This window comes from Balaenoptera acutorostrata, chromosome 2, assembly GCF_949987535.1.
Source record: "Balaenoptera acutorostrata chromosome 2, mBalAcu1.1, whole genome shotgun sequence".
Classification (NCBI taxonomy): domain Eukaryota; kingdom Metazoa; phylum Chordata; class Mammalia; order Artiodactyla; family Balaenopteridae; genus Balaenoptera; species Balaenoptera acutorostrata.
The window spans coordinates 118,072,723-118,142,796 of record NC_080065.1 but is presented as its reverse complement, the minus strand read 5'-3'; the positions used below and the strand labels follow the sequence as shown (position 1 = coordinate 118,142,796).

Below are 70,074 nucleotides of genomic sequence, written 5' to 3'. Positions count from 1 at the left end.
CCAGGTTTTCACCCTGACTGAGCAGACCCTGTATGTCATCCTCACTCAATCCCAGATCCCCCATTTTGAAGTTGAGGAAGCTAAGGGCTCTGATATTAAATCACTAGGACAACACAGTTCTCCAGTGCAGAGCTGGGACTGGAACCCAGATCTGTGATAGGAGAGAGTGTGCTCTCACCTGCTCCATGGCCAGGCAGCATCTGGGGGCTAAAACACCCAGTGTGGAACAGGTCAGTGGACCCCTGGCTCCATCCATGCCTGGCTTGGAACAAATGGCCAGGGAAGGAAGGAAGGAAGGAAGGGGGACCTCCACCCTGCCCCCACCCTGCTACCCTTCCCTGACATCATTCCCTCTGTGGACCTCCTGAATCAGGCCCCCTGTGAGCCTTCCCTGCCCCTTGTCCCACTACTACCAGGGCTTCCCTTATTCAGCCATGCAGAGTCAAGGCCAGAGGTGAATCAGGGCCCAGGAACCCAGCCAAGTTGGGTGGCATCAGAGGCCCCTCGTGGGCAGAGCAGTGCTGATGCTTCCCCCAGCCAGCCTGTACCTCGGTCTCAGAGAGGGTGATGAATGTGATCCTGCTTTATGGAGAAGGAAACCCAGGCTCACAGAGGTCATCTGGTGAGCCTAAGAGCCCAAAGAGTCTGGAAGAGGGCCAGCTCTGCTGAACTCCCAGGACAGGGCATCCTCACTGCGGGCCAGGTGGAGTGTACAAGGCCCTGGACTTGCAGCTGGACCCACTCAGCGCTGAGAACAGAGTCAGGGGTCCTGACTTCAACACGGACCCGGGCCAGACATAAATGGGGCTACTTCAGAAGGCTTCCCACCATGTTTAATGGCTCTGAGCCGATGAATTACCCCATGCCCTGCTGGCTCTAAGGCCTGGTTAGCCGTGTTGTGGTTTGGGGAGGATTCGCCTACACACATCCACATGGGGTCGTGGAAAGTCGCTGTTAACAGTAAACGTGGCAGAGCTGAGCAGTTATGTCTGACTTCCCTGGATCTAGGCAAGACATGGGGAGGGAGATCCCGCCCAGCCCGGACCCAGCTGACTGCCATCAGCCTGAGCAAGGCTGGAGATGCCCCAGGTAGACCTTCCATCCTGGAGCACGTCCAGGGCACAGATGGGGCTTGGTGACCCCCCCAATCCTCCCCTTCCTGATGGGCAGTATAGCACTACACAGTCCACGGCATCCGGATTTAAGCAGGGCAGAGGTTTGGGCCATAGTGGGGACAGCTGAGGCAGGGCAGCTGTGGGGCTGGCAGAAGTGGTCAGCAGTCAAGCAGAAGGAATGGAGTCTTTGGGAGTGAGAGAGACCTGAGGTCAAATCTTGCTTCCCCATTGCTCTACTGTGTGACTTGAAGCACCCTCCAAACTTTCTGAGTCTCAGTTGTCTCACGTGTAAAGTGGAGACTATATTAGGTTTTACCTTATCGAGTTGGTTTGACAGTTAAACAAGGTGTTGAACGATAAAATTCTTTGAACTGGTCATCAAGCTGGTCACTCATGGGTGGGAAAAGGACTGAAATCACACACACCTCACCCCCGGTTTGAGGCTACTCAAGGTCTTAGTTCAGTCCTGATTTTGGGCTGCCTACCCCCCTGCCATAAGTCCCCCAACATAGTTCCAGCCATAGGTTAAATGGGGGCTTCTTCCTCTTTTAAGCCACCTGCATCTCCAAACAGTGCCTGTCAAACCCCTGTGAAAGTGCTGCTCCATAGGAATGGGGTGCCAGGGAGCTGAAGCAGAGAGGCTGTGTGAGGCCCAGCTCACCCAGGATGCTGGCCCCCCAGAACTGAGCCTCCCCTGATTCACCCGCATCATCCTGGCCCAGCCTGCCCTGTGCGTACCTGCTCACGGAGAGTGTGAGGTGGTCATGGCAGCCCTTGATGCGGTTCTGCGCCTCCAGGTGTGTCATGAGCTCTGTGCTCTCACCATTGATGGCCTGGATCAGGTCTCCAGGGCACAGGGCAGCCAGGGCAGCCTTGCTGCCAGCATGGACCTGTGGATGGACAAGCCAGATGGCTGGACACTGGTCATTATGTGGCCTTGCTGCAGGCTCTGTTCTAGACCCCTTCCAACCTCAGAACCAGGCCAGTGTAGCCCTGCTACCAATGTGACCTGTGGGTGGGCAAGTTGAGTTCCCACATGGCTTTGCTGGAGCCTCTGCTCTAAACAAGCCCAACTCTAGCACCTGGAGGTCTGGCGAGGTATGAGGGCATATGAGAGGGGCTTCCTCTGGGCTGGGACAAATGGGATGTCACTCTTGCAGCCTGCATACATGCAAGGGACACAGAAGGATATGTGTTCTCCAGAAGATACAAAGCATGGACATGTCACATGTACCCTGTATTGCCCCACCCAGACAGACCACATAGTAGCCCCTTGACCTGACGTTCAAACCCTTAGTGACCTTTTTTCCTCTCATTCCACCCCTCCGCATTTACCTCCACACACCCACACTCTATCCAGACCATCTGAACGTCAAGGGGGTACTCACGGGTACCAGATAGCTCTCACCTCCGCACTTCTACAGATGCTGTTCTCTCTACCTGGAACACACTTTCCTTTGACCCCAAACCCTAATTACCAGCTAACGCCTCCTCATCCTTCAGGTCTCAGGCTCTCAGCAGAGGCCATTTCTCCTGGAAGCCTCTCCTCTGGGGTCCCACAGTACCCTGTGGACCCCCTTTACCACTCTGCTCCCCTAACATTGTTAGTGCCTCATTCTGTGCTGTCACCTACCCAGGCAAGTCGAGGGCCATCTACTTTTAGCTGCCAGCCTGCACTCCTGGGTCACAATTTCACCTCCCCTTCCTCTGGAGGACAGGCACTCAGGCCACCCCAGTGCCACTGTTGACCCCAGAGGGTCAAGCAGTGTCCACATCTGGAGCATCCTATAATGCTGGTCCCTTGACATGTGCCACATGAGGTTGGGAATAGGCTCACAGGAGGCCTAAGTAAGCAGCCTTGGGGGGGAATTCAGGCAAAAGGACATCCTTTACCCTGTCCCTGGTCCCAGCACAGCCTTTGGAAAGAGACTTTAGGGACCCTCATTCCTCCCAGCCTCTCAAGCTGTGGCTCAAGAGCTGTCAGTGGCACTGTCCCTGTGGGGGTGGGAGCTCCTGGAGGCCTGGCCAGGCTCAGCTTAGCCAGTTCTCTGTAGTGAGTGGACAAAGCTGAGGTGCCGGCAGCTCCTTGGCTGGAGTCCTGGTGTGGGTACTGCCAAGCAACCTGCCCTGAAATAGGCTGCCCCAAGGAATGTTCTTCTGGAGCAGGCTACCCTCAGCCAACCAGCCCACCATTAATGTTCCCTTGTAGGGCATGGGCACCTACACAGGCCTGTCTTCCCAGGGAAGGCACCCACTTGGCACCATCCCACCCTCCCCCCAAGGCCCTGCTCTAGGCCCCCTCTCCTACACGATACCTGCTCTGTGACATGGCCTGGGCTCAGTGCTTTAGCCATAACTAGCTCATGGCAACCTCTCAACCACCTGATGAGACAGAGGCTGTTCTCATCCCTATTTTCAGATGAAGAAAGAGAGGTTTTGGGGATGGGGCGCTTTGCCCCAGTCCCCATGCTGGAGAGGAGTCTTCTTCCTCAGGGGGGTGGCTAGCTGCAGGATGACTCAGCCAGCACAAGGGGTGCATTCAGGCCCCTGTGGGTGGAGGAAGTTCTCGAAAGCAGGGGTGGCTGGGACTCTGCCAGCTCCGCTAGCTTGGGAGTTCTGGTCAGAGAGGGCGTGAGGCCAGGAAACCATGACTCTTCCAACTGCCTTTACATGCATTGTTTCATTAGTCCTCAAGGCAAGCCTATTTCCTAGATGAGGAAACCAAGGTCCAGAGAAGTACAGGACACTCAACTGATAAACGGCAGAGTTAGGATTTCAGTCCAGACCGATTCCAAATCCTATGCTCTTAACCAGTGTGCTTTTCTGCAAAAGGGAGTGAGGGGAGAGAGAGTGTCCCAAGTAGAAGAATCAGCATGTGTAATGGCTCATCTGGGAGTGAAAGTAAAAGCAGGTTCCTGTGGCAACAATATCACCAAAATATCAGTGAGGAGAGAGTGGAAGAGATGAAATCAGAGGAAAAAGCAGGGACCAGACCTACAGGCCTTGTAGGCCCAGGCGAGAAAATTCTAAACAGGGAAATCGCAGGACAGAGTTGAATTCAGGCTGATCCTTCTGGCTGCTGAGTGCGGGATAAACAGACAGAAGGAAGAGAGAGGGGAGTGGTGAAGTCAGCTGGGAGGCTGGGGCGTGAACCAGCCCCTTCACCTATAGCAGCTACATTTAAAGCCCCCGTGTCACTCCACCTGGCCTAGATGCAAAAAGCCCCTACAGGGAGCTGGGCATACAGTTGGTGGTGTTCATTCCAGGCACTAGTTTCTAGGGACCTGGTAGCAACAACCCATTAGGATTACAAGGCCAGCGGTCACTATAGTTTGTGAGGAAGGAGCCCTGGGCAATGTTTGGGGGGGCTCCCAGAAGCTTTGTGGGCTGAGGTTGCATAGTCCCAGCTCTGCCAGGCAGCCAGCCTCCTCTCTGTGTGAGTGTGGCTGTCTCCACTGGGTGGGGGAAGTCCCTTAAGCATGGGAGGGGTCGGGTCTTGAACCCCCTCGGTGAGGACACTCCCACATATCATCAGTGTCTGTAGACCTGCCCTTGAGGCACCTGCTGGGCAAGCTGTGGCCTGTGCCTCCTCAGCCCCGTAAATCTCCCCAGATCCCACCCAAACCCAGGCTCAGCCATCCTGGCTCCTCAGGCCTTAGCTGCTGCTCTGTGACTTTGGGGGAACAAGGCAGGGGTGTTCTTCCTGGTAAACCCTTTCCAGCCTGTCTGCCTGCCAGTGGCCTGCATCCCGATTAGCTCCAAACAAGGCCGCCGCTGTTGCTGCCGCTGTGACGTGTGGAGGCCTTTCCTCGGCGGGCAGGCAGCCGCGTGGGCAACAGATGTCTCTGCTCCCTGCTGCCTGCGGCCGTCAGCCGCTGCCACTGAGCCTGTCAGCGGCCTCACGCCCAGGGTGCCTGGCCCGCCGGCTGGCCTAGCACCCCCAACAGCCTGCCTCGGTGGACACACAGCATGACACTCACTGGCAGACACAGATGTGTGCTCTCTCTCTCTCTCTCTCTCTCTCTCTCACACACACACACAGGCCCCCAGCAGGGCTCTCTCAGGGAAGTGGGAGATAAAAGGCTCCCGGATGTGTTGAAGGCCCACCTCACTCAGCCCCAGGGACCTGGTGGCCATGGGGTGAGGGCAGATGTGGGAATCCTCCCAGGACAGCTGGGCCTGCCTGTCACCCTGGCCCCCAGAAACGGGATTCCATGATTCCATGCTCCACCAGGTGCCCACCCCTTCCCCTAAACTGGAAAGAAGACTCTGAAAGCCCAGCCAGCTTGGTCCAGCCCCCATGGCGAGAGGTGGCCGAAGGGTGGGGGGAAGGTGCTCTCAGTTCCCCCGATACAGGGCCCCGAAGACCAGAGCAGCCTGTATGGGGTCAAGGGATGGCCCCAGGTCCCCTTCTCTCTTCCCTTCAGACTGGGAGCCCCCAAGGGCAGGACCTGGGTTCTCGCCTCTTCTGTCCCCTAGGCTGGGACCCCCAGGGGCAGCATCTGAGTCCCCTCTTCTGGCCCTTCAAATATGGGACCCCAAGGCTGGGCCAGGATCCTGTCTTTCCCAGTTTGGGCACCCCCTCTGACAGGGCCCGAGTCATGTCCTCTGTTCCTCTGTCCTCCTCAAATTAGCCACCGCCCGGGGTGGTGCCCCCTCCTCCTCCTCCTCTGCCTAAACCTGGGGCAGTGCGTGGCCATAGAAACTTGAGGAACTGGGCGGAGGTTATCCTGGCCCCTGGCCTTGTGTGTCTTGTGGTGAGGGGGTCTCACAACTGCATAGTCAAGTCTCCCTTTCCCCTGGAAGCCAAAAATTCCTCCTGGTCACTTCCCCTTAGGACAAGTGAGGTCATGGATGAGAGACTGACCAAAACCAGAGTGGGGAACTGGATGGATCTTTCTTTCTTCAGTTTCAGAGAGGACCCCAGACCTCCTTGGGATCACCCAGCTCTACTGGCAGGGACCCTTGATAAGCGAAGGAGTCTCTCAAGTCATTTCGCTCGTAATTTTCAGGCGGGGTTCAGTCGAAGCAGCATCTCTGGGCCTCTGGAGATCAGTCCAGATCTCTGGCCCATGACTTTGGCCTGCAGTGAGTCCCCCAAAATGAGGCCAGCAGGGAGGCTGGTTTGTGAACTCTTGGGGGGAATCCTTCAAGGGATAAGGGCAGGTAGGCCCAGCGGGAGGGGGAGGAGGCTGTGGCGACGCTGCCCAGCCTGGAAGCCTCCTCTACAGCCTGTGGGTCACCGAGGCCAACCCTTGGCCTTCGAGCCTCCAGGACGTCGGGGATCCGGGTCCCGGGTGGACTGTAAGGACCGGGTCTCAGATTCAGGACCTCCCCGCCGCCCTGTGGCCGCTGGACTCACCCGCGAGATGGTGAGGGGTACGCTGAAGTCCCGGCCGCCCACCAGGCGGAAGCCCCAGGGCGAAGGGCCGCGCAGGGTCACCGAGTGGGGCATCGCGAGCCAGAGCTGCAGCCGGAGCTTGAGCCGGACACTGAGGAGCCGCCGCCGTCGCCGCCGCCGCCGCCTGGACGCCGCGCCCCGCCCCTGGCCTGCCCGCCCCCGTACCCCCCTTCGCCCGGCCCCCGCCCCTGCTCCCCGCGCGCCGGGATTGGCCCCGCGGCCGACCCGACCCTCCCACTTCGGGGGGCTCAGAGGACCCGCCCCTCAGCCCCGGCCGCCTGAAGCCCGGCACCCCCGCCAGGTTCTCAGAGACCCGGGACTGGAACGGCCCCGACGTCCGAGATCCTGCCCGGGCCTCCGCTCTGCGGGCCGCGGACCGGAGCCCGGCTGTGGAAGCTCAAGCCTGGCCCTTTGAAGTCGCTTCTGCGGGGCGGCGCCCCAGCCCGGGGAAGGATGGGGGGCAGGGGCAGCCCAGATGGGGGATGGGGCCGTGCCTTGCTCCGAAACCTCCTCAAGGTCCTGGCAGGCAAACTGCGATCCCACCCCTCAGTGCGAGGAGTCCTCTGAACAGCGAGCGAGCACTGATGGGGAGCCCTGGGCCTGAGCAGGCCTGGGCCAGTGTCACAGACCCAGGATGATAGCGGGCAGTGCCAAGTATGGGAGCAGGAACAAAAAAGTACCCAGCCTCATTCGGAGAGGTCAGGAAGGCTCTCTGAAAGAGGTGACCGCTGACTTGAGTTTAGAAGCAAGGTGCCCTGTCTTGTCCTTCCAGGTGTCATTGCTTCCCCAGGACACTCAGGCCTTTTCCAGCTGCCCTGTCCTTCCACGTCTTATTCCTGCGTGCATGACCCCCTTCCCTCCTCCCTTGCAAGGAGCTTTGTTTCCCCAGGCTACCTAGAAAAGGAGCAGCTAGGGTAGCTGGGGTCTTGGCTGTGCCACGTTGGAGGGGTGTGAAGTACTGAGGGGGGTGGAATTTGGGGCAGCCCTTCTCTTGGGACCCTCCCTAGTCTTCTCTCCACTCTCAACCATTGTCCTCCAGGGACAGCCTTTGCAGGTGCCATGGCCTAGCCGGGGCCCCACTTACCACTCTCAGACCCTCCTGGACACTTTGGTCTGGCTACATCAGGGCGGCACTATCCGTCGTTACAGACCCTGAGGGGCCCCTAATTTAGCCATTCTTGATAACCCTGTGTGCCCTCTTGTCCAAGTTCTGTTAAGGATGCTGCCCTTGGTATGCTAACAGGTTATGGGGTAAGGTGTCTGTGGGATCTGTAACACCTCAAGAAGGAGGACACTTGAGAGGCACAAACTTAGGGTAGTCCAAGGAAGTGCGGGTGCCCTTCAGGGTGGAATATGGATGCCTCTCTGGGAGACGGGGTGCTGCTGTCTGTTCAGCTGGCAGAGAAACATGAGTGGTGTGTGTGGCAGTGGTGTGTGTGTGGGAAGATGTATATGGGGGTGTGTGTGTGTGTATGTATACATATCCAGGGAGTGCCAGCCATTGGGCTCTCAATACTGTGAGGGAGAAGGTTTCTGCTCAGCTCTGTACAGACTTAGGCTCAACAGGGACCGAGTGGAAGGGCCAGTAAGAGAGTTAGCTGATGGATGGTCTCTTGGGGACCCTTAGGCCAGAGGCGCCCCAGGACTTGGACCCCACTGAATGATGTGAAGATTGGGGGCAACTATCACTATCACTCACTGTCCGAGGATTAAGTGCACAGCATGGCTGGGTGGTCAGAAACCTCATCGGGACTCCAAGAGCCATGGTGAATGAAAATGGTGCAGAGCTTTGCTGTGGGGAGGGGGACCTCAGGAGTCTGTGGAAGTTCCTGCCCAAGGCATCCCATAGTGGATTCCTGAAACTCTTCCTTAGACGTTGCTTCCTTCTCCCAACTAACACACCCCCAGGGACTGCCAACCCCGCCACCCACCATCATGAAATCCCTTCATTACCTTCCTGTTTACTTCCATTTGGGGGGGAGAGTATCACCCCCTTGCAGAAGTGATCCTCCCGAGTATGACTTTCCTAGCCCTCAGCACCTGGGCTGTGTAATCCATCTCTGAAGGCTTCTCGCACAGGGTTGAAAACAGGGGTGTGGTGGGGAGTGGCTCTTCTAGAATCAGGTGTATAAACTTTCCCCATTTCATTGAGCAGTTTCTGGGGTAGTTCCAGGGTCCATGCCAGTCATCCCCCACAGTGGGTCCTTGATGGCATCCCTGTCTTGAGAGGACATCAGAGGCCCACTTCTGACAGCACCCTCCCACAGGACACAGGCCTGGACAAGGCTGTGCTCCTGGAGACTGGAAGCAGCCCTTCTTAGGGGCCACACTGTAGGCTCACTCCTGAGATACCCTGCATCCTGGACAGCAGGTTAGACAAGCTGCTACCAATGCATCCCCAATACTCCCTCCAGGAAACTCTCAGAATTTCCTTTTCACGCTTAATGTCCTCGTTCCTGGGGGACTGCTGTATTGCTGAATCTCTATCATGCTGGAGCACCAGGTCATGGGACAATTTACAGGGTCTGGGAGCCTTCTCCATGGTGGGGATGGTGGTGGCTGAGTCATGCCTCACCTCTGCCCTAGTGGCCTTCACTTGTTCACTGCACACCCCACCAGGCATCTGTGCTGCTGAGTATAACCAGACTGCTCATTTCATGCATTCTTTATTCATTCAACAAAAACGTATTGAGTGCTTTCCATATGCCATGGCCTATGCCTGCTCAGGGCTGTGGTAGAGGCATCCATGGGGACAAGGACTGCGTCTATCTTATTTATTTATGTTTCCCCAGCACCCACAGAGACGTGGCACACAGAGGGTGTTCAAAAACATTTGTTAGTAACAATATTATTACCGTTATGGGAATTATTATCACAGCTCATCCCCCAGCCACAGCCCAGAGAGAAGCAGGGAGGGCATGAGGGGGCCCAGGAGGGGGAAGACTTCTGCTCTTGCTGCCTTGGAGGCACACTTAGTGGCCCTGTCGTTCAAGGGAGCCCCAAGTAGCTCAGGGCACTATGCCGAGGTCTGCTGTGTGTGGCCAGGTCTGTCCGAGGTCAGGAGAAACTACAATGCTTTTTCCCCAATGGACTGGCAGGCTCCAGCAGGAACAGATGCCCTTGGGAGATGCCCTTGGGACTGAGCTCAGGGCGAGCGGGAGGGAAGGGCCAGAACAAGAACAACCTCAGGCTGAGGTTGAGGCCAACCCAGGGGAATATCCAGAGTTGGAAGCAGCCCTGGGTGGAGTGTGTAGTGAAGCTGACGGAGCAGCCCTTTATACCTTCCTGTGAGGTGCCAGGGGCTGGCCAGAGAGCTCAGACCCTAACCTGCCCTGTCCTGGCCCCATAGCCACAGGTCTCTGGGTAGAATCTGCTCCATTCAGGCCAATACATCCTTCCTTCAAGGCCGAGTTCTCTCCCTTCAGTCAATAGCCTGGATTCCAAGGGATCTGAATCTTGATGGGGCACTTCCTCTTCATGGGATGCCCACTCCTCAGTACTGGCCACTCCAGGGCCCAGTGGGTAGCCAAAGAAGAACCTGAGAAGCCCCCATTTCAGTGTGGTCTAATGTGGCCTAATGTGGCCCGACACCAGGTCCCATGGCCTCTGGCCTCCTTGGGGTCTGCTCTCCAAGAGGCCTGCTGGTCAAGGCTAGGAACCTGTGAGTCTGTAGGGTGGAGAGGACAGCAGTCTGTGGCAGGGCTGGATGGGGAGGGGCTATGTGGGCCTTCTGCAGGGCCAGGGCTTGGCGCCACAGTGGTAGGGAGCAAGGCAGGCCTAGGCAAGGTTTGAGGGGCTCTGAAAGGGGTGAAGGCAGCCAGGGGCATGGGCACCAGGTGACATCCAAAAGGAAGGTCTGGGGTGGTGTAGCTTTTGGGCCGGCTGAGGATCTGATGCCCCACATATCCTGGGATGACAAGGCTAGTCAAGGAGGCAATAAAGCTGGCCTTTGAGCTGTGTTTGGTGCAGCAGAACACAGGGGAGGGCATGCCTGTGACAAAGGGAGTTTCCCAGCTCTAGTTCTGTGCCATTCGATCCCTCAACAAACTTATTGAGTGCCTGCTGTGTGTCTAGCCTAGACCTGATTCGCTAGACTTGGAGGCGTGGTGGGGACTCCCCACTCTGCCGCACCTCCTCTGGGGGCTGAGAGGCTAGAGGCTCTAGAGAGAACCAGTCTCTGAAGGTCCAAACAGGGACAAAGCCAATTCTGACAATTGGAGCCTAGTTACTGGCCCAGAGCCAGATTCCAGGGCGGACACAAAAGCAGAACCAATTCTCATCAGGAAACCGAGCCTTGGAAAGGGTGAGTGTCCAACCCAAGCTCACATAGCTTCTAAGCAGTTGATCAGGGGTTTAGACCCTGCATTGGTGACATTGCCATGCCCCTTGCACCAGGGACTAGACGTGTCTCAGTCATACCTGCAATCCCCAATAGCACCCCTGTCAGACCTGCTTTGTCTCTGTTTTTACAGAGAAAACCCATCTGCTCTGGGACCCAACAAAGGGACTGCCACGCAGCAGGGCGGGGCAGGTTTACCCAGCTGGGCCCAGGGAGGCCCTGGCCCTGAGGCCTGGGAGTGGAGGGTGTTGGGAAGAGTAGAGGGAAGCAGCAGACAGGTGGGAGAGCCAGGGGCAGCTCAGCCCAGCCCAGGCAGGGAAGTGACAGAACAGGCTGTTGGAGGTGGCGGTGAGGCCCATGTAATTGAGGGCTGTGCTACTGGGGCCTCAGGAAAGCAGCTTACAAAGCCACCATGGTCTCAGCCCCTGCCTCAAAGACACCCCCATCTTACCCTCCCTCCTACTTCTCATTCAGGCCAGAGGGTGCAGGCAGCCTGCCCTAGATCACCCAGCCTCTCCTAGCACCAAATGCCTCAGTTCTACCTGTAGCCCCAAAATAGAAGTCCAATGCAGGGGTTCTCAAGTTTCCAGCTTCCCCTGAGAGTTGAAGGCTTCTATCAGCCAGCCACACTTGTCCCTGTGCAGAGAAAATACCTCCTTTTACAAATCAGCTTCTCCAGGCGGAACAGCAGAGGGATCAGGGAGCAACTGGACTGTTCATTTTGTTCCCTGGATGCTCTTGGCCCTGGCCTGATCATCACCATGCTCTAGCATAAGCAGGACTATTCCCTCTGCAGCTCAGGGGGAGAGACATGGCTGTCAGGTGCAGGTAAGGCTCTACCAAAGGTGCAGGCATGACAGAGAGGAAACAAGCATGGGAAGCAGCCCAGGAATCTAATCACTGGGGCTCCTGAGACACACACCTCTACTCGTCTGTCAACTTGGGACTTGCTCCCTGGGCCTGGTCTCCTGGCACGGCTCAGCTCTACCCCAATCCACACATCCACAGACACTCACATTTGGCAGTGATCTGGCCAGGATACTCTGTTCTCCTGGCTGAGGACCTTCCTCCTCTTCCTGACCATTAGAGCTGACACCCAGGCCACTCAGGGAGAGCAGGAGAGGTCCTGGCCACTTCCATATTTCTAAGCTCTTAGTGAAATAAAAATGGAAAAAATGTGAAAATAGTGTTTTAAGAATCATGGCATATGTTATTTATGCTTTGGTCATTTATTCAACAAATATTTTTGAGAGCCTCCTATAGGTCAGGCATTGTTTTAAGCCTGAGTATCAAACAATTGAATGTCTGTAACACACATAAAAATGTATAGCCTCATTTGGAGATAACTTCAAAGATTTAAATTCCAGTCTTCCTAGTCCTTCTCCTCGAGATGAACCTTAACAGCCCCTACCCCTCGTAATTTTCTTACCAGTATAGATTTGGCCTCTGTCCCCGTCTACCCAAGAGTCTTGGGGACCACAGTGAGATTGGTGGAGGCCGCGAAGCCTTCCTCAGGAGTCCAGCAAGCATGGCCCTGCTTCCAGCCTGTCTTCCCAGCTGCATCCTTTCTATGTCTAAGGGCCACCCACCTCACTACAGCACCAGCAACTTTAGGCACTGGCTGGTCTTGGTGAAATGCCCTGCCCCGTGGAGCGCAGCACTGCCAAGTCATGCCTGTGGTGCCTCTAGTGGCTGAGTCACAGGCTGGCAGGGACTGTTCAGGCTGACTTCACCTCCGGGCCTGGCTATGGGACACCCCAGCTGTGGCCACCTGGTGTGAGCCTGACCGCCCCGGTTGCTGGGAGAGTGGGGCAGAGCTGTGCCCGCAGAGTGCAGCAGTCACCAGCTGGCCCCAGGGTGTGGGAAACCAGGTGCAGGGGGCCACGGGGATTAGAGCAGAAAGAGCCAGATACAGGCCTGGAAGGGTGAAGCTGGGTTGAGGCTTCTCCAGGCCCATGGGGTGAATGGACTGGAGCAGGACCCATGAGTGAGCCTCAGGTCCTGGGTGGCTATTTTTTGGCTCCCAAGAATCTTCAGAAAAATCCTTTCCCACTTACTTTCCCTCCCCAGGCTAGGTTCATAGCTGTGCAGACCCAGGCTCAGCAGTGGGAAGTGGGCAGAGCCCTCAGTGTTGGGGGCTGAGCTCCTCACACCCCACATCTCTTATACCCGCCCACAGTGGAAAGAGTGTATATGTGATGTGAACCCCCGCTGAGAGGACACAGGATCAGATTGTTTGCTGCCTGTGAGATCATTGTATTTCCAGGAAGGTAGGCTTGCCAAAGAACGGGGGAGGTGGGGCTGGGGGGTGTAGGGGGCAGCCTCTCCCACACAAGAAGCCAGGATTGCTCACAGAGAATGTATAATGAGCATTCTGTGTGCTGAGAGTTAAGCAAGAACCGCCTCATCTCAGGGAAGACGAAGGGAAAATGGCAGGTCCGGGCTAGACATGCACTGAGTGTTGGAATGGGCCCTGCCCAGAACTCTGGAACCAGCAGGCCCTGAGAGGTAGCTGTGTCTAGCATTAAAACAAGTGACCACAAAGAGCTGTGACGTTGGGCATTCAAGCATGAAGCATTGTTGGCCCAGATAAGGAACACAAACATTCTCCCTCTGAGAACGGTGGTGCTCCAGGGCCAGCGCAAGATGGAGAGCTTCCACAATTATTGTTAAGCTCTATTATCCTAACACCAAGGCAGCCCCCTGCAGAGAAAATGGCAGATCCATCTAATTTGTGAATATAACAAAGTGGCTTCTGTAGTATGATAAAATAATCAACTTGGGGATTTTTTTCTAGGATTGCAAGCTTGATTTAACATTATAAAATCCACTGATTAATAGATTAAAGAGAGAAAAAGGAACACTGTGATCAACTCAAAAGGCATTTGATAAAATTCACCAGCCATTCACAGTAAACAGTTAGAAAATCATGAAGAGAAGGAAACGTTAACACTTTAAATAACATACACTAGAAACCAAAAGACAATATTGGACCTAAGACTCTAAAATTCCCATTAATGTCAGGATCCAAACAATGTCCCTTTTGCTACTACTGTGCAGTGTTGTTTTGGAGGTCCTTACTAGGACGATAAGGTGGAAAAAAAGAAATAATGGATAAGTAAAAAAAATAAGTAATGGAAAAAGTCAAAAGGGTCATTATTGGCAGATGTTATTGTGGTTGTGCCTTCATAAAATCCAGGAGAATCAATTGAAAAACGACTATGACTAGTAGAGGGATCTAGTCAGAGGGAACAGAATAAGGTATATTCGTGTACGTATACAGGTTTTAATAGCTTTTAAAAGTATTAAGTCACAACTAATTAAAAAATATGATGTAAACAATTTACCATTCACAATAACAGTGACACATGAGAAATACCTAGAAACTGACTTAGGACACATGGAAGGCATATAAGTTTTGCTCTAGGATAAATAGAAAAGAAGACAAAATAGAGGCATATGTCATGTTCCTGGAAGACTCAATATTTTATATTTAGTTAATTGATAAATTCGAAGTAATTCTAATCAAAATTTATTTGGATGGGGGGAATTGGCAAGATGATTCTAAGATCAACTGGAAGGGTAAATATGGACAAAAACCAGAGATTTGCCCTATAGGCATTAAAATATGCGATAAAGCTGAAGTAATTGAGTATGGTGCAGCATAGGAAAAGACAAATATATCAATGGAACAAGACAGCTCATAGCATGTGGTAAAGGATACATATTAATTCAGAGTATAAATAGTAGTTTATTCAGTAAATCATGTTGGAGTCATTTATTATCTATACAAAAAAGTATGGTTATAATCCTATATACTATATACTTCTCCATACTATAAAATGACTTCCAAACTGATTCACAAATTATGTTTCAGTTTTTCTGATCTGAATATTCTTATAAACTATTCATATACTTAAACACAAAAAAGGGCTGGTAGAAATTATAGATAAATATTTTATAATATCTTTTTCATCAAGATAAATACTTTAAACCAGGTTATGTATTTCTACAGTGTTTTAATTTTATCTAAATAAATTTGTATTGCATTTATAACTAGAAAGATGAAGATAATGAAAAATAAAGAAGAAAAGGATAAATTTTGCTTCTTAGACAATGTAAAAACCTTACAGTAATATACTTCCATTTACCCCTCCCTTCCTTTTTACTGTGTTGTTGTACATTTACTTCTACAAATGTCATAAACTCCATAATGAAGAGTTGTTATTTTTGCTTTAAACAGTCAGTTGTCTCTTAAATAATTTAAGAAACAAGAAAACATATTTTATATTTACTTATTACAAGTGTGTTCCCTTGTTTAGAGCCAAATTTCCATCAGGTATCATTTCCCTTCAGCCTTAAGAACTTCCTTTAACATTTCTTTTTTTTAAAAAAAATATTTATTCATTTATTTGGTTGTGCCGGGTCTTAGTTGTGGCAGGTGGGCTCCTTAGTTGTGGCATGCATGTGGTCTCTAGTTCCCTGACCAGGGATCAAACCCGGGCCCCCTGCATTGGCAGCGTGGAGCCTTATCCACGGCACCACCAGGGAAGTCCCCTCCTTTAACATTTCTGATAGTGCAGGTCCACTGGTGATGAATTCTCTCAGCTTTTTTTTTTTAACCTGAAAATATTTTTATTTCTCATTTCTTTTTTAAAGATAATTTCCCTGGACATAGAATTCTAGGTTGCTTTTAATAGCATATTTAATATGCAATATATCGTCTTATGTTTCCATGTTTTCTGGCTTACATTACTTCTGATGACTCGTAAATGTTCATTCTTATCATTGCTCCTCTTAATGTAACGTGTTTGTGCTCTTTCACTGTTTTTAAGATGTTCTCTTTGGTTTTAAGATATTTGATTATGATGTACCTGGATGTGGTTTCTTTTGTGTTTATCCCGCCTGGGGTTTTATTATCCTAAGCTTTGGAGGATGACGTGTTAATAATTTTAAAAATCAAATTTAGAATTTCAGTTACTATCCTTTTGAAGTTTTGCTGCAATCTCTTTCTCTCCTTTCCTTCTGGGGCTTCAGTTCTATGTATACTAGTCTGCTTGATATTGTTTCCAGGTCACTTCACCGAGGCTCTATTCACATTTTTTCAGTCCTTTTTCTTTCTATGTTTCCATTTAGATGGTTTCTATTGACTTAACTTCAGGTTTGCTGAACTTTTCTTCTGCAGTGTCCAGTCTGCTCTTAAGACCACCTGGTAAATTCTTCATTTTATATATTATATTTTTCAGTTCTAGAATTTCCGTTTAGTTCTTTTTTACAGTTTCCATTTCTCTGCTGAGATGGCTCATCTGTTCATTTATTATGTCCCTCTTACTACTCAAAAAATTTTTTTTAACATCTTTATTGGAGTATAATTGCTTTACAATGGTGTGTTAGTTTCTGCTTTATAACAAAGTGAATCAATTATACATATACATATGTTCCCATATCTCTTCCCTCTTGCATCTCCCTCCCTCCCAACCTCCCTATCCCACCCCTCTAGGTGGTCACAAAGCACCGAGCTGATCTCCCCGTGCTATGCGGTTGCTTCCCACTAGCTATCTATTTTACGTTTGGTAGTGTATATATGTCCATGCCACTCTCTCACTTTGTCACAGCTTACCCTTCCCCCTCCCCCAAAATTCTTGAACATATTTATAACAGGTGTTTTAAAGTCGTTATCTGCTAATTCCAATATCTGTGTTATCTCTGAATCTGTTTCTAATCATTATTGTTTCTCTTGGTTATAGATCATATTTTCCTGCTTCTTCATATGTCTGGTAATATTTGATTGTATGTTGGGAATTGTGGACAATACATTGTTGAGAGTCTGGATTTTGCTCTTCTTTATAGAGTGTTGAGTTTGTTCCATTAGGCAGTAAATCTACTAGAGGCTTAATGTGATCCTGTTGAGGCTTTGTTAGAACAGGTGTAAAACTAACGCATTTTGTATGGCTAGAGTAGCCCTATTCCTAAGGTACGGACTTTCTAAGATTTTAATTAAATGCTCAGGGTGTTCAGCAAGGTCTTTCCACTCTGACCAGAACAGGTCAGCACTGTGTTAACTCTGGAATCCCCATTTAGTTCACAGACTCAGAGTTTTTATCCATCAGGCCTCAAAGATTCTTTCCTTGCACATGTACAACTTAGACAAAGCCTCAAGAGTGCATCTATGCAGATTTCTAGAGCTCCTTCTCCGTGCAGCTCCCTCCTCTTTAATACCCTGCCCCAGAAGTTCAGCCACCTCAGTATCCTCTATCTCTGATCTCTGTTTCCTTTACTCAGGGAGACCATTGCTCTGTTTGGGCTCCACTTCCCTCTGCCATAGTTTGGAAAATGCCCTAGGCAAAGAATTTTAGTGAATGTGGAATTCACTTCATGTGTTTCCTTTCTCTCAAGGATGAAGTCTATTTGATGTCCAGTGCCTGTAATCAGTTGCTATAAATGTTTTATCTAGCTTTATAGTTGTTTAGGTAGAGAAGTAAGTCTATTACCAATTACTCACCCATGGTTGGAATCCAATACAATTTTAAAAGAAGAAAGGAAGAGAAAGGAAAATAGGGAGCCGTAATTTAGAATGTGGATCTGATATCACAGGTGTCTAAGAATATAAGCTGGAGCTGAAAGCAGCTGGGCCAGTGGGGCCTATCCCTTTCCAGTATTTTCTAATCTGGCACCAGAATTGGACTAAATAAAACTTCCAGTTCTGGCCATGGTGGTAGGTTGTATCAGACTAATACTCTTGCCAAAAACATTTATGAAAATTGGACAAAACATAAAGAACAACTATTTGAGGGCATTGGAGAACAACCAATACAGGTTAAGAATTGAAGGATTATGATCCTTGAGAAAGGGAATAATGTGTAGTGAGTTCCACACTTACCCTGGCTTTTTCTGGGGGCATGTCCCACATTGTTGCACGGAACAACGGGAACTCTCATACATTGCTGCTGGGAGAGTAATTTTGTGCAACCATCTAGAAAAATGGTTGGAAGTAACTACTATAGCTAAATATATGCATATCCTATGACCTAGCAATTCCACTCCTGGGTTTATATTCTACATAAATGAATGTTTATTTCCACTAAGAATTAACAATGTATGCTAAGAATATACATGTGCAAACATATAAAAAGCAGGTTTATTTAAAATAAGTAAAAACTGGAAACAATCCAAATGTTCACCTACAATAGAATGTATAAATTGTGATATATTCAAACTCTGGAATACCACACAGCAATGAAATAGAATGATGTACTACCAAAAACAGCAAGGTGGATTGCTATCACAACCATAATGCTGAGTTTAAGAAGCAGACATAAAAGTATATAGTGTATATGTTCACTTTTATAAAATTCAAAATCTGTCAAAAATAATCAAAGGAGAAAGAAGAAAGAATAGTAGTCAACTTTGGGAGATTTTATTGACTATCACGGAGTACAAGGGAACCTTTTGATATTGCAGAAATAGTCTATATCTTGATCTAGGTGATGCTTATATGAATTTATATATATTCAAAACACATTGAGCTATATATTAAGATATGTATAGTTTTCTGTATGTTAATTATATCTTAATAAGAAGTTTTTAAACAAAAGTTTAAAATGGCACTGGCTGCCCATGCCATCCCACCCCTGCTAGTAGGGGTCTGTGAAGTTCAAGCAGGAGATACTAGCTTTCCAGTGGGTGGAATGAGGCTCTGCCTGGCCACCACAGGCTTCCATGTGAATTAGTCATCCTCCGCCCCAGCCTTTTAATTTTTTTATTTTTGGCCACACCACGTGGCTTGTGGGATCTTAGTTCCCTGACCAGGGATTGAACCGGGCCTTCGGCAGTGAGAGTACAGAGTCCTAACCACTGGACCGCCAGGGAATTCCCCCACCCCCCCACCCCAGCCTTTGTTCCTTCTGTCTCCCAGACCTCCAATACTCCCCCTGGCTGACTACTCAGGGAGACCCAAACCCCACTCCCTTACCTGATCACTCAGCAGGTGAGATGCCCCTTCTGCAGGTTCCCTCAACCCCTAGGATTCATTGTCAGTTTCCTGTCTGTGTCCTTGGCCCCCCTCAAAAAAAAAAAAAAAAAAAAACGCTTTAGCTCTGTCAGACGCCTTTGTCAGACTCATCTCTGTATCTATGTCCCTGGGCACCTAGGCCTGGGCACACAGAAGGTGTCAGCAAATATTTATTGACATGGGTAAGTGAGGGTGTAGAAGGCTTCTGAGTCCTCCGGCTGAGTGATCCAGTGTGAATGCCCTTCTAGAGCAGATGGGCCCGGCTGCCCTTCAGTATAGCCAGGGCAGCTCAAAGACAGTCCTGAGGCTAAGTAGGTCACTGAGCCAGGCCCTCAAGTGTAGGCTGCAGGCAACTTCCCCAAAGTCCATTTCCTCCCTCTGGCTGACCATTTCTTGGTACTCCCCATTGGTTGAATCCAATCAAAAGTCAAACGGCAGGAGCACTTGTTGATGTCATCCATATGGGTAGGCAGCCAGGAGCACAGAGCAAGGGAAGGGAGAGAGACAGGGATCTGAAGGAGCAAGCAGAAGCCATCCAACACAGATGATGTCTGCGAAGTGCTAGGTTACACCTGGTACAGGGAAAACGCTCCCTCCATTAGCTGCCCTATTACAGAAGCACTTGGAGCATCAGGGGAACCCAGATGAGGACTGCCCATTCCTTCTCCTCTGGCCCCTCTCTTTAAAGGAATTATCTCAGCACGAGCCATGATATTCTAGGTACGTTCAGAGTCCTGTCAGTGGCCTCCCCCATCTCCTTACCTAGCTTCACTGCACTACTGCACCTTGGTTTTTCTTTAGGCCTATTGGCTCCTATGGCCTGAGTCTCCCCCAAGGCTGCAAGTCAACTTAACTGGCTGTGAAGGGCCTTGTTCACCCATGGCTGAATAAGGGGTTTGGGACCCTCCCAACATCCTCCCTGCCTTTCTCACCGTTGGAGGTCCCAGCATTGGAGGCATTCCTTATGGCCTGGTAAACATCTCTATCTGCCCCAGTTGCTCATGATTATGCAGTTCTAGGCAAGGGTCCCAGTTAAACCTTGGCAGCTTGGAGGGGTAGAGCATGGGATCAAGAACTGAGGAACTTTTTGAGCAAGGTTGGGACTGCTCCTTTAACTGGGTGGCCCATGGCAGGCTCCATGCACCCTCTGCTGGCCATCCTCATTTTTGCAGATGCAGCTCTCTGGGCAGGACCAGAGCAGCAGAATTCTCCCAAAGGGTTTTGAGGCCCCATGCGTCTTAGCCCAGGGACACAGATAACTGCTATTGTCCTGGGATGGAGTAAAGATAAAATCCCAGGTTTTGATGAAGGCAGGGGGTCAGCCTGGCCTAGAAATGTTGGGTGACTGTTGGGATGAGAGAATAACGCTTGCTTCCAAGACTGTTGACGCATGATAGTGTCTGATGGCTAGACACTGTGGGAAAGCCATGTCTCCACCTTCACCACCTGGATCATTCACTCTTCAGCCAGGGAGATACCCTGTCCAAGTCATCCCTGATCCCCTTGGGTGTGTGATTCCTGCAGATGATGGAAGTGGACATCTTTCTGTTTCCAAGCCTCAGCTGAGTGGTTCAAGGTCAGGGATAAGGTCAGATTCTGTTTCAAAGTTAATATTAAGTTGTGAGACAGAGTCAAGGTTAAGGGCAGAGCCAGAGTACAGATCACAGAACCTCCTCCTCATGTGAGAGGCCAAGTTCCACAGGCTTGTGCATGCCTGCACATCCCTGTGTGCATGTGTGTGTGCACCTGCGTGTCCAGTGGGTAAAGATTCTCCTACCAAAGGCTGTGGGCAAGTCATTCTGTCTTTCAGCACTAGAGGCACAGGGATCATCAAGCTTCTCACAGGTTCATGCAAATGATGGAGACAGGAAAAAATGTAGAAAACTACAAAAAAGAAAATGTAAATACTAAGTGCCAGCAAATATAACATTATGTCATGGAAACTAGTTAACTGTGACTCAGCCATGTTCTTACTGGGGAAGTATAAAATGTACTTATATGAGATGTGGGTGTACTGGAGTGTGTTTGATGTGGTGTGGGGTAGTCAAGGCCTCCAGAGGAATGAGTGCCTTGGCCTCCCTGTGGTGGGTCAGAGTCCTGGGCAGTGTCCCTCGGGCAGAGGACAGGGCCCACCAGTAAGTTCAGATGACTGTGTCTACTCAAGGGGCTTGGGGAGAGTCAGAGCCACAACCAGAGCTGATACAGGCAGGATAGTTGAGGACAGGAGAGAGCCTACGGGAGTTGAGGTCCTTAAGGCCTTATCCAAAAGGGTGACTCAGGATCCTACGATTATGTGGTGGTAGATGTACCAAATCATATGGCGATTTTTTACAAATCAGCAAAGAATACCCCATTTGCAATTCACTTTATTTCCATCTACTGGTAAGTTGTAATGAATAATCAAATCTACAATGTGTGTGATGTGAATGGAGCCCCAGGCTTGTGCAGCACAGAATCTGCACAACTTGACTAGGCTAGGGTCACTCATGGATGGATACCCATCTCATTCCAGAAAGGATATAAGGCGCCTTAGAAACATGCAGCACTAGAGCAGAAGTACATTCATTTAAAAATAAGAGCGGGGGGACTTCCCTGGGGGCGCAGTGGTTGGGAATCCACCTGCCAATGCAGGGGACACGGGTTCGAACCCTGGTCCAGGAAGATCCCACATGCCATGGAGCAACTAAGCCCGTGCACCACAACTACTGAGCCTGCACTCTAGAGCCCGCAAGCCACAACTACGGAGCCTGCGTGCCACAACTACTGAAGCCGGCACGCCTAGAGCCTGTGCTCCACAACAAGAGAAGCCACTGCAATGAGAAGCCCACTCACTGCAGCGAAGAGTGGCCCCTGCTCGCTGCAACTAGAGAAAGCCCGTGCGCAGCAACGAAGACCCAATGCAGCCAAAAATAAATAAATAAATTTATTTTAAAAAAATAAATAATTAATTAATTAAAAATAGGAGGGGGAAATGAAGCACAGGGAGAGGAAGGGTGACGTTAATAAGTTAGTGCCAAGACCATCATTAACTGGGTGGTTACCTTGTTGTAGAAGGAGCCTCACGACTGAGGAAACCAGATGTGTGATTAGGATTCCATGTCAGTCTAAAACTCCAAAGGGTGCTGGTGTGTTCTCTGGGGGTAACCAACTTGCTCCCCATTCTTGTGTTTTCTGAGGGCTGCCACTGATTTCCTTTAGCAGGGCCTGCTTTGCAACGGCAGGGCTGAGGGAGCCAAGGGTGAAAAGATCTCATTCTGGATGTGAAGTAGGGCCTCATCCTGAAGAGGGAGTGCAGAATGGGGAGCAGAGCATTCAGTAATTATTTGTTGAATAAATGAATGAACATAGCCTTCCTGTTTTACCTCCTTATGAATTCTTAAATCTTCCCCCTTCTTTCTCTATGCATTGCCATTCCTTACTTCAGATCACCATCAGCTGTCATAGACTTTGCACCAGCCCCGTCCCCAGTCGCTTCCAGGCTCTGCTCCTCCTTCTCCCTCTTCCCCGTCAGCAGGCAGACAGAGTGCTCTTCCTAGATTCCAAATGGGATCCTCCTCCTCCCTAGCTTTCACTCGGGGGTGGCTGCTCCCTGCCTTCAGCATCACATCCAAATCCATTTTTTGGGGCCCATGAAGGGTGATCTGCCCCAGGACCTCTGCAGCCTCACCTCTCGTTTCTCCTCTACCCTCTGCTATACTGGCTTCCTGACATTTTGACAAGGCCTGAAAAAAAATAGTAAAACCACTGAACTTTTGGCCTTTTAAACAGTAGCTAAGTCAGATGTCCAATAACTATCCCCACTCTCACCTCATCCTCACCCATCCCTAATCCTTACCCAGCCCAAGGCTGGGGGAGGAGGGACGGGGATGGGAGTGGGGGTGGGATGAGTTTCTGTGTTGTAATAATAATAATTTTTTAAAACATATTTACACTGTATGCATTAAAATATCAAGATTTGTAAGCACCATACCTAGCTAAGTCCTGGCCCTCTGGGTATTTGCACCAGCCCAGAAGCTCCTTGCTCAAGATGGAAGTGGGGAGAGTGTGGTGAGGAGGGAAGCGGAAGTCTAAGCCCACTGGCTCAACCCTGAGGGCCTGTCCTGGACCTGCTGCATAATTATGGCTCCCAGAGGCCCTGAATGCCTCTCTCCACCCTGTAATGACAGCCCAGCTTGTGCTGGCTCTGCTTGGGCTGCAGGGGTGCGTGGGGGAGGCAGCTAGGAGGGGACTTGTTGGCATTCTATCAGGCCTGCCTCATCTTTTGCATGCACCAGGTGGGCACTCTGTGGGGACCCACTTGGCCCTGTCCAGGGCTGGCATTGTAGGCTCCTGGGGTTTCTGCCAGATTCTTTGTCTCTACCCCAGGGTCCTACACCAGGCTGTAAGACCAGACTACCTGGCAAGGCCCTATTTCTGAACCAGTGAGGCCACCACTAGGTGGCCCCACTCAAGCTGCACCCTCTCTCACTGGCCTTGAGTCAAAAGTGCTGGTCAATTGGGACACATCCAGTCTTTCCTTGGTCCCTAAAGGAGGAACCTGGAGGGGAGGGTTGGTCCCAAAGTCCAGTGGACAGCTCTATGCTGACGGCGCTGAAAGGTACAGATGTGTATGTATAATACCCTCTGCGGCCTTCGTTAATCCCAGGAGCCCTGCTCTGGGGAATCCCATGGAGGGACCAGGTGCTCATAAACCCTGACCAGGCTTCCAGCTGCTGTGGTAGTTGCCAGGCCCTGAAAGTGCCATCAGCAGTCAGAGAGGACTCAGTGTCAGGCAGTGGAAGTTGTCCCTTCCCCTTCTCCAGGGCAGGGATCACAGGTGAGTGGGGGAAGGCAGGAGCAGGGCAAGCTGAGGATGCCTCTGTTTAGAGGGAAAGCCTGCACCACACCTGCCTTCCCATTCATCCAGTTACCTGTCCATCCAGCACAGATATTTTTGCCATCCTTTTCTGGAGAGATACCAGGTTCTTCTCCTGGGATGAGGGTGGTGGGCAGACAAGTCTAGCCTGCTTTGAGGAGCCATTGGCCAGGGCTGTCACTTAGGGACAGCGTGGGGCTAAGGCTTCATTTGGCAATGCCCCTGGCCAGGCTGGGGTCAATGGTGGCAGTGCATACCTGATCTTGAGCCTGGGAAGGGTCTCTAAGACTGGGACTAGGCAGGTAGCACCTTCTGTCACCAGTTGGAAATGGCTGGGTGTTTCCCTCCCTGGGTAAGTTTGCTTTGTGGGCCTCTGTTCACCTGCCAGTTTTCCCCACTAGACAGAGCCCCTTTGATCTTCATGGTCCCTGAATCCCCAGCCAGGGCCTCAACTGGTGCCCAGCAAATGTTTGTGGAATGAATGCATGAACGAATAGGATAGAGCCATTACCAGAAGGGAGGTGTGACTTTATTTACACAGTAGATGTGGGGGAAAGGAGTGTGACATGGCTGCTCAAGATGGCTGTTGATTTATTAAGTCACCCAAAATGGGTGTGCTTAGTGAGGCCTGCTGGAGGCCACATTAGTGGGGGATGTTCGTTCATTCATTCATTCATTCATTTATTCATGTATTTTTCTTCCCCACTCCCTCTCTAGGTCCTGGCTTCCAGGCCCTATGCTAGAGCTGGAGACATAGTGGTAAACAGGACAGAAGCAGCCCCCATTCCTAGGAAGGCAAAGTGGTGAAGGAAGTAGAAATGAGAGTCAGATAGCTTGCATGAAATTCATCCACGAAGAGTTATGGGGTCTATGCAGGGACCTGGCTCAGGCTTGGTCCAAAGGGAAAACCTTTTGGAGGAATAAGGATGGAAGGAGCTGAGTGGAAGCTGTGGGCCAGGATGGACCATCCAGGTAAGAGATGGTGGTGTCCTGAATTTGAGCTGTGGCTACGGGAATGGAGAGCAGTAAATGGATTGAGTGATCTACCAGGTAAGATCTACAGTGGGGGAATGTGGTGGGGAAGAAAATGGAAATGACCAGGAGATGTTGATTCTGCTTCCTGAGATATGGGAAATGCTGGGGTGGAAGGAAGTGTGGGTGGTGTGAGGTAGAGTGTGGGGAGATAATGAGTTCACCTAACAAGTGGCCTCAAAGAAAAGGCTATGTGGGTCTGGAGTGGGCCTGGGCTGGAGATTCAGAACTAAGAGCCAAGGATTTATAAGGGGCCCAGGAGCCCCTGGAGGGCATGAGGGCATGTCAAGTGTAGTAGGTTGAATTGTGGCCCTGAAAAGATATGTCCATGTCCTAATACCTGGACACTGTGGATATGACCTTATTTAGAAAGAGGAATTTTGCAGATGTAATTTAAGTTAAGGATCATGAGGTGAGATCATCCTGATTACCCAGGTGAGTCCTAAGTCCAATAAGTATCCTTATCAGAGACAGAAGAGGAATAGAAGCAGACACTGAGGAATGAGTGGGGTCCAGGACTCTGAGGCCCTGTGGAGGCTTTAGTCAGAACTTTGGCTATGGTTATGTGGAGCAAGGCATTAAGGAGACACCCATCCCTTCACATAATCATGAAATATTTATTGAGCTCAGTTCTGTGGTAGTTGCTGAGGATGTCATGATGGACAAAACACACATTGTTTACATACTCCCAGGCCAGTGGTGTGTGTGGGGGGGGAGGGGGGGCAGACATGAATCAAACAATCATCCAACTGTATCAACTGTAGCAAGTGTTAGGAAGCATGTAGGACATGAGAGGCTGTGATAGGAGATTTTGACCTGGCCAGGGAAGCGAGGAAATTCCCTCTGGGAGGATCTGAAGGATTTAATTGGGGAGGAGGGACATTTTCCTAGACAGAAAGAACAGCATGTGAAAAGGCCTGGGAGTGGAATGGGGAGGGAGAATGGCCAGTTAGAGGGACTGGAGGGGAAGGTCAGTGTGGCTAGAGGAGTGAGCAGGGACCAAACCATGCCGGGCCTTATAGGCCACTTTCAGGATTTTTCCTAAGAACAATGCAATTTACTAAGCTGAGAGTGATGGGTTCAGCTCTGCATTCTGAGGAGGTCACTGTGGTTGCCGTGTGGAAGAGAGACGGGAGGAAGTAAGAATGGAGGGGGACAGCCAGCCGGGAAACTGTTGCAATCATTCAAGTGAAAGAGGATGGAGAGAAATGAATGAATTAGAGAGGGATTTAGGTGGTAGAATTGAATGGACGTGGGATATGGAAGGACAGGGTTTGGGGGCGGGGCAGAGGGAAGTGCTGAGGGTGATTCCCAGGCTTCTGGTTAGGTAACTGGTGGTGGTGCAGGGGGCCGGGTGGCTCCCTCAGTGAAGCAGGGAATATGAGAGGTATGGGGGTGGGGGAAGGGGAGAGAGCATGAACTCAGTGTTGGGCACGTTGTGATTGAGGTGCCTGTGGACACTCAGCGGAGATGTAGACTCAGCAGCCAGTCATACGCGTCTGGAGCTCAGGAGTCAGGGCAAGGGTAGAGAGAGAAATTTGTGTCATCTGTGTATAGGAAGAAATTATAGAAAGAGGAGAGGAAAGTAGAGCGCCTAGGCCTGAACTCTGAGGAACCACCAACCTTTACCGACTAATGGGCAGAGAGGGAAAGGAGGGTGAGCTGGGGGCGAAGATGCCTGGGCAGAGGTGGCGAGAGAGGATAGTGGCAACAGAGGGAAATGAGTGTTCAAGGGAGACAGTGGCCAAACACTGCTGGGTGTGAGGTGCTGCTGGGGGCTTTGGCAGATGAGGACTGAAGAGTGGCTGTTGAATTTAGACTTGGAGGTTATAGAGAGTTTGTTGAGATCTGGTTTGGTCTTGTCAGGGGGCCAGAAGGCCCACTGCAGGGTTCTGAGGGGTGGGAGCAAAGTGAGGACAGACTGCTCTTTCGGGGAATTTTGCTGTGGTTGGAAGGAGAGAGACACTGCAATAGTTGGTGGGGTCTAATGAGGGTTTTGTTTCCATACTAGAGACCTGAAAATATTTACAGGTCAAGGAATGGATCCATTTGGGGAGAGGTTTAACATTCAAGTGAGAGAAGGGGTGATCCACAGGGCAAGCTCCTGAGAAGGGGGAGAGGATGGGAGGACCTGGGCAGACAGAGGGAGACTCCTGCGGCATAACAGGATGTAGCAGAGGCAGGAAGATTTCTGTTTGGTTTTAGTTGAGCTCTGGGGAGGTCCGCTGGTGGCTGAGGAAGGGCGGAACAGTGGCTCATTCCGTGTTTCATGTGTCTTGTGTGTGTTCTTCTGTGTGCCCATGCCTTCCCCAGGCCTGGGCTGCCAGCCCGGATGGTGTGCCATGGGGAATATCCCCACACTGGACTGGGCGGAGGCTGAGCACCTCCCACTCTGGCCTAGCTCTCTGATGAGATTCTCAGACACTGTTTCCCCTCATTCATGACCAGGAAGGTTCACAGAACAGGCGTGGGAACCTGCTTGGCGGCCAGGGCCTCCTCTAGCCCAGGCTGAGATTTGCAGCATCCCTGCCTTCACTCCCTCCCAGCCTGGATTGGCTGAAGGAAGTGCCCACTGTTTTTGGACCATGTTGTATGTAAGGGCTTGGGGAAAACGAAGGTTGGCTCCAGCGTGCCCCCCTTCCCCCCGTCTTTGATACGCTCCCTTCTCATCAACCCTTTCACCCACACATACATCCCCAGGAGGAGTGTCGGATCCAGGAGCTGGGGACAGTCTGCATCCCTTTGGGAGCTTGGCCCTTGGGGGCGGATGCCAGGTCTCCAGTCTTCTTCAGGTCCTTCTCCACTGTCCCCATCCCTGATAATCCAGCTCCTGGGCCGGGTGACCCCACCCCCTGTAACCTGATGGTGGTGATGATGGGGAGGCGGCAGTAGGAGCCGTGTATACAGCAGGACCACCGAGGAAATGGGCATGAGCTGGGGCCAGGGTAGCTGGCCAGCATCCAGGGATGCTCCCCCCGACAGCACCGGCTTCAGGATAGGGTCGTGGGCCCCTCTCCAGCCGCCCAGGGGCCGGGGAGGAGGGCGGGCCGAGTCCCACAGGTGCGGGCGCCAAGGAGACGCCGCGTACGTGCGGAGAGCGGCGGGCGGCATGAAGGGCGCGGGCGGCCGGCCCCAGGCCCGCTCCCGGCTCCCGCGCGGCCGGGCGGCCTCGGCCTTCCCGGGGGTCGCTGGCTGTGGTAGTGACCCCTGGCCGACGCTGTCTGGGCGCGGAGCCAGGGGTCGCGGGCGGGGGAGCGGGGGGCGGGGCGGGAGGTGGGGACGTGGCTGCAGCTCAAGCAGGCGGAGCCCGGCGACGGCGGGAGGTGGAGCCGCCGAGGGAGGAGGGGCCGAGGGGGCTGGGTGCCGCCGCGGGAGGTTCTGGAAACGCCGGGAGCGGCGCGTGTCCGGGTGAGCGTCCCGCGCGCCCGGCCCCCGGGTCCGCCGCGGGGCTCGAGCGCGGGCCGGGGTCGCCGGTTCGAGCCTTCTGCCTGCGCGGGTCTGGGAGCTGGGCAGCGGGGGTCGCGCCGTCCGGGCCGCAGCCCCGCGCCCTCCGCTCTGTTTCTACACCCTTGTGGGTTCCTGTCCCGCCGCCGCGTCCCCTCCCCGAGCTCAGGGTGGTGAGGTCAGCCGCGCCCTTCCTGCCAGTCCCCTCGGGGCGGCCGGACCTGGCGGTCAGCGTGGCCGCCCCGCCTGTCAGGCTCCCGGGAAGGGGCGGCCTGGCCCGAGGGCTGCCAGAGGTTGGAGGCGGTGGCAGGGGCGGCGGGCAGGCCCTGAGGGGCCGCTTAGTGTTAGGGAGGTCCACCATCCTGCCTCCAAAGGGCTGGGAGTCTGCGGCCTTGGCCCCGCTTGCTGCGCATTAAGACAGGCTGTTGGATGAGAAAGTTTTGTTTTTCTTTTTCTTTTTTCCCCCTCCAGACATCCTTTTCTAACCTGCATGGTTTTGCCTCAGCAGGCGCGGAGACTTGTAACTAGTAATTAATTCAACAAACGGACCCTTCTGCGTATCAGAAACTGCAAGGAGTTGCTAGCCCAGTGGGGCAGGCGGACTGGAAGACCAGGAAGGCCAGGCCCCGGGCAGTGTGGTGAGTGCTGTGCTGGGAGGGAGCACCGGACTGTGGGTACTTGGTAGAGGACAGGATGCTTCAAGCCAGAGGGCTTCCTGGAGGAGGTGACCCATGAGCTGGAGTGGTCAGATGAAGGCAGTAGAAAGGGTAAGCCGGACAGAGGAACAGCGTGTGTGAGTGGAAGCAGACCTGGGCACTCTAGTGGAAGCAAGGTGATGGGGGAAGGGACACTTTAGGGAATAGCTGCCCATGGACCCTGTCCAAAGAGCTTCAAGTGAGAGGACAGTGCCTGGTATTGTGCCCTGTATGTGGAGGATGCTCAGTGAACCCTTGCAGCATAAACATGGATCAGCATAAACCCTCCTTCTTCAGGGCAGAGGCCCCTGGCCTCTGTTTTCTAATCTGACACCTTTAAGGTGGTGTAGAAGAACATCAGAGTCCCTCCCAAGGCTGAGACTGGTGTATTCTGCTGTAGAGTGACACCTAAGGCTTGTGCTGCTTGATGTAATCCATCTGAAGCTCAGCAACCTCAGTGCTTTTGCAAGAGATCCTGGCCCTGAGAGCAGGAGTTGGGGAACATTGCTTTGTAGCTTAGGGCATTCTCAAATGTCCCTGATTTTGCAGAGATCCACTGTCCACCTAAGAATTTATAGAATGGTTTTGCAAGCTGCTGCCCGTATCACATCTGGGATAGCAGGTTCCATGATTTAGTTCTCTGTTAAATGAACCATGGTTTCCTTTGGCTTGTGCTTAAACGGCCCCTGAAGCTTCCAGGGTGCAGTCTCTCATTTTATTCTGGGCCTCAAGGGCCAGCCTCTCTGTTTAGTTCTCCCTACTCATAAGATGTTTGGGCTTTGAATCCTTTTATCCTTGGGTCTCATTTGTAGACGGCCAAGCCCACGCGCTGTGTGACCCAGCCAAGGAAGCCACGTAGCAGAGTTGGAGTGTGTTGGCTGGGGGCCTCATCCCAGAGATGCTGTCATACTGGGCCACCCTAGTTCTCTGAGAGGTCAGCAGGCAGACATGGTGGCGACTGAGCATTGTCTGTGGCTTGTGATAGGCCCTTCTACCCTGTCCAATGCTCTGAAATGGGTGTGCCCAGGAGAGTGCCTGCTTTGTCACTGGTTTAGCCTGGCCACAGCCAATCTCTGTTCATTCCTGGAGTACCTCTTGTGTGCTGGGCTTCTGCTTAAAGTGTACCTGGGGCTGGAATGAGGGAGGAGGGAAAGGAGGCAGTGGCGGTGGCACTGTCCTTGCCCATGGGTGGCTCACAGTCTCTCTGAGATTGCTGCTTCACGCTGGCAGGTGGTCATGTGCCAGGGAGGAGCTCAGAGTGTCAGTGCTCATGAGAAGGAGAGACCGCATGGGTGCAGCCCTGAGGAATGAGTGGGGTGAGCGAATCTGGGGTCTGCTCATTTCCTGAGAGAACCTCCCCTTTTGACTCTGCCCTCCCACATCCTTGGGAGGGTCTGAGACTGGATGTAAGACCTTGGCCAGTGTGTGGCCACGCTGGCTGTAGTGTGCATTGGTCTGGCCGGTGTGTCCCTGGCTCCTGGGATCTCTCAAGAGTTTAATTCTATGCAGATGGAAGTTGGCAGGAGATGCTGTGATGCAGGCACGTGCAAGCCCAGACAGGGTGCTGGAGTGAGGGTTAAGCTTTGAAAACATTGCTCGAGTCTAGCAATTTGAACTTTTGAAGTGCACCAGGATGGGACATCAGTCTGTTCTTGAGCAGAGAGGGCTGGTGGCTCCTGTGGTCTCTGGGGTTTGAGCTGGAGATGTGGAATGAGGGATATAGTTTTTATTCTCAGAAGGAGAAGAGGAGCATGAAAAGTCTGGATTAGAGACCGAGGAGACCTAGGTCTAGGAGACCTAGGAGAGAGTGTTTGTTCAAGTGGTGTCATTGCAGGGCAGAGGATTAAATGTTTGGGTAATGAGTTCCCCAGCTCTAATAGGATCACAGACCAGCATCTGCTCTAGACCTGATCACAGACCACCATCTGCTCTAGACCTTTCACGAAGTGCTTGCTGAAACATAGCCTGCTCTGTACCCGGCACTCCTGAGGGCCCAGGGTGTGGCCGCGATCCTGAGGCCTGGTACTTGTAGGAACTCAGAGTGAGCAGGTCAGAGACATAGGAATACGTGAGATTCTAGAGTATTGGTCCAGTCACCTGTTTTTTTTTTTTTTTTTTTTTAAATTATTTATTTTTATTTATTTATTTTTGGCTGTGTTGGGTCTTCGTTTTCTGAGCGAGGGCTTTCTCCAGTTGCGGCAAGCGGGGGCCACTCTTCATCGCGATGCGCGGGCCTCTCACTGTCGCGGCTTCTCTTGTTGCGGAGCACAGGCTCCAGACGCGCAGGCTCAGTACTTGTGGCTCACGGGCCTAGTTGCTCCGCGGCATGTGGGATCTTCCCAGACCAGGGCTCGAACCCGTGTCCCCTGTATCGGCAGGCAGATTCTCAACCACTGCGCCACCAGGGAAGCCCTCAGTCACCTGTTTTTGCCAGAGAACTTTCCTTCCTTGGTGAGAGTTAGAGCCAGTGATTGACCAGTTTCCAGAGTTATTCCCTGATGGTCAGTATGTTGCATTACGCCTGACTCCACCCTCTGCTGAATCTCTTAACACTCCTGGGACATGGAGTGTTAAGAGATTCAATTTCTGTCTTGTTTTCATCTTCAATGTCCCCTAGACTGGACCGTCTTTCTCTCCAGGGATCAGCTGGGAAGCTGGCTGCTTCAGGTCTATTGCCGTTCCTCTAGTACCCTTGGTGCTCATGACTGGTATAAGTTGTGCCTGGTGCTAGGCTGCCCACTGACATCTGTCATCTTATTCAGTCTTCAAAACAGCCCTATGATGTGCAGATTCTAATATTTTCACTGTTAAACAGATGGGAAAACTGAGGCTCAAAGAGACCCTGTAACTTGTCTAAGGTCCCAAAGCCTGGAAGTGATTGTGGAGCTAAGCTTTAATTCTGGGGCTCTCTGACCCCAGGGTGGGTGTGCCTGCCTACTAGACTGTACTGTCTTGCCCTGAGCTGGGCCATTTGGTCATTTGTGAGTGCTGTGATGTCTGGGCAGGAGTGACTGCTCACTTGAACTTGAGGCACCATGTTTTTGTCTTCTGGGTCCATGTTGTTGTCTGCCTTCTGGTGGGATCCAGCCACGGACGTCATGAGGCTGCTTTGTGAACCACAATAAAGTCCTTGACCTGGGCAGGCCTGTTCTGCTAGGCCAAAGTGTGGCTCCTCCTTCTGGGAAGTCCTTGTGCTATAAGACAACAGATGTTACTGAGTAGGATTGAAGGCAGCAATATATAGTAGAAAGTATGTTTTGGATTTGAGTCTGGGCTCTGCCAGTAATTTCCTGTAGCATGTGAGGTGCGCAGGAAACTCTCAGCCTCAGTTATGTATCTTATATATCTATATCTCAAATGGAGATGGTTATCTAGTTTACAAGGTGTTGGTGAGGATTAGATAGTAGAAATGAAAGATTTTTGGAAAAATAAATAGTGGTTATCTTAGCCTAGAAAACAGACCCCAAAGCAGAGCTTAAGTACTTAACGCTTTGTTAGAAGGTAAGTTGCGGAGTAGCAAGGGTAAGGGAAAATAAAAGTGAGGTCGAGAAGGAGGCGAAGCAAATACAAGGTGGTGCTTTAGCAAGCTGACCAGTCTGCACAGAGATACACTAGTTGCTCAGCCATGCAGGACATCTCTGGGTGAGCTCTACAGAAGCTCCGTGCTGCAGAACAGTTTCTCAGTGAAGGCCTGGAGAGGGAATTTATCTGCTGACGTCCTCTTGTTTCTGTCCTTCATTGGTCACAGTTGCCCTAGGAGGAGTTAATTCCCCCATGCTCACTCCTCAGTTGCACTCCCAGGGCCCTCCAGCAGCCCCTGGGGAGGTCAGCGGGGCGCTTCGCTGGAGTCTGGAAGTAGCAGGAGGAGTCAGAGATTTGGGGCCTGCACAGTCTCCTTCACTGGGTCTGAGGCAGAGCAAGTGGCCCACGGCCCAGGAGGCAGGTGAGACCAAGAGAGTACAAGGTGGTATGTCAGATTCATCCAGTATAGTGGTGTGTGGATTTTATTCTTTCCGGTAGTTCCTTATAAGGTAGTCTTACCTGGACTGCCAAGTCTTTGCCAAGACCGATTGAAAACCCAACTGGCTTTTGAATGTTGATTTGTACGGCCTTTTCTGCTACTTAACTGTCTGGTTACTGAAGCAGGAGACTTTGTGGTTTTGATGGTACCCACATGGGAAGTACAAGTCAACATGTCCAGGTACTGGATAGAGAAACTACAGTCAGCCCTCCATATCTGCAGATGTAAAACCTGTGGATACGGAAGGCTGACTGTACTACACCTATTATATAAGGGACTTGAGCATCTGTGGATGTTGGTATCTGTGGGGCCTCCTGGAACCAATCCCTTGTGGATACTGAGGGACAACTGGATAAGGATAGGTATGCATGAACATCTAGGCTTTGTTAGGTTCTCAGTGAAGGAGAATGTTTTTCATGTGATGTGGTAGTTAAAGGTATGAAACCTGGAGTCATGAGATGGGGCTGGAGAGGGCAGTAGGGCCAGGTCACACAGAGTCAAAAAGGCCCTTAGGACTAAGTAATTTGGACTTTGTCCTGAGAGTAGTGGAGAGCCTTCGGAGGGTTCTTAGGGAGAAAGAGACCAAACGAGGGGCTGTAGTAAGCTGTGATGGCTATTTTGTAGAGCAGAGGTGGGAGGGAGGCCACATAAGATGAGAGACCAATGCAGGTAGGGGCCAGTATAGCTGCAAGAGGGACTTAGGGGTGGCTCAGATCAGGGTGATGATTGAGGCATGACATCAGGTAGGGAGAGTAGAGTGCCTCCCATCCTTCCCTGGGGTGCCAGTGAGAGCAGCTTATGGGCCCAAATGGACATCCATGTACATAGATGGTAGGGCCTCCTGGAGCCTCTGTTGAACTCTTCCTGGGTTGAGCACGCAGGTCCTCTTGGCTCTGCCATTTCAGAGTTGGCCACGCTACTGGGAGGCAAGGCCGCTGCGGGGAGCCCTGTTCAGGCTCATTTTGCCCCTTCACAGAAGGCAGGCAGCCTCTTGTTCAGAGCTAAGCCAGACAAATACATTGTTAAAACTCAAGCTGTTGCATTTGGGTTGCAGCTGGGAGCTTGGCAGAGGTTCCTGCCTGATGAGGTAAGGGGAGAAGCTAAGGACGCTGCTGGTTTGCAGTTGGAAACATCTTTTCATGGTCATTTGGCCAGGTTGTAAACGTCCTTTCCAAAGAGCGGGCTTGCTAAGGCATGTGATTGTATGTCTTGGAATTGTCCTGTGCTTAGAAATAGTGCCAGTCGCCTGGTGGGTGATTTTATTGTCACTGGGGTGTTGGCAGGCTTTGGAGGACCTCCCCGTGGGGGTCCAAACTCAGGCTGCTGGGCCACTTTAGAGTCCATTTGAGAGGGCCTGCTTTGTTTTCTTTTCATTTTAAATATGAAATATATTTTAAATTTCTCATAGAACTCCTTGTAGAAAGATTAGGAAATACAAGTAAACATAAAGAGAAAAATAAAATTATTTCACCAAGATACAACTAGATTTATGACTCTCCGCTTGCATATATATGCAGGTATGTAAATTTCCATATATAAAAATTTTTCCTTATAAAAATGAAATCATAGAGTATATATTGTTTGGGAGCTTTTCTCACTTAACAGGATGCTTTGATCTTCTCTCAATGTTAATGTGCACACAGTGTCCATTCTTACACAATCCATAACAATCCACTGTTTGGAAGAAATGGAACATCTTCTGTTGTTACAGTTTCCTGGAATGAACAAGTCTGCGGTGAGGGTTTTTTTTTTTTGCTGTTTTTGTTGGGCCAGACTTTGCTCTAAACTTGGGATGCAGCTCAGATAAAACTCAGTATTGGTTTTCTGTTCAGACTTGGTGATACTTTATTTTCATAAAAGGGGCCTCAATGTTGCCCATTTCTAGGCCTATTCAGCATGGATTTCTGAGGCTTCCTGGAGGGCTTTTGACAGCACTGGACACTGGTGGGGTCACTGGGCAGGCATACATGCTCCCACTTATTCTGTCATAAGCAAACTCTGGGTATAGGTATGAGATGGGATGGGGGGCATGTAGGTGGTTGGCTTTTCCCATACTGTGGCACACAGTCTTTCTTGGAGACTGCCTCCTCCCAGCCTGACCCTGATTAGATGGCCTTTTGTACACCTAATACAAATTAGGGTTCGGGGGCTCAGGATCAGGGGAAATGGGCTGGGACTCTAGTGTCCCTTTGCCTGGGGTGGCAGTGTTGATTGTGGCGGTCTGGGGGCTGCGTGGGAGCGCCTAGCTCTCTGGACCAGCAGGGTTGTCATCCCCCTCCTCCATCAGAGCAGGACTTCGTAGGCTCTTGGTCAACCCAGAATCCCATCTGTGATTCTTTGGGCTCTGCCTCCAGGCTGGGATTCGTCGATAGGCTCCGTCTAAGCCAGATAGCACATTCCACAGAAATGACAGCTGGTATTCATGTAATGAAGGAACTTGGCTGCTTTTTCCTGAGTGCTGTAAGGCATGAACCATGGGCAGTATCACCAGGGTGACTTGAAAGGAACAGAGAGGCTTCTCCCTCCCTTAAATTTGTTACCTGATCTCTGAATGGGCATGCCACTGCAACTGCTGATGGAACAGGGGACAAACGCTGGTGCCCCCCAACTTCCAACTGTGTTTGGTCTGGTCTCCTGCCTGGGCACTGCTCTCCCATCACCCCAGCCTGTTGGGTAGTTGGCTGATTCATTGTCCACAGGTACAGCCTCCTGGCTCTGGGTTTTTACTGTTCCCTCCCTACACACATACAGAAGGTGTTCTCCTGAGCAGATGAAGCCTCTTGAAGTACAAGGAGCAGACCCTAACCCTGTGAATGGGTCTTACGTAAGCAAGAATAGAGGCCTTCTGGAATCCCGGGGTGGAGATGTGGTATGCTGAGGCCTGGGAGCAGATTTGTGGCTGGCAAAAAGGGGATCTGGGCTTTACCTTGGGGCTAGGCTGGGCCGTCTCACCTCTTCTCGGTGACTTGCTTTCATCTGCTGCCCTAACTTTATAATGGATCCCTTAGCCCATACTCCCTACCCTGCAGTAGGTTGTGGGCTGAAGGATCTTGTTCTGTGTATCTCTGGGCCCCTGACACCTAGGGTATTGATGGGCATGATATCAGCTCTGCAGATATTTGGCAGGGGATGAACAAATGGGGACACTCATTCTCTCCTCTTCCTCATATAGGAACCCGTTTGAGGGTGGGGGTCGTGGTTGGGCTTCTCTGAGCCTAATCTGGAACCACAGTGGATTGGAATTTCTTCTGAAAGGGTGAGGTGAGGAATGGTGGGTGTAACTGTGCATCTAATCATCGCAGGCAAAAAACTGCTGATCTGGCGTTAGTCAGCTCAGACTTAGAATTCTGTCAGATAAGGCTTACATTTTGGAGAGAAAGCATTTGTATTTCCTTTATATTCCTTGTTTTCGCTCAGTAAATTTCCAGTGGGGCTTGGCTGAAGTAGAGCAGGAAGAGGAGGGACTGACAGAACTGGGGCTTACGTGGGTGCTGTTCCTTCAGCGTGCTCCAGGCTGCATGGCTGAGCTGGGAGACGATGTCCAAAGCTTCCATTGTGTACTTGGGTCCACTGCCAGTGGGGCTTGCCCCATGGTGTGCCTGCTGCCTTCAGAGCTGGGTCTGGCTATTTCTAGGCTGATGAGAAGACAGCAGCTGGCCTCTTACTCATGTCAGCAACCCAGCCTGGCCTAAGGTTTTGCCCCTGTGTGGCTGATTCATTTTTGTATCCCGAGTGCCTAGCTCAGTGCCTGGCATATGTGGGTCTTTAGTAAATATTTGAGAATGGTGATTCTCCATGAGGACAGTGTCTTCCAAGGAGCTCACTACAGGAAGAGCAGCGTCTGCCCAGTCTGCTCTAACTGTGGCCAGGTGCAGACCAGCAGGGAGCAGTTTGATTTCTCTTCTGGCTCACCATCTGCTGTACACCTTATTTTGGGTGTGGGTCCCCTGGGGCATATTGAGTCAAGTTCTCTTTCTGTCATTGTCTCTCCTATACTTTCAATTTTCTTGTGGGCAGGGACTGTGTGTTACATCTGGGTCCTCAGCACCTGGCACTGTCCTCGCACCTGTGTTGGAAGGAAAGACAGAAACAGAGAAGAGGTCTGGGCCAGAATCTTGAACTGACAGACTATTAGACCCAGAGGTGACTGTTGTCCACGGCCCCTGCCTCCATTCAGCCTTCCCGTGTTGTCAGTGGTTACCAGAAGTCGAGAGGCAGAGTCTCTCCCAAGGGCACTTGGCCTCCCGGAGCAGGGGACAGAATTAAGCATACATCTCTGGTTCTATACCCTGGCATCTTTCCACTGGTGGTCCTGAATATCTTCCCTGGCTTCTGTGTGTTAGGTCAGGATTTTGGCATGTTTGAATGTGTGTATATATGTTACCATTGTTGATCTAATGACTACTATCACTGAATGCCTTGCAGACACTGCCCTCTGTGACCATGAAACTCTGGGTATCCATGTTGCTGGTGGCCTGGTTTGGTGTCCTGGGCTGTGTGCAGGCTGAATTCTTTACTTCTATTGGTATGTGCCAACAGGACTATTGTCTACCTGAGCAATCCTTGACTCATGTGCCAGGGGATGTCACTGCCTGAGGCCTGTTCTCATTCAGGGTGGGATGGCCTCATCCACTGGTTTTGACCAGATCTGGGGAGAGCTGCTGTTTCCCCCTCTGAGCCCTGATGACCTGGATGTCCTTCCTGGGAGCCAGCTGTCTCAGCTGAGCCTCCACCCTGGGTAGTGGAGGCTGCTCCTGGGCTGCCTGGCATTTCTGACCAACTTTCTCCTGGACTAGAGAGTAGTTCTGAGCAGAGAAGCCCCCAGGATGTCTATGTCCCAGTAACATGACCCAACTGGGTGGCAGTGGGAGAATGAGATTTGGGGTTTCTTCCTTAAGGTGTCCTCAGTGCACTTAACATTCCGTTGGACGCTCTGCCTCTCTCTTCCTGAAGCTAGGGGCCAGAACCATACGAGTGTCTAGGTCTCGTTTAACTCTAGGGCCCCATGATCCCAAGAGAGTTGATATGCCCTTAGCCCAGGGGGCTTGCCTCTGAGCTGATGTTTTGTGCCCCAGGTTCGGGAGCTGGATGTCCCTCATCCATTTCTTACTGGCCCTTTTTTCTCTCCCTTGCAGGGCACATGACAGACCTGATTTATGCAGAGAAGGACCTAGTGCTGTCCCTGAAGGAGTACATCTTGGTGGAGGAAGCCAAGCTCTCCAAGATTAAGAGGTGTCTAATGTCCTAAATCCCTACCCCCCACCCTGAGCCAGCCCTCCTCCCCCACCCCCCAGCACCGGAACCCATCCTGGGTGCCCATAAGAGGAAGCCCGTGAGGGGGCAATGTGGGGCTGGCCTGGAGGTTACTTCATGCCAGTCCCCCAGAGTAGCTAAGTATGTGGGCTAAGGACTCACTGCTTTTTCCTTTTTAAATAGAGACCCCCTGAATCTCACCAGGAAAATTACCGTAGGTCAAGATCCGTGTGTTAACCTTCCTTTTTCTCTGGTTCCACAGCTGGGCCAACAAAATGGAAGCCCTGACCAGCAAGTCAGCTGCTGACCCTGAAGGCTACCTGTCCCACCCTGTGAATGCCTATAAACTGGTGAAGCGGCTAAACACAGACTGGCCTGCGCTGGAGGACCTTGTCCTGCAGAACTCAGCTGCAGGTGAGGGACAGTGAGCAGGTGGTTGGGTGAGCCAGTATGTCTGTGTGCTGGCACCTGGGGAGTGTGGGTCTGAGCCTGTCCTGGGTCGGGGTGTTGGTGTGCACGTGCAGTGTGTGAACATGCAGCCTGCCAGTCCGGTGGCTCTCATCTCTGTGGGGACCTGGCAGTTGTCTGTCCTTGCTTTTAATATGTTATAATAATCAGTTCTTGGGGATTCCCTAGTGGTCCAGTGGTTAGGACTGTAAGCTTCCACTGCAGGGGGCATGGGTTTGATCCCTGGTTGGGAACTAAGATCCTGCATGCTGTGCTGCGTGGTCAAAAAAAAAAAAAAAAAAAAAAATCAGTTCTTGCCTTTTCCTAGTGTTTTTGGGTCCCTTTTTTTTTTTGGTAGTGACTTTTTTCTAATTACGCTTTAGTAATACATATTTATAGAAACATTGGAAAACACAAAAACAATCATATAAGAAAATTACAGTTCTTAACCCAATTGCCTAGTGATAATCACTGTTAAAATTCTAGTCTTTTTACACATGTATATACATTTTAAAAAATGGAATCATACGTATATATCGTGGAATGCAAACTTATTTGCTTTGAGGGACCAAATGAATTAACAAAAGTAAGATAAGTGGGCTAAGAGGTGGGACCAGTGCAAGCTGGGGAGCACGGGCCTCATCTAAATTTATTCCCATTCATATCTTTTAGAAAGAAAACATTATCTGTTGGCAGATTTGTGACATAAGCATATACTGTTTTCCTGAATTTTTCAGCTTCTCTATATGTCCTTTAAATGTTCTTCTGCAACATGGTTTTAATGGCTGGACAGTAATATGTCATACTGGTGTAGTGTAAAACTGGTCAAGTCAGTGGATGTGGAATTGTTTCCAGATTATCAGCAATCTTACACATATCTTTATGCCCATCTCTGATTATTTTCTTATGATAAATTCCTATAAGTGGGATTTGCAGGTTAGAGTATGAACTTATTTAAAGCTTTAACTGTGCTTAGTCTTTTACTATGGTAGTACTTTCTATGCTCTAATATTTTCCTCTTAGCAGGAGATGGTGGGGCAGGCCTGGAGGTGGGCCCTTCTGATTCCAGCCTTGAGCCCAGCCCCGCTGGACTCACTGTCTCTTCTCCCTGAGTTGGAAGTGCTGATTAACTTCAGACCCGTTGTCATCTCTCGGGCTGAGGCGTTTTAGCCCTTAATGGCCAGACTGGGCTGGGCTTGGCTGGGAGCAGGGTGGCCTCTGGGCAGGGATTGGTGAGCTCAGCTGGGCGGAGCTGTGCCCAGTGAGCTCACTGCCTCCAGAAGCCACGGCTGCCTTTCCCAGACCCTGCCTCCCAGCCTGAGCCTGTAGCTCAGAACTGGCTGTCCTGCCTGCAGTGCGGGAGAATAAGCCTGCCCATATGATCTTCTGTTCTCAAGTCTTGTTCTTCATACCCATCCCCCACCATCAACATCTGGTTCCTCTGGAAAACCTTATAATTACCCGGAGGGAGACAGGACAGCCCCAGTCAGCAATACGTTGTTTTCACCTCTTTCTTTCAGAGTTCTTTCCCCTGAAATGGGGAGAGGGGGAGGCAGGGAGACATGCTAACAATGTGGTTTTTTCTGGAAGCATTTTTTCCCCCTGGATTGTAAACTCATAGAGTCCCTGACCATGCAGCCATGAGGAAGACAGGGTTGCAGCATCTTGGTCCCTGGGTCCCCAGGCAGGGCTAGAAGTGGGTGTTTGAGCCTGAGGTCGTGAGAGTAGGTGGCTATGGGTCCTGCTGCTCTGGGGAAGAGGCCAGAGAAGAAATGGCCTTGGACTTCCCCTTCTAATTCTCAGCTTATGAGCACAACTGAAGCCCCTGAATCAGCATGGGAGGGCCTGGCCTCCACCTGGAGTCCTGAGATTGCAAGAGGTGTATATCTTGCTTTACAACTAGGGCTTGGAGTCCCCAAACAGCTTCCTTGGGTGCTTCTGTGCTCAGGGGCTCTCCCAGGCTCCAGGCTGTGGTCTTGAGCACCACAATTGGGGAACTCATGCCCTGAGCTCATTGTGGGTCTGAGTGGTAGGAGTGCCCTAGTAAGCAGAGCAAGGCCCAGTGTGGTCTCTCAGGGGAACCATGCCGGGCTTGTGCAGCCCCACCTCAATACTGGCCTTGGTCAGATGATTCTCCAGTCCCTAATCTTGGCGTGGGGACAGCACCAAACACCTCCAGGACTGTCATCATCACCTTTCTGGATGATAAGGGCCAGTGGTCAGTAATGAGTGGCCAGCTGGGCTCTCTGAGTTGACCACTTCTGTCCCTTGGGCTCTTCAACCTGAGATGTAGGCTAGGAGTCTGTGATTACCTGGCCAGGCTAATAATCCTAGATCAAGGTTTTCCATGTGATTTGTTTTCCACTGAGTGGTCAGCACGTCCTCCCTGAGTCCTTTCCTGTGTCCCTGTCAGTTACCCTCGCTGTCCTCTTTTCCTTCTATCTCCACGCCAAGACTCTCAGATTCCCACGTGTTAATTAGTGTGAGGGGGCCTTTCTCTTCATTTCCAAATGAGCAGCACAGGCAGTTGGTACAGTGAGGAGTAAGAAAGGGGAGGTCTCCCTGGACTGGAACCATCAAGGAGGGTTTCCTGGAGGAAGGGGAAACAGCCTTTGAGGGAAGGGGCAGGGAGATTGCACTAGCCAGAGACCCTCCGGTGGGTGCCTGTCTGGTTCCAGGTGGAATTCTGTCCCTGGATCAGGGTAACCTTTTGTTCTCACTCTCTCCTTTGGAAGGCTTTATTGCCAACCTGTCAGTGCAGCGACAGTTCTTTCCCACTGATGAAGATGAAACGGGAGCCGCCAAGGCCTTGATGAGACTTCAGGACACATACAAACTGGACCCAGACACAATTTCCAAAGGGGAGCTTCCAGGTAACTCACCACTCCAGACAAAGCCTGTCCAGCATGTGTGTCTGCTGTGGTGTATGGACAAGGATGAAGCCACTGCTGACTCATGGTCTCTATGCTCAGGCTCACCACGACCTCTGGCTGTAGTTCTTTCTTGGGTTTCCAGTTGGTGTCAGTCCTCTATTCCCATGACAGCTGTCTCCCCTCAGCCCCTGCCCCACCACCTCCCTCCAGTATTAGCCCAGGCCTGTCCTCTCTCAGCTCAGAGAATGCCGAGGTTGCTGCTCAGGACCTCCTTGGTCCGTGTCCCCAGGGCACCACTCAGGTCTGCATCCACACCCACTTCTATTCCCCACCCTCCGATTTCTTCTTGCCTAAGACTGATCTCTGGACTCATTGCCCCATGTCCTGTGTGCCCTCAGTTACAGTCTCTGTCCCTGTTCATTCTGTGTCCACCTCTCTGGACTCTTCCCCCTGAGCTCACACACATGCTCTGTTCTTGCTCATCTTACAAACCCCTCCCTCAGGATCCAAGGCCCTTTTGAGTCTCTGCTGCTGACTGATCTCTTCTCCCTCCTGGCTAGGCAGCTGGAGAGTCATCCACACTCTTTCTCTACTTCCTTGGTTCCTGTGTCCTCCTGAACACACGAAGTCTGGCGTCTTTCCCCCCCATTGGCCAAGCCTGCCCCTGCAAGGTCACCAGTGGCCACTTGGCTGGTAAAGCCAGTAGACAGGTTTCAGGCAGAATGTTCTTTAGCTTTTCAGCAGCATTTGGCACATTGATTGCCCCATTCTTCCTGATAGTCTCCCCTCCTTTGAATTCTGGGACACTGGTCTTGGCTGTTTCTCTTTTGGCTCCTCTCTCTCTCTCATTTTTTTATAGGCCCCTTTTCAATTCAGTCGTCTGCCTCAGTATGTTTATAAGAAGACGTGTTGGGGTTTGGTGGCTATTAAAGGCCAATAAACCCAGGGATTCAGTTAGACTCCATTAGAACTTGGATGCCACCTCACCCGTGGGGACCCTGTAGGAGGCACAGCAGAGGGAATCACAGTGAGGGGGAGGGATGCACTGTGTTGTTGGCTGGTCAGGGCCTGGAGCCTTGGTACTGAAGAGTCCAGTGAGCCAGCAGGAAGGAGTGTAGACTTCTCCTTAATCCTCACTCAGTCAGGTTTTGGACCAAGCCAGGCCTTGAGGCCAGAGAGAGAAGGTGGCTTGGGGCACCTGCAGGCTCTCTTCACCCTGTAGCTGTGAGAATGGTTAGTGGGAGGAGAGAGCCAGGCATTGACCTTTTACATTCAGTTAACAGACCCATGCATATCCTGGAGGGGAAATGAGGGGTGGACAGGAGTTGTTCCCCCAGGATGCCATCCCTACCTGGTGTCTCCCTAAGCACCTTCTCCAAGTGAGCCCAGCCATTTCCATCACTTGAGGTATCACCTGTACATGGATGACATCCAGATCTGTGTTCCCTGTCAAGGCTTGTCTCCTGAGCTTTCAACCAGTGCAGGCAAATGGCTGTGGGACATCTCTACTTGGATGTTCCATGGGTTCCTTAAAATTCACATGTCCCAAACTGAAATCCTCATCCCTTTTTGAACCGTCTACTGTCCTTCCTCCTTACGTCAGCAAAAAGCTCTCCATCCACTGGCTGCTCTGGATTCTACCTCCCTACAGTGTCTTTTGTACTTGGAGGCCCTGACTCCAGCCTCATGGTCACTTCTTTCTCAACTGGATTATTGAAATATTATTTTAACTTATTGTATACCTCCAGCTCACTCCTTAAAATCACCTTCCACGTGGTCTTAAGCACATATCTTTTTACACGAGTTCCTGATCACAATGTTTAACTTTTAGGGCTAAACCAAATTCCTCTTAATGTGTGGTCTTTGTGGTCCTGCGTGGCACCATCTCCTTGGCTTCCTTGTCTGTTGTACTAAGCTTTGCCACTGCTCAGCTTCTTTGTTCATCCCACAACCGCTGCAGGAATACCTTTACCCCCTTCAGCTGGGTTTCATCACGTGTGATTGCCCTTCAGCCCTCAGCTCTGCTGGCATTCTCCAGGGAGCACTCTCTAGGGAGCAGACTTTCAAGTTGGCTTCTGGGAAGGATGCTGAGTGTCTGGGAGCCATTCTTGACCTTCTTGGTATCTGTGAGACATGCTGATAATAGCTACTGATTATTACCACTCTGGGGAATTATAGGAGACATTTTCATATGTCATCTTGTTGAATTCTTGGCGCAAGTCCTCTAAAACTGATGGTATTATCTCTATTTAGAGATAAGGGACTAAGAATCAGAGAGGCTACGTAACTTGTCCATAGTCACACAGTTGTGGGCTGCCATAGTTAGGCCCACACAGACCCTGTTTTGTCCAGCTCACTCAGCTGTGTTATACTGCCTCCATCAGTGTTCAGTTTCTCGGCCTACAGAGCCAGAGATCCGTGGAGGTACGTGCAGAGTGAACAGGGACTCAAGGACCTCCCCACCCCAATCTGTGGTCTGCCTACTAACTCTGTCTTGTGTTTACTCTCCCCATTTTCCTTTCCCACATTGTCTGTTTCTGAGCCATCATGGTGAGCAACCCTTGGTCTCTGAAGCAGCCAACACATTGCAGCAGGGGTTTCATCCTGGACGTCTTGGACATCAGGCAGCAAGAGCCTGCTCTGAGGCAACTCTTCCGTGTCAGCCATGCCTAGGCTGCTCTTAACGGGGTTGTAGGGAAACTCCCTTGCTTTCCAGGGAGGGTCACAGCCTAAACCCTGCATCTCCCCATAGCTTACACACCACATCTCCTTTTTGACTTGAAACTCTCTTCATGGTCACTTTCCAGCGCTGAGCCAACAGCAGATGACCTGTGGTCACAGGACCTGCTGAATTGATCTTCATCAAGGGCCCCACCACCTAGTGGTCAAAGCTGGCACTGCAGTCTTATCTCTTGGTCTCCCTTGGCATCTGGCACATCACTCCTGCTCCTTCTGTTTCTTTCTCAGTGTTATTCACTCTGTCCTTTCTGTATAGGTGGTCTCTGGGGCCCTGGCCTCAGCCACCTTCTCTACTCTTTCCTGACACTATTTCTGGAAGCGATTATCTTCATCCATGGCTTTACCTGCCACCTAAGTTCTGTTTTTTTATATTTAACTTATTTTTCTGACTTTCAGTCTCAAATGGCCAGCTGCCTCATAGACATCTGCCGTGTGGCTCACAGGACCTTTATACTCTCCTGAACACTATTTCTTGGGCTTCCTCGGCTCTTCCATAACAAAGGACCCTTTGCACTTGGGGAGTCTGAGGTTAGGAGATAGGCTGTGCACCCCAGCCCGAGGCAGGGCCAGCGTGGCTGTGCTTTCCGTACTAATGGCCCTTGGAGGTGTGTGGTCTGAAATCCTGGTGGGGCTCTGCTGGGATGATGCCCCCCACCCAGGGACCCAGGCTCCCTCAATGGGGGAATCTTTCTCCCTAACCCAGAGGCTGTTTGAACCCGACTATTTGCCTCTCCTGCTGCAGGAACCAAGTACCAAGCAGTGCTGAGTGTGGACGACTGCTTTGGGATGGGCCGCTCGGCCTACAATGAAGGAGACTATTACCACACAGTGCTGTGGATGGAACAGGTGCTGAAGCAGCTCGATGCAGGGGAGGAGGCCACCACATCCAAGGCCCAGGTGCTGGACTATCTGAGCTATGCCGTCTTCCAGTTGGGTGACCTGCACCGTGCCCTGGAGCTCACCCGCCGACTGCTCTCCCTTGGTAAGGAGGTTCTAGGGGAAGGTCAGATGCAGAGGGGGAGGTAGCAGGGGAACTGGTCACCCTGCTGGCCACTACCTGGCTGCTCTCCAGGGACTGAGCCAGTCTGACCTGCCGCCTAGCCACTGACTAATGCTTTGCTGCTTTCAGGCCCAGTCCAGCTGCCAGCTAGCTCTTTACCCACTGAAGTTCTGGCCTTAGCCCTTGCCCAATCACTGATGGATACACTCAGGCCTATGGCACCCGTGGCCCTACACATGGATTCCTATTCCATTTCCAAATAGGAATCCAGTGCTGCAGTGCATCTGCCGCTATGTAGGGTGGAGCCTATACTGCATCAGGAGTAGCTCGAGAGGCAAGCTGTATTTCAGGATTGCTGCAGTGACAGTGACCTGACCTGTTAGAGGCCTGAGGTCTAACTGGTGGACTTGCCATGGCTTTGGCAATTTCAGTTGTCCTGTGGTGTTAGACTGAAGGGGATCAAAAGCACTGTGTCTTAAGAACCCATTTGTTCCACCTGTTACTAATATATGGGATATCATAGTCTGAGATTTCACAGACCAGCAAAGACTTCCTTTTGCTGCTCCTTTTCATGGGCCTTGGGTCTGAGGCCAGCTAGTGTGAATGTCTGTAAGACGGATGTGGGACGAGAGCTTTTTGGACTCTGTTGTGTTAGTAAGAGCCTTGTACAGGGAGTCAGGACACCTGGATTCCTCTTCTGAATAACCTAACCTTAATCTCTAACATCTTTGGGCCACAGTTTCCTCATCTGAGGGGTAGCACAGTAATCCTGCCAAGCTTTCTCCTTCTTGTTGTGAGGCCCACAGGACAAAGCTGTGGGAGTGTCATGTGGCCCTTCTTGCCACCGGTGTTTCAGCCTGCCTTCTAGCTGTGGCCAGCAAGTGGTGTGGTCACCAGTAGTGGATGTACTCCAGGGGACGGCTGTAACTAGCACACAGCCACGTGGGGAGGAGGAGGCAGAACTCTGGCCTGCTTCTCTGGACCTGTGTCCTTGGGACTTCCAGGGAGTTCCGGAGGAGAGCCTCGTCGGTGGCTAAGCATTCCCCGCGCCCCGCTCTTGTTGCTCCTTGCTCATCTCTGACCAGAGTAGGGAGAACCTCTGTTGGCCTTTCCTCTACGACCAGCGAACCCTGCTTAGGTGCTGTGGAAGGCAGAATGCTGCGTGCGAGTGAGCTGCTGGGAGAGAAAACCACTTACAGAATAATTTCTCTAAATGACCTAACAGATGTTTGTGGTTTCCTTTTCCTTCTTGTTCTTTGCTTTTTCTAGACCCGAGCCATGAACGAGCTGGAGGGAATCTGCGCTACTTTGAACGGTTGTTGGAGGAAGAAAGAGAAAAGATGTTATTGAATCACACAGAAGCTGAGCTAGCACCCCAGGAAGGCATATATGAGAGGCCTGTGGACTACCTGCCCGAGAGGGATATCTACGAGAGCCTCTGTCGTGGGGAGGGTGTCAAACTGGTGAGATATGTGGATGGGTCAGGGCCCAGGCTGTGGACCTAGACTTTGGCTCTGGACAGGCAGATCTGAGGAAGATGTTCCTCTGTCTGTAGGTCGTTTTCTCAATTCTTGGTAGCATCTGCTGAGGCTGACATGTGGGTGTGCTCTGAGGTATAGGACAGGAGACTTGTCTTCCCTGAGGCCCCAGGCAGAGTTTCAATCCTCTAAGTTATTACTGAGCTCCCCTCCCCACCCCAACAGGCCAACTTCTACTTGACTCACTATTCTGAAGAAAGCCATGAGTGTGGATGTGCCTTGGGCCCCCACGGAAGTCATGATCTCTAGCAAAGACAAGGCAGTTGCTAGAGCTTGGTATGGAGTATCACTGGCCTTTGAGAGCCCTGGGACCCCAGTGCTTCCTCAAGGAGGCTCAGGTGTGAGACAGTCTCTCGGTCTTCTCCATGCCCATGTCTGCTTGGCTCCCACTGGCTCCTCTGTCTAGAAAGACTTCTCCCCAGCCCTAGCCCTCCTGACCTACTCACATCTCTGTGAGAGGGGCCAGGGATTACACCCTGCCACAGGACTTGTCAACATGAGGTATTCTTGGGAGAGAAGAAACATTGCATGATTTGTGGGGTATCGTTTCATGCCAGTCAAACTGAGGGGCTTTTGTTTTCTTCTCTGGTGAGGCGGGAGGGAGCGGCTGCTGGACATGGGGTGTGAGGCCAGTGTCTGCAGCCAGCTAGCCTGGGACTGAGGGTTAGGACTCACTCAGTTCAGGGCTTGTTGCTCTGTGCTCCCCAGACACCCCGAAGGCAGAAGAGGCTTTTCTGTAGGTACCACCATGGCAACGGGACACCACAGCTGCTCATCGCCCCTTTCAAAGAGGAGGATGAGTGGGACAGTCCACACATCGTCAGGTACTACGATGTCATGTCTGACGAGGAAATCGAGAGGATCAAGGAAATTGCAAAACCCAAAGTAGGTGACTCTGCAGTTCCTTCTTGGGCCACTCACTCCTGGTACCATGGGGCAGTTTAGTTGCTTACCCGGCTGGCCTTTGCTTATGTCTTGCATGAGTCCACTGTCGGGTACTAAGGTACTACAGACTCAATTTGACCTTGAGGGTTCATAGTCCAGTGGGGGAAGAAAATTGAGGGAACCAATGTGGACAGACAAGGGCTGTGATAGAAGGGCACACTGGAAGCAGGGCAAGCCCACAGTGAGAAGTGTCACCTCACCGTGTTGGGGGCTGGTCTTTGGGCTAGTTTTTAGGAAGTTATGCCTTGGGGCGCTGCCAGGCTGGGTCCTGTGGGTTTCCTGATTAGGATTGCAAAGAAGTGATTGACTTGAAGGAGCATGAACATCTCTACAGTATTGAGTCTTCTCATCTAAGAGCACTCTGGGTCTCTCTATTTATTCATATCTTTAAAATTTTTCTTCACCTAAGCCCTGCACTTTTCTTGTTAAATTTATAAATTTATTCCTAGGCAGTGTTTTTTTTGTTGTTGTTATTGTAACTTCACAAAAAACTGTTTCTTTCATCATTATGTTTTTACTGGTTACATTATTAAATTAGTTTACTATTATGTACTAAACTATTGATTGTAAAAATATATTTCATAGTAGTAGCTAATGTTTACTGAGTTGTGAAGTGTGGCAGGCCCTGGTTTTGTTTTTTTGATGAATTTATTTATTTTATTTTAGTTTTGGCTGCGTTGGGTCTTCGTTGCTGTGTGCGGGCTTTCTCTAGTTGTGGTGAGCGGGGGCTACTCTGTTGCGGTGCACGGTCTTCTCATTGCGGTGGCTTCTCTTGCTGCGGAGCATGGGCTCTAGGCGTGTGGGCTTCAGTAGTTGTGGCATATGGGCTCAGTATTTGTGGCTCACGGGCTCTAGAGCACAGGCTCAGTAGTTGTGGCATACGGGCTTAGTTGCTCTGCAGCATGTGGGATCTTCCCGGACCAGGGCTCAAACCCGTGTCCCCTGCATTGGCAGGTGGATTCTTAACCACTGTACCACCAGGGAAGTCCCGGCAGGCCCTGTTCTAAGTCCTTAACATATGTTAACTGCTATGTCTATTTAGCAGGCTCTGTCATCATCTTCATTTTACCTGCAAGGAAACAGTTGTGGTGTGCAGATCACAGCTACTTGTTGAACTCACTTATTCTTCATTTGGTTTTTAGCTAATTATCTTGGGTTGTCCAGATAGTATTAGCATCTGCAAATAAGAAAAATTTTGTTTTCTCCATCCTAGTAGTTATAGTTCTTTTGTTTTTGTTGTCTTGTTGAACTGCCCAGAGCTTCTAGAGCATTTTTACAATAGGAATCTTTGTCTTGTTCCTGAATTTCATGGAAATTCTTTTGGTATTTCATTGCTAAGTATGCAGTTGGTTGTTGGTTTTGTATATATTCATCATGTTATAAAATTATTCTTCTATTTCTAGTTCATAAAAGATTTTCTCCTTTTTGACATCTTTCAAAGGGAACTACTTTCTGCCATATCCCCATCCTTCTCCTATCACTGGTGATTAGAAGGGAGGATTTAGCTGGAGATCCTCTATTGCTCTGCTCCTAATAGAATTGTAGAGGCCAGGAGGCCCAGCACTCCTGGAGAGATCTAAGATAGGTTCCTATCCTAGGCCCTGGACTGTATCTTGGAACAACCTTGGCTTGAGATACTAGGACATCTACGGCTCAGAGTCAGTTCTTAGTGTCATTGATGTCGCTGAGGGAGGGTCTAGCCAGTGTGTGTGGAGAATGGGGACCAGAGACCCCCCCCCCCCGCCCCCCCGCTTCCATTCCCTGGACCAGCTCCAGATTCCTCCAGGAAAGAAAACTGCTTTCTTGGCTGTCAGGTGAGAGAGGCACTGTTGTGCCATAACCTCCTGAGAGAGTTCTCCCTTGTCTCTCCGACCAAAGCACTAAAACATCTGTGTGTGTGTGTGTGTGTGTTCATGTTGGGTGCATGTGTGCACATGGGTGTGGCTGGGCAGTGTGGGCAGGGAGGAGCATGTTGGGAAAATTTGTCTTTGAACAGAAGCCGTGTGAAGAGCCAGACATGTTGGCTATTACAAGCTGACCTCTCCTTTCCGGAGCCTGTGAGGGACAGATGCTATGCTGGCTTTGAAGTAGGGCGCATGAGCTTAACGTGGCCTGTGGGGAACGCCTGGCAGCTGCCTGCGGGTCTCTGGTCTGCTTTCAAAATAGCCCTGTCTATCCCTGGGAGCAGAGCCCCAGCTGCCCAGAGCCTCCCTGTGGGTGTCAGGCCAGTGCTGCGGCTCACATGTTTGGATGGGGTCTAGCTGCAGCTGCAGTTGTCATCAGGAAAGGACCGTAGATATGATCTCAGGGAAGCTCTCTGCTCTGGGTGCAGTGCCATCTTACCAGAATGTGCTGCAGCAACTCGTGTCCAGGTTGGTTGATCTCACCTCCTGGCCAGTGTTCTAGTCCATCCACCCCCTCCATCCCTTCTGCCACCTCTTGCCCTGACCTCTCCCTTACATCCTCACTGGCCTCCTTCTTCCTGCTTTGACGCCTCCTTAGCCAACCCTCCATGATGTCTCCACAGTGATCCTTCTTACATTCAGATTGTGGTGTCACTCCCCTGCATAAAGCCTTGCCTGCTTCTCAGTGGTCATAGGTTGCATCCAGCCCAACCCCCACTTAGCTCCTCAGCCTATTCTCGTCTCTTTGCTCTCAGTTCTAACCCCCAGTCATAGTGCCACATCCATTTTCACCTCTGGGCCTCTGCATCACTGTTCTTTCCCTGTTCCTGTAATGTTCTCCCACCTGGCTAACTCCTACTTACCCTTCAAATCTCAGCTAGGTGGTCCCCCCTGTAGGAAACCATTCTTGACCCTGTAGACTGAGCTCCCACAGACATTGAGCTTCCCCTCTCCCAGCACCTACCATGTTGTGCTGTGATTACCCAGCTAGTTTTCTGCCTCCCCCACTTGACTGAGTTGTATGAGGGCAGGGGCCATGTCTTGGTCACCTAGCAGTGCCAGGCACATAGTAAGCACTCATTATTAGGACAGTCCACAGCCGAAGCACTGGGGGCTGGCTCCAGGCAGCAGGTCCTTCCTGGGAGTATCACTGCACCAGTGTGTGGAGACTGGGGGGATACGAGGTAGGTGAGGTGGTGTGTGTGTGTGTGTATGTGTGTATGAGCGAGTATGTGGAGGTGGCTTCCAGGCAGCAGTTTACTTATTGCACCTTGTAGATTCCTTTCCTATTCTATCATCTGACCTTGCAGGCCTCCCAAGGGAGTGAAAACTGTGCCTTCTCTTTTTGTTCCTTGCAGCAGTGGGCGGCCAGCGTGGGCTGGTGCAGTAGGACAGTGTTTGGGTAGGTTTCTGGGCAGAGAAGGCTGCTGAGGTTCAGAAGGACAGTGTAGTTGACCACGTTGAGAGGCACATGCAAGATTGAGGCTCAGGGATGGCAGCACAGTCTGAATGTGGTAGGAGCAGCCAAGTGCAGGAAGGTGTGGTGGGTGGGCCTGGTGAGAAAGGGGCTGTCCAGGCAGATGGGCAGATGGACAAAGCAGACTCCATAGGCATAATTCTGCAGACAGCATGGACCTGGGAGGGAGCAGGGGCAGGCAGCAGCCAAGCAGGGTAGTGGCCAGGGTCTGATAGAGCAGGAATTTGGAGGCCCCAGACCACTGCCCTGGCCTGGCTTGCAGGATCATGGGGCCTTGGCTAGAGCCACTGACTGCAGAGCTCCTTCCTGCACTGGCCTGATTGGCAGATCAGGTCCCAGTCTCTTCAAGAAAATACTCAAGGCAAAGAATGATAAGTCTGCCCTTTCTTCCTGCCTTCCAGCTTGCACGAGCCACTGTTCGTGATCCCAAGACAGGTGTTCTCACTGTTGCCAGCTACAGAGTTTCCAAAAGGTTAGCAAAGGTGATGGTGGTGGCGGGGTGGCTGCTCACGCCCCAACTCCTGGGCCTCCCAGTTCCTATTGAAGGGAGGGTGGCTTGGCTTGTCCTCCCTGCTGGCGCCTCCCCTACATGGAGCACTCACCCTGTGCTGCCTGTTAGTGCTGGCCCTGATGCTGGGGAGAGAGTGCAGAACCTCATCTAAACCTGCCTTCCCCACCTTCCTTTCTCTCCCTCTTGTTTTGGCTTAGCTCCTGGCTGGAGGAGGATGACGACCCTGTTGTGGCTCGGGTGAATCTTCGGATGCAGCACATCACAGGCCTAACAGTAAAGACTGCAGAATTGTTGCAGGTATGGCTTGTTCCTGGGACCCTGGAGTTGGGAAGGGAGTATTTCTAGCTAGATGGTCTTCCAGGGTGCTCAGGGCCAGGCATAGGGAGGCTTGCCCAATAAAGTGTAGGACCGCAGGATGCTGTGAGTATGGAGTGACCTCGTGTTGGGAAGCCAGAATTAAGTATGCCCACTGACATTCAACAATTAGCATTCAACAAATGTCAACTGAACGTCTTCTGGGTGCCCAGGTATCATACTAGGAGCTAGGGATCATTGGTGGGCATGGCAGGCCCATTTATGTCTTCTTTACTACAGAAGCTGAAATCCTGAGTTGTTTCAGGGACACCTCTAAGAGCTATAAATATCTTCATAGGATATGGTTCTGAGTCATAGTCAAATGCACTTGGAGGTAAAGTGTTCTGTAATACATTGGTAGCATTGAGAGGCCTGGACTGGCTGGCTGGTGAAGGTGGAATGCTCCTTTCTAAGTACCCACGTGGGACCCTGGCTTCCTGCTTTTGATTTCAGAGGTGATTGTGAAGAAACATGGTAGCACCATGCTGAAAATTTTGGGTAAAGCTCCTACTAATGTGTTGTCTGTTCTGTTGAGTTCAAATCAGTACTGGCCACGCTCCCTTCTGAACATCCCAACTTCTGGGTTCTGCTGTAAAATGACGACATGAGACACTGCCAGAGAAGTTTCACTGGCATTTTTCTTGAGTCCCCTGGATCTGTCTGTTTGGCCAGAGTTTCCGTGTATTTAAGGATATCACACTTTACCTGATCAACCATGGCTCTTCAGTAGAATATTGAACTGAGATCACTTGGAAAAGATCCTCTGAACTTTTGCCTGGACACATCCAAGCAAATCAGCACTCATTTTTCCCCCCTTAGCTGTGTCAGCAATCAAAACCAATATTGAAGGTCATCCTTATGAATTTATGTGAAGTCCACCAGAGTTTTTAAAAACATGCTGATTATCTTACAGTCCTGTGAAATTTTAATATAATTTTTTCATTTCAACTCAATTTAGTGTTGAGTTTGTAAGCCTAATTTTTAGGTAAGTTCTGCAGACAAGCACATCAAGAGAGGACTTCTGCCACATCTCCCACTTTCCTCTTATGTGTGAGAACACCACCATTTCAAGAGCGATAGGGGCTCTCCATGCCCTGGGTGCATCCCTGTTGGCTTAGTTGTGATTCATATCTTCCTGGAGCAGCTTTGTTGTTGTTGTTAAGACATCTACCACTGCATATCAGAGCCAGTGTTAGGACTGTTATGGCCCTTACTGAGGATGATGTTCTTCTTGGTTGCTGATTCTGTACCCTGGACCTAGAGGCTGAAAAGAGTGTACAGGACCTGTGCCCCTGTTGCTCTCCTGGCTGGCTTCCTGACTGCACCCTCTGAACCCTATCTCACATGCAACCCCAGAAGACAGCAGCTTCGTGCTTGGACTGGCTTCTCTGCCACAACCCTGGCTTCATCTTAACTGACATCTTGTCATGTTGTAACTCAATTGATGAACGGGATCTGAATGCCGCAACTCCAGTGGAGGGGCTTTTATGGTTAGGGCTCTTCTGGAAGACCTGGACCACAGCTGCCAGGAGGTTGAGACACCGTTTTTGTTTGCTTTCATTCTGTAGGAACTGTCTTGGCATTTTCTTTGCCAGCCAGCATTGTTGAAAGCTTTGATCCTACCTGGTCTGAGGATAGGAACCTGGGTTTCAGTACCTGTCTCTCTGTGCTCATTCCACATTCCACGCAGTGTGATACATGCCTAGGCACCAGCAACAGCTTTCTCACCAGAGTCCCTACAGGCTTCTGGAAAGGAACTGGTTTTTATGCTATCTGTTGACACTCTTTCATCTGTAGTTGATGTGTTTGCTATAGAATATTTGGAAGAAAGGGCAAAAGAGGCTTTCTTTTGAATTGGATGAGGGCCTAAGAGTGGAAGAGATGCTACATTGCCAGAATTCTTGAAGATTGAAGACACTTCTGACTAGATGTCTCAGCCTCACCAAATAAGTGATTTCTAATCATTTTTTCCCCTTCATTCTGACCGCAGTATCATAAATACCCACATTTTTCAAAGGACTGATTCTTCTACTTTTGTAACAAATGAATACCTCCTCCCAGGAATCAGTTTTGATGTACAGTTGCTTGTTATTAAAGGTATGGGTCTGTGGCCTGGAGTTTTCCCAGATGGTGATTCTGATGGCTGCACATCCGGAAGTTCCCGTGACACTTGTACTATTTGGGGACAGTATTAAAATAGTATAGGTACAATAGCTTTAGCACCATGATCAAATGTGATTCCCAAAACAGTTAAAAGATGAGCCAGCTGTTGACAATACAGCTTCTTTCATTATCCCCAGGTAGTGAAAGTTTAAGCACTCCATCCAACAAGTGGGAGTGTTGGAAAATGCAGTCATACCCTGCTGCTCCAGCAACAAGCAGCAACTGAATTTTCCTGAGTGCACTGGCAAATTGATCACAGTCATGTTTAAAATTTTCTTCAAGTTCTCGACTATAGTGGATCCAAAGAAAAAGCATTTGTAATGTCACTTCATCAACTGCTCTAGAACTTCCCTCCTTAGATGAACCTCCAGGCTTAGGGTCACCTGCTGACCTCCTTGCACTAGACCTCCTTGCACTGTTGATAGGATTTCTAGCTATTTTTGGTGTGGGAATCGTTTTTTTTTTTAATTTTTTAAAAAATAAATTTATTTATTAATTTTGGCCTCATTGGGTCTTCGTTGCTGGGCACGGGCTTTTTCTCTAGTTGCTGCGAGCAGGGGCTACTCTTCGTTGCGGTGCGCGGGCTTCTCATTGCGGTGGCTTCCCTTGTTGTGGAGCACGGGCTCTAGGCGCGCGGGCTCAGTAGTTGTGGCGCACGGGCTTAGTTGCTCCGCGGCATGTGGGATCTTCCCTGACCAGGGCTCAAACCCGTGGCCCCTGCATCGGCAGGCGGATTCTTAACCACTGCACCACCAGGGAAGCCCCTGGTGTGGGAATCTTGAAGGCTAAAGCAGTATATGACAGCATATTTTCTCACTTGATTCTGATTCTTCATATCAACATTTTTATTTTTTTGGACACCGAAAAATTATGCTGCCGAAAATCCACATTTCATCACATTCGATAAATACTGTTTTCTACTCCAAGAGGAGGATTTTCTCTCTTGTAAAGCTCATGCTTCCTCTCTCTCCCTCATGTCCATGGGTCGCCATTATTGCCAGTTTTGCAGCATCTTTCACCTGTTAGAATCGCTAAAACGGATATACAAAATCAATTTTCTGAGGACTAATAGTTGAACTCCAAAGGTGTTTATGGTTTCATTAAGACACAGTAGCCAAGTGTTCCCAGATGGACATTGGTGGTACCATTTGGTACATCAGCTTTCATGTCAGATTCTGTATTTTGTCTTGAACTTCATCTCTCATCTAGCTACTGAAGCTAAAATAACCATTGTGATTTAGGACTTACATTGTGCTGATAAATTGTTCATAAAGGCATTTATGATTTCTAATCTAATTAGTGACACCTGAGGTGGCTCAGGCCCTATTCCAGGTCCAGGCTCCCACTGGGGGCACTGAGGTAGAGCAGCAGTTTTGGTCCCCCTGCAGCCAGCCGCCCATTCCCTGCTGCTTCACTTGGATGCAGAATTACTCTGTGCAGTGTACCACTGTGAGATGGAGTGGGATTTGTTTGTCCTATTCAGCCTGACCAAGAAGAGCTTCTGGGGCATGGTGACAGAGGTGGCAGGAGCACTGCCAGGCACTGAGTAGCTTCCAAACTAGCATTTAAAAAAACCCCAATCCTGAGTTTGTTGTTGGCATTCTTCTGGATTACCATCTCATTATCTTCCAAATAATCAGGGCCCAGGCCGGGGCCTGCCTCAAGGAGGGCTCGCTCTGCTGCTGTCCAAGTGTCCCTGAAGGGCTGGAGCTCCTCCACAGTGGCCATCTGCAGCTTGCCCATGTTTTCCTTTTTGGGAAACCACATTTGTGCTGCACCCTTCCTCTTGGACACAGCTGTAGACCTGTTTGCAGCATTTGTTCTGCCCATACTGGGAGGGGATAGTTACCCTCCTTAGAGAGGCTGCTCTTGGGGGTTCTGGTTGTTACCTAGGGAAATGGGCTGCTTCAGGGTGGTTCATGCTGCTAACAAAGTCCAATGCTGTTATTTCCCACCAGGTTGCTAATTATGGAATGGGAGGACAGTATGAGCCACACTTTGACTTCTCTAGGGTAAGGCCCAAATCACAGGTGCTTTCAAGGGCTCTGCTGTAGCTGGTTTGAGAAGGCTGGAGCTTTCAGGAGCACTGTGGCCTTCACATCAGGCCCCCCTGCCTCACCAGGGCCCCCTCTTTGTTGCTGGAGAAGCCCAAGTCCAGAGCCAAGTGCAGCCCGGCTGTTTCCCCTGTGAGGTCAGGAGTGGTCCCCCTGGCCCAAGCCTGCCGTTCTTTGCCCTGACTCTAAAGCAGAGGACCTCACTAGGTTTCTGTGAAAGCTGTTCCTACCCCCCTCCCCCATGCCTGGCCAGGGTTTCCTTTGCAGCCTTGGCTCCTGGTCCAGGCCAATATATGGAATACACACTTAGTACCTTCCCTTGACCTTTTTGGCCCCAGTCCTGTGGGTGGCGGGTGAAGTCAGTTGCAAACTCGGGTGAAAGTTGTTGTCTATTGCAGCGACCTTTTGACAGCGGCCTCAAAACGGAGGGAAATAGGTTAGCGACGTTTCTTAACTATGTAAGTATTGGGTACAGGCCCACTGTTTACTCTCACTTAATTTTATAGAAGGATGAGCAAGATGCTTTCAAGCGTTTAGGGACGGGGAATCGTGTGGCCACGTTCTTAAACTACGTGAGTATGACGCGTGCAGCATATGGGCCTTAAGGGGAGCCTGGGTCCAGAGTGCTCTCTTATATTCACTCCTGTCAGAGCTGATAACACCAGCTGTTGCTTGATGGCGGGGCCCTTCTGGCCCTCAGCGCCCTTGGCTGGAATAGAGAGTTGCCCTTTGTTCCCATTTGTGTGCTTCCCCCAACCCCTGTGACTTTTATATCCCTGGCTCCTATTTGATGGCCCAGAGCTAGTCTGGACTTTTGGGATGGGTGTCCTGGAGGGTTCCCTGCTTGGCAGCAGAGTGAGGAGGTAGCCTGGAAGTGCTCTTAGATGAAGCTGCCTTCGTTTCCCCAGAGCTCAGTGGCCTGCCTGCCTGCCACCTGCTGCCTGTACTCCAGCCACAGGCTCTTGGGTTTACCTCTCACACAAGGAAGAGTTTCCTCTCCCCTCTGCTGAGAGAGGCAGGTCTAGAGAGGCATAGAAGCTGTCAAGTAACATAGAGACGGAAGCCTGTGTGCACTTTTCCCTTTGGTGTCTCATTTAAGTTTTTATCGTGTGGTTCTTATGTGCTGGGGACTGCCGTGAACATGCTGGTGAGCAGGACAGCATGTGTGGTCTCTCTTGGGCTTACGGTCCTAATATGAAAGACTTACTTTTAAACATAGGAGAGGTAATTGTTTAGTTACCATAGTGATAAGTGCTTTGAAGAAGTAGTGCAGCGTTGGGGTTCAGAGAAGGCCTACCTTGGGAAGTAACATGTCCCCTAAGACTTGAAGATTGAGTGGAAATTAGTTGGTGGAACATGATTTCTGGTAGAGAAGAGAATGTGTGGAGACCTGGAAGAGGGAAGGAGATTGGGATGTTGGAAAAAGAGAAAAAGGGTTGTGTGTCTCAGAGATAGTGCATTAATCTGGGGTGGCTAGAGGGAGAGGCTGGTGAGACTGCCAGGACCTTCACGTTCTAGAAAAGAGCCTGGATTTGATCCCCACTCTGGTGGGAAGCGATCAGGGGTTTTCATCTTATTCATTTACCATACGTCTGTTGGGTGCCTTTCAGTCTGTCTGGTATGTGTCCTGTGGAAATATTTTAGCTCCACGTTTGATTACATTACAGGCAAAAAACTTGAAGTAAGAGACAGACGAGAAAGTAGTGGTGCTTTGGGCATGAGCTGAGGCACGCTCTGTGGGCATGAGTGCAGCCTTGCTACTGTGGATATTGTGTTCCATTTAGTTTGAGGTTTTACTGTGGGAGAAAGCAGGCCCTCTGGAGACACAGTGCCCTAGCTGGCCCTGGGGAAGGTAGCTGTTCTGGGAAGGTGAGGGTCTGACTAGAGCTGCACGTTACTCAAGCCAGAGAAACAGAATCCATAGTTGGGACCATAGATGGTGTTAGAAGCTGCAGGGAGCTCCTGGTCAGGGCAGCTCACAGGGCACAGTGGCTTAGGCAACGGCCGGCCTGGATGAGGATAAAGGGGGTGGGGGTCAGTCAGGCATTTTCCCAGTACAGACTCAGATTTTTCCCACTTGAGGGCAGACAGGATATGGGTATCCTGCAGGCCTACATCCCTCCATGGCATGGAGACTGTCCTGATGAACCACACAGATTAAGCAGGGTTTAGGGAGGGGCATGGTGTGGGAAGAGCCTTTCTTGGCCAAAAGGCTGGTGGTGGAGTTGCTCATGCTCAGAGGAGGGCGATCTGCATACTTTGTCATGTCCTTGGTGGCTCAGTTGCTCTGAGAGCATTGAGTAGAAGGGCCAAGCTCTATCCTTGTATTCCCAGATGAGTGATGTGGAAGCTGGTGGTGCCACTGTCTTTCCTGATCTGGGGGCTGCACTTTGGCCTAAGAAGGTAAGTTCTGGTTCTTGTGGGTCAAAAGTTGAAGTGCAGGACTCAGACCTCATCCATGTCTCCTAGTCCCATTCTGTGGCCTGCTTGACTATCACTTTGAGGGGCCTTAGCCCCTTCCTGCCTGAACCCTGACCTGTGGTCTCAGCTTCCATCTGGGGAGATGGGATGGAGAGGGAAGTCCCTTCAGGGCCAGGTGGGATTCCAAACATCCACGCTACCGTGAAGGGTAGATGCTTTTTGGGGAGCTTCTCTACACTGGAGTCCCAAAGCCCTGTGCCCCTGGACATGGGAAGGTGAGGGTGTTTCTGCTTAGGGAGGGCTCTTTGGTACTCGGGGTCAGATCCTTGAGTCCAGTATCTAAGGGTGTTGTATGACAGGCCTTCTCTTTCCAGGGCACGGCTGTATTCTGGTACAACCTCCTGCGGAGTGGGGAAGGTGACTACCGAACGAGACATGCTGCCTGCCCCGTGCTTGTGGGCTGCAAGTGGGGTGAGTGGCTTAAGGTGTGGTGTTGGCCTCTGGGCTCTAGTGGTCAGCCTGAGACTCTGAGCTGGGAGACAATTGCTGCTAGATTTTCACAAAGCCAAGACTGTCTCCCTTTTTGAGATTTTGTTTTTCGTTTTAGTTTCTTCTTGCTAACTGGTAGTCCCACCCAGCCATGTTGCTGTCCACTCAGCTGGTTATGTGCCAAGACAGCTGGTTGGGAACACTCTCAGAGATGCCTAGAGAGCTAAGGAAGCCCCAAGGAAGAATAGCTACATAAGCATCGTAGGTCCAGGATGGCTCCCCAGAAAAGTGGACTCTGGCAAGGGTTCTGAGGTTGCAGTGGGGGAGAACTGGAAACAGAGAGGAGAGGGTGTCCCAGGCAAGCAAAACCCACGTGGAACAAGGCACAGGCTAAAACCAGCATCATAGGTGTGGGGGCTGCCTGCCTTTGTCTTCTGCACAAGGGGAGGCCTGTGGCACAGGGGCCAAGAGATGAGACTCAAGGCTGGGACCAAACTGTGGAGGCTAAAAGTTGAGCTTTGTTCTGGAAGCAGCTGTGGTGAGTCATGGAGAGGCTTGAAGCAGGATGTGACAGGAAATGATCACAAAGAGATGATTTTATAGCCCTCTTGGAGAGTTATGGGGATAGAGAGTGATAGGTTCAGAGAAAATTAAGCAAATGAAAAAGTAAATGAGAAAAGAAAAAAGTTGTACAAGAAAGCAAATATAAGTACAGTTGACCCTTGAACAAAGCAGAGGAGGAGCTTCAAGATGGTGGAAGAGTAAGATGTGGAGATTACCTTCCTCCCCACAAATACATCAGAAATACATCTACATGTGGAACAACCCCTACAGAACACCTACTGAATGCTGGCAGAAGAACTCAGACCTCCCAAAACACAAGAAACTCCCCATGTACCTGGGTAGGGCAAAAGAAAAAAGAAAAAACAGAGACAAAAGAAGAGGGACGGGACCTGCACCAGTGGGAGGGAGCTGGGAAGGTAGGAAAGGTTTCCACACAGTAGTAAGGCCCTTCGTGGGTGGTGGAGGGGGGAAGCTTCGGAGCCATGGAGGAGAGCGCAGCAACAGGGGTGCGGAGGGCAAAGCAGAGAGATTCCCGCACGGAGGATCGATGCCGGCCAGCACTCACCAGCCCAAGAGACATGTCTGCTTACCTGCCGGGGGGTGGGGGTTGGGAGCTGAGGCTCGGGCTTCGGGGGTCAGACCCCAGGGAGTGGACTGGGGTTGGCTGCGTGAACACAGCCTGAAGGGGGTTAGTGCACCACAGCTAGCCGGGAGGGAATCCGGGAAAAGGTCTGGAGCTGCTGAAGAGGCAAGAGACTTTTTCTTGCCTCTTTCTTTAGAGGTGGGCGAGGAGAGGGGATTAAGAGCGCTGCTTAAAGGAGCTCCAGAGACAGGTGCGAGCTGCGGCTATCAGTGCGGACCCCAGAGACGGGCATGGGACGCTAAGGCTGCTACCGCAGCCACCAAGAAGCCTGTGTGCAAGCACAGGTCACTATCCACACTCCCCTCCCGGGAGCCTGTGCAGCCCGCCACTGCCAGGGTCCCGTGCTCCAGGGACATCTTCCCCGGGAGAACACACAGCATGCCTCATGCTTGTGCAACGTCACGCTGGCTTCTGCCTCCACAGGCTCGCCTCGCATTCCGTACCCTTCCCTCCCCCTGGCCTGGGTGAGCCAGAGCCCCCTAATCAGCTGCTATGTTAACCCCATCCTGTCTGAATGGGGAACAGATGCCCTCAGGCGACCTACACACAAAGGCAGCGCCCGATCCAAAGCTGAACCCCAGGAGCTGTGCGAACAATGAAGAGAAAGGGAAATCTCTCCCAGCAGCCTCAGGAGCAGTGGATTAAATCTGCACAATCAACTTGATGTACCCTACATCTGTGGAATACCTGAATAGACAATGAATCATCCCAAATTGAGGCGGTGGACTTTGGGAGCAACGATATATATATATTTTTCCTTTTTCTCTTTTTGTGAGTGTGTATGTGTATGCTTCTGTGTGTGATTTTGTCTGTATAGCTTTGCTTTTACCATTTGTCCTAGGATTCTGTCTGTTGGTTTTTGGTTTTTTTTTTAGTATAGTTTTTAGTGCTTGTTATCATTGGTGGATTTGTTTTTTGGTTTGGTTGCTCTCTTCTTTCTTTTTTATTACTTTTTAAATTTTTAAAAATTTTAATAATTATTTTTTATTTTAATAACTTTATTCTGTTTTATTATTATTATTATTTTCTTTCTTTCTTTTTTTTTCCCCTTTATTCTGAGCCGTGTGGATGACAGTGTCTTCGTGCTCTGGCTGGGCATCAGGCCTGTGCCTCTGAGGTGGGAGAACTGAGTTCAGGACATTGGTCCACCAGTGACCTCCCAGCTCCACGTAATATCAAACGGTGAAAATCTCCCAGAAATCTCCATCTCAACACCAAGACCCAGCTCCACTAAACGACCAGCAGGCTCCAGTGCTGGAAACCCTATGCCAAACAACCAGCAAGACAGGAACACAACGCTACCCATTAGCAGAGATGCTGCCTAAAATCATAATAAAGTCACAGACACCGCAAAACACACCACCAGGTGTGGACCTGCCCACCAGAAAGACAAGATCCAGCCTCATCCACCAGAACATAGGCACTAATCCTCTCCACCAGGAAGCCTACACAACCCACTGAACCAACCTTAGCCGCTGGGGGCAGACACCAAAAACAACAGGAACTACGAACCTACAGCCTGCGAAAAGGAGACCCCAAACACAGTAAGTTAAGCAAAATGAGAAGACAGAGAAACACACAGCAGATGAAGGAGCAAGGTAAAAACCCACCAGACCAAACAAATGAAGAGGAAATAGGCAGTCTACCTGAAAAAGAATTCAGACTAATGATAGTAAAGATGACCCAAAATCTTGGAAATAGAATGTAGAAGTACAAGAAACGTTTAACAAGGACCTAGAAGAACTAAAGAGCAAACAAACGATGAACAACACAAGAAATGAAATTAAAAACTCTCTAGGACGAATCAATAGTAGAATAACTGAGGCAGAAGAACGGATAAGTGACCTGGAAGATAAAATAGTGGAAATAACTACTGCAGAGCAGAATAAAAAATAAGAATGAAAAGAATTGAGGACAGTCTCAGAGACCTCTGAGACAACATTAAATGCACCAACATTCGAATTATAGGGGTCCCAGAAGAAGAAGAGAAAAAGAAAGGGACTGAGAAAATATTTGAAGAGATTATAGTTGAAAACTTCCCTAATATGGGAAAGGAAATAGTTAATCAAGTCCAGGAAGCAGAGAGAGTCCCATATAGGATAAATCCAAGAAGAAACACGCCAAGACACATATTAATCAAACTATCAAAAATTAAATACAAAGAAAAAATATTAAAAGCAGCAAGGGAAAAACAACAAATAACATACAAGGGAATCCCCATAAGGTTAACAGCTGATATTTCAGCAGAAACTCTGCAAGCCAGAAGGGAGTGGCAGGACATATTTAAAGTGATGAAAGGGAAAAACCTACGACCAAGATTACCCAGGAAAGATCTCATCAGATTTGATGGAGAAATTAAAACCTTTACAGACAAGCAAAAGCTAAGAGAATTCAGCACCACCAAACCAGCTTTACAACAAATGCTAAAGGAACTTCTCTAGGTGGGAAACACAAGAGAAGGAAAAGACCTACAATAACAAACCCAAAACAATTAAGAAAATAGTAATAGGAACATACATATCGATAATTACCTTAAATGTAAATGGATTAAATGCCCCAACCAAAAGACATAGACTGGCTGAATGGATACAAAAACAAGACCCATATATATGCTGTCTACAGGAGACCCACTTCAGACCTAGGGACACATACAGACTGTATGCAGAAAACTATAAGACACTGATGAAAGAATTAAAGGTGATACAAATAGATGGAGATATATACCATGTGCTTGGAATGGAAGAATCAACATTGTGAAAATGACTATACTACCAAAAGCAATCTAAGTATTCAATGCAATCCCTATCAAACTACCACTGGCATTTTTCACAGAACTAGAACAAAAAATTTCACAACTTGTATGGAAACACGAAAGACCCCAAATAGCCAAAGCAATCTTGAGAAAGAAAAACGGAGCTGGAGGAATCAGGCTCCCTGACTTCAGACTATATTACAAAGCTACAGTAATCAAGACAGTATGGTACTGGCACAAAAACAGAAATATAGATCAATGGAGCAGGATAGAAAGCCCAGAAATAAACCTACGCACATATGGTCACCTTATTTTTGATAAAGGAGGCAAGAATATACAACGGAGAAAAGACAGCCTCTTCAATAAGTGGTGCTGGGAAAACTGGACAGCTACATGTAAATGAATGAAATCAGAACACTTCCTAACACCATACACAAAAATAAACTCAAAATGGATTAAAGACCTAAATGTAAGGCCAGATACCATCAAACTCTTAGAGGAAAACATAGGAAGAACACTCCTTTACATAAATCACAGCAAGATCCTTTTCGACCCAGCTCCTAGAGAAATGGAAATAAAAACAAAAATAAATGAGACCTAGTGAAACTTAAAAGCTTTTGCACAGCAAAGGAAACCATAAACAAGATGAAAACACAACCCTCAGCATGGGAGAAAATATTTGAAAATGAAGCAACTGACAAAGGATTAATCTCCAAAATTTACAAGCAGCTCAATATCAAAAAAAACGAACAACCCAATCCATAAATGGGCAGAAGACCTAAACAGACATTTCTCCAAAGAAGATATACAGATTGCCAACAAACACATGAAAGAATGCTCAACATCATTAATCATTAGAGAAATGGAAATCAAAACTACAATGAGATATCATGTCATACCAGTCAGAATGGCCATCATCAAAAAATCTACAAACAATAAATGCTGGAGAGGGTGTGGAGAAAAGGGAACCCTCTTGCACTGTTGGTGGGAATGTAAATTGATACAGCCACTATGGAGAACAGTGTGGAGGTTCCTTAAAAAAGTAAAAATAGAACTACCATACGACCCAGCAATCCCACTACTGGGCATATACCCTGAGAAAACCATAATTCAAAAAGAGTCATGTATCACAATGTTCATTGCAGCTCTACTTACAATAGCCAGGACATGGAAGCAACCTAAGTGTCCATCGACAGATGAATGGATAAAGAGGATGTGGCACATATATACAATGGAATATTAGCCATAAAAAGAAATGAAATTGAGTTATTTGTAGTGAGGTGGATGGACCCAGAGTCTGTCATACAGAGTGAAGTAAATCAGAAAGAGAAAAACAAATAATGTATGCTAACATATATATGGAATCTTAAAAAAAAAAAAAAGAAAGTGGTCATGAGGAACCTAGGGGCAGGATGGCAATAAAGATGCAGACCTACTGGAGAATGGACTTGAGACCACGGGGAGGGGGAATGGTAAGCTGGGACAAAGTGAGAGAGTGGCATGGACATATATACACTACCAAATGTAAAACCAATAGCTGGTGGGAAGCAGCCACATAGCACAGGGAGATCAGCTCGGTGCTTTGTGACCACCTAGGGGGTGGGATAGGGAGGGTGGGAGGGAGGGAGATGCAAAAGGGAAGAGATATGGGGATATGCGTATATGTATAGCTGATTCACTTTGTTATAAAGCAGAAACTAACACACCATTGTAAAGCAGTTATACTCCAATAAAGATGTTTAAAAAAAAACCAAAAAAAAACAAAGCAGGGGTTAGGAGTGGTGACCCTCTGCACAGCTGAAAATCTGTGTCTAATTTATAGTTGGCCCTCCATATGCACGGTTTCTCCATGTTCAAGGTTCTGCATTTGCAAGTTCAGCCAAGTGTGGATCATGTAGTACTGTAGTATTTACTACTGAAAAAAATCCGCATATAAGTGGACTCACTCAGTTCAAACGTGTTGTTCAAGGGTGAGCTGTATCATCTATTTGGTAGCTCAAGTGTGAGTAATATTTACATGACATAATAATGTAAGTACTGAATATTAAGTTAACTAGAACTTGTGATTTAACTATATTGGGGGATGGGAGGGGGATCTATGTATTTTAAGAGTGGTGTAAAAAATTCCATATCTCCATCTTCCATGGTAGACTATCAACATATAAGATCTAAAGTTGGAAGTCAAGAAATAACATTATGTTTTAGAAAAATGAGGATAAATATCAGAAGAAACAAAAGAGTTGAATGTTAGAGGAAGTGGGGATTGGTGTTGGGAAGGGGTAGGTAGGAGATTGCTATTTATCATTATAAGCCTTGTAGAACAATTTGATTTTTTCAACTAAGTACGTGTATTACTTACAAAAATTAGTTATTATAAATTGTATTTAAAAAGCACTATGACTTGATCAGTACATTAAAAGCAATTTGTTTTTTCATTCATTATGAAAGAGTCTATTGTGAGAAGTGAAATTGTAGTTTGTGAGCATTTAAGACACAACTTTAGGTGATAGTGCTAGCATCAGCTCTGCTTCTCTGCTACCCACAGAACACAAGATTGATCTGCTGGCCCAGAGCTCCTGAGGTTGACATCCAGGCTCTCCACAATCCTGACAGGCTTCCTCGTCTCTTACCTCTGAGTTCCCACCCACCACATCCCAGTAATATCAAGCTTGTTGGGGTCCTTGACACATACCAGCGTGAATCATGCCTTGATGTCTTTCTCATCCTGTTCCCACTTCCTAGACCCCCTTGGTATAGGAACCACCTGTTCTGTCCATCTTCTTCACTGGATAACTCCTATTCAGCTCTATGTCCCAGCCCTGGAGTTTCCTCTTCCCCCACATGGTTAGATGCCCTTTGGCTCTGTTTCCATGGCAACCTACACACATATATCTTGTGTCACTGACAGAGTTTTGTACAATTCTCTCTTCCTCACCAGCTCATAAGCAACTTGATACCCGAAACCAAGTCTTACTTATGTCTGATTCCCAGGCCCAGTGTAGGAGTCATCAAGAAGGAATCATTAATTTTGGCTGCTGAACCAACAGGATTGTAACATACTTTCTATCTGTTCACAGTCTCCAATAAGTGGTTCCATGAACGAGGACAGGAGTTCTTGAGGCCATGTGGATCAACAGAAGTTGACTGACATCCTTTTCTGCCCTTCACCTCCCTGGCCCCACAGCCCATGTTGTCTTCAAGTTCAACGTGACAGACCCCCTCTACTTTCCAGCCCTTGTCAGGCGGGTCTTTGGTGGCGTGAATGTTTGTCTGGAGCAGAGAAGGTCCTGGGGAAGGTCCTGGGTGACTTGGGTGACCTGGGTCCCAGCCTCACCAGTCAGCTATCTCTGGCCGCAAGGGTAGGGTTGGAGCAGAGTCAGGTGGTCTAGCACCTAGCAAGGTGCTTTTGTACCTCAGATGCTTTAGGTGTGAGATGTTTCAGTGAACCAAAGTTCTGATACCTTGTTTACATGCTTGTTTTTATGGAATTTCTATTAATGTGGCTTTAACCAAAAAATAAAATGTCCCTGCCAGAAGCCTTAAAGAGCCTTATTTGGAGTATTTTTTTAAGACGGGGAGCTTTTACCAAGTTCACCATTTCCTATGCATCTTCTCTGTACAGGCAGAATCTAGGTAATGAATACTTGAGTGGCAAACCCTGATGTTAGGTTCTAGACCAGGTTTCAACACTTATTTTTTCTCTAAGCTTCAGTGTCCTTTCTGCAAAGTAAGGGAGACAGTCCCTCCTTGCATCTCAGAGAACATAGAGATCATATATGTCCATGATTGTGATGCTGTTATAATTTGAAATTTCTAACTTTAAAATTTTGAGATATACACACAGAATTGTTTGTGATACATAGATGTACAGTTTAAAGAATATGAAGGTGAGCACGAGCACCCATGTCACCATCACCTGGGTTAGAGAAGAGATTATTTTCAAATTTACACCTCAGGACCTCCTGTGAGTCCCTCCATGATCACATTTCTGACCTTCCCCCAGTACCTCGGTGGTAACCATTGTCTAGTGATTTGTGGTAGTCACGCCTTTGCTTTTCTTTGTAGTTTTACTATATGTGTCTATATCCCTAAATAAATAGTAATAAAAAATAATAAATAAAAATTTTATTTTAGATAAAATTTATTTAAAAATAAAAGTTTTATTACTAAATAAATAGTAATAAAAAATAAACAAAAATTTTGTTTTCCCTTATTTTGAACTTTTTGTAATGGAATCAGAGTATATTTTGGGGGGTGTTTGGCTTCATTTATTTGACAGTTGTTTCTAGGATTCATTCATGTTACTGTGCAGCTGTAGTTTATGTTAACTCGTGTAGTTCAGTTCTGTTAGTGTATTTGGTAGGACAGCACCATATTATAGCTGATATATTGTTGATAGACATTTGAGTTGGTTTCAGTCTTTTATATTATGAATAAGGCTGCCATTGCATTTTTATACGTGATTTCTGGTGCAAATAAACACATTTCTGGAGAATATATTTCTAGAAGTGGAAATGCTGAGTCTGAGTAAGTGTGTCTTCAACTTTACCATATAATGTATTCCAGAGTGGTTATGCACATTGTCACCAGGAGTAAATAAGGGTTCTTGTTATCCTAGCCTTCTCCAATATCTGGTATTATCATACTTTTGCATTTTAGCTAGCTTGTTATGTGTATAGTGTTATCTATTTTAACATGATTATTAATGACATTGAACACCTTTTTGTATGTTCATTAGTCTTTAGGTTTCATCTTTGTTAAAGTCTTACTAATTCACAGGAATTTTTAATATATTAGGGACACAAGCTCTTTGTTGGTTACATGTTTTGCAAATATCTTTTTTCTAGTTTGTCTTTTCACTCCTAGTTCTGTCTTTTGATGAACAAAAGTTCTTAATTTCTATGTCAAATTTATCAAGCTTTTCCTTTTTGATTTATGGTTTTTATGTCTTGTTTAAGAAATTCTTCTGTATGCCAAGATTATGAAGATATTTCTTATATTCTTTTCTAAAATCATTATAGTCATGTCTTTTACATTTGTATCTTTAATACACCTAGGTTTTATTTTTTATGTGAGGTGCAAGGGTCTACTTAAAAAGATTCTTTTTACATATTTTATTAGGATAGGCTAGGCTAATGCTAGAGTAATAAAATAATCCCTAAATATCAGTGGCTTAATGTATAAAACTGTCTCTCAAGCAAAAAATCACTGGCTCTAGGGCAACTGTTACCCATCTACTGCCATGCAGTCTCCCTCTAGAGCCTTCCACCATCAGAACCTAACAGGAAGCCAGCTAGTAAGGGAATCTGAGAAATATAGAGTTGCAACTCCAGTATAACAGCAGAGTATAGAAAGATGAGTTTAGAGCTGAGAAACAACAAAAATTACTGGCAAGCTAGGTGGGTTTGTTTGTCTGTTTTTGGTCCTGTTTGAGATTCTTTGGGCTTCTTGAATCTATGCAGTAGTATCTTTAATCAGTTTGGGATAATTATTCGATCCTTTTCTCTTTCAATATTTTCTGCATTCCTTCTGGAACTCTGGTTAAATGTAAATTAGAGTATATTGGACTATTCTTTTTTTTTTAATTAACTTATTTATATATATATATATTTTTATTTTTTGCTGCGTTGGGTCTTCGTTTCTGTGCGAGGGCGTTCTCTAGTTGCGGCAAGCGGGGGCCACTCTTCATCGCGGTGCGCGGGCCTCTCACTATCGCGGCCTCTCTTGTTGCGGAGCACAGGCTCCAGACGCACAGGCTCAGTATTTGTGGCTCACGGGCTTAGTCGCTCCGCGGCATGTGGGATCTTCCCAGACCAGGGCTTGAACCCGTGTCCCCTGCATTGGCAGGCAGATTCCCAACCACTGTGCCACCAGGGAAGCCCCTTTTGGACTATTCTTATCTCTTAAGCTGTCTTTCATATTTTTAATATCTATGTATGTTTTTGGGTAATTTTTATAACTGCCTTCTTATATACTAATTCATTTCTATTAAATGTATCTAGGAGGTTTTTTTTTCTTTTTTAACCACTTTAAAGATGTAATTCCATTCTTTTCTGTCCTTATACTATTTCTGTTGAAAATTCAGGGATCTTGTCATTTTGTTGCTCTTTTGAAAGTAATTTCCCCCACACCCCCTCCCTACTATCTGATTTTTAAGATTTTTCTTTGTTTTGGTTTTCACTAGTTTTACTATGATGTACCTAGTGTGAGTTTCTCTTTTTATTTTCTGGCCTGGCATTTACAGAGCTTCTGGAATTTGTGGGTTGATGTCTTTGATCAGTTTTGAAAGTTTCTCAAACATTATTCAAATATTGTTTCTGTCTCATTTTCTGTCTCTCCTCTCTTGCTGGGGTCCCAGTAATCTGGATTTTCATTGTGTTTCATTATGTCTCCTTTTCTACATCTTCCATTCTTTTTCCCCCTTGTGCTTCAGACTATTTTCTATTAATTTGTCTTCTAATTCATTCATCTATTTTTCAGTTCTAGAATGTCTTTTCAATTTTTTTAATAGATTCTAATTCTCTGGGGAATTTACCTTTTGTTTTCTCCATGTTTTTCTTTAACTAATGAATCAGTTATTTTAAAATTCTTGTCTGATAACTCCATGATTTAGATTTTCTATGTATCTCTTTCTATTGTCTTTTTTCCCCTGTGGTTTCTGGTCATTTGGTCCATTCTGTTGGTATGCCTGATAATTTTTGATTGAATGCTGGACACTGTGTATGACAAATTATAGAGGCTCTGGATGGTGATAACCTCCTACACCACTCTCCTACTAGTCAGAGTGAGGATTGATCACCTTAATCCAGTCAGGGCCTGGGCTGTCTTAATTAAGGCTGGGTTGCAGTTTTCTTCAGACACTACCTCTGGTTTACCCTTGTTATCCCCTGTCAGGGAGGGGAAAATTTCCCCCTCTGCTCCTCTTGAGTTCTTGTGGCTAGTATAATAATAAAATTGATACAAGACAGATTAACAGGAGAAAAAAACATTTTAAATCATGCATACAGAGGTCTCAAAGAAATGGGATCTAAGAA

The 70,074-nt window shown here is 49.3% G+C and overlaps 2 protein-coding genes across 12 annotated transcripts in view; one reads left to right on the top strand and one right to left on the bottom strand.

Moving 5' to 3' along the window:
* The window catches only part of PDLIM4 (PDZ and LIM domain 4), a 14,523-nt gene extending 7,871 nt beyond the window's left edge, over positions 1 to 6,652 (bottom strand). For both annotated transcript variants that reach the window (XM_007188537.2, XM_007188538.3), the window contains exons 1-2: positions 6,478 to 6,652; positions 1,854 to 2,005 (exon numbers count right to left, since the gene is read on the bottom strand). In XM_007188537.2, the coding sequence (XP_007188599.1) occupies positions 1,854 to 2,005; positions 6,478 to 6,570 (245 nt within the window). In that variant the 5' untranslated portion in view covers positions 6,571 to 6,652. The remainder of the gene's footprint in view (positions 1 to 1,853; positions 2,006 to 6,477) is intronic.
* A 21,389-nt stretch (positions 6,653 to 28,041) lies between these two features.
* P4HA2 (prolyl 4-hydroxylase subunit alpha 2) lies at positions 28,042 to 66,584 on the top strand. 10 transcript variants are annotated; one of them, XM_057539698.1, is made up of 17 exons: positions 28,042 to 28,161; positions 28,706 to 28,835; positions 37,339 to 37,438; positions 38,049 to 38,145; positions 38,429 to 38,580; positions 41,349 to 41,486; positions 44,968 to 45,207; positions 46,495 to 46,688; positions 47,472 to 47,648; positions 51,491 to 51,561; positions 51,798 to 51,897; positions 56,076 to 56,129; positions 56,240 to 56,308; positions 56,678 to 56,743; positions 58,506 to 58,574; positions 58,967 to 59,063; positions 66,118 to 66,584. In XM_057539698.1, exons 3-17 carry the CDS (start codon positions 37,357 to 37,359, stop codon positions 66,186 to 66,188), a joined length of 1,677 nt encoding a protein of 558 aa, XP_057395681.1. In that variant the 5' UTR covers positions 28,042 to 28,161; positions 28,706 to 28,835; positions 37,339 to 37,356; the 3' UTR covers positions 66,189 to 66,584. The 10 variants fall into 10 exon arrangements, with proteins under 10 accessions (XP_057395681.1, XP_057395685.1, XP_057395686.1 ...); XM_057539702.1 differs by lacking the exon at positions 56,678 to 56,743 and adding an exon at positions 56,570 to 56,629; XM_057539700.1 differs by having other exon boundaries at positions 28,084 to 28,161; positions 28,703 to 28,835.
* The last annotated feature ends 3,490 nt before the right edge of the window (positions 66,585 to 70,074 follow it).

Coding starts and splice junctions, on each gene's coding strand:
- P4HA2 (XM_057539698.1), top strand. CDS start 37,357: ATGAAACTCTGGGTATCCATGTTGCTGGTGGCCTGGTTTGGTGTCCTG. Junction 38,146..38,428: donor AAGCTCTCCAAGATTAAGAG/GTGTCTAATGTC, acceptor CTGGTTCCACAG/CTGGGCCAACAAAATGGAAG. Junction 41,487..44,967: donor TTCCAAAGGGGAGCTTCCAG/GTAACTCACCAC, acceptor CTCCTGCTGCAG/GAACCAAGTACCAAGCAGTG.